The following is a 55,304-nucleotide window of genomic DNA, read 5'->3' as shown; positions in this document are numbered from 1 at the left end:
TACAAATTTTAACGGTGAGCAGAGGTGTTTGGAAGAAGGTCCGGCAAGCAGTGGGATTCCAGCAAGGTTTCAAGTTTCTGCCAGGAGATCAAGTGTTCCAACAAGCTAAGGAGAAGTTTTTTCCGGGGTTGGTGGAGTTGCAGGAGTTTTTTGGTTTAGCATAGGGGGTTTTTCGGGAAGCAAGAGAACTCCGATCGTGGTCTTAAAGGGTAGAAGAGGCGGAAAGTGCAGCAGTGGGAATTTTTGCAAGTATTGGGAAGTTTTTCGGTGGTTTTATGTGGTTTCACGGTGTTGTTGGCGGTGTTGCAGAGGGTTCCCGGCACCGGCAGAGAGTTTTCGGAGGAAAACCAAAGGGCGCAGGGAGGTGGACCGTTGTTGTGGTGTGGACCGTCGCAGGGAAGGCGAACGGTCGTAGGGATTTTCTATCAGGCGGCACTGAAGTACGTGGCGACGGTTGTCATTTGCTCGTGTGACGTGGCGACGGTTGTCATTTGCTCGTGTGACGTGGCTGCGGTTGTTAAGCAGCATAACATGCTCGAGGTGTCATGTGTAGAATCCGTGGCACGTGTGAGAGATCTGGACACAACCGATGCTAGACGTTAGTAGACACAACCAGCGCTAGGCATTGGCAAACGCAATCGGTGCTAAGGTTTGAATGAACAGCCAATGCTAAGGGTTAGCGGACATAGCCGGTTAGCGGACACAACTGGCGCTAAGGGTTAGCGAACACAGTTGGCACTAAGGGTTAACGGACACAACCGGCGCTAAGGGTTAGCGGACACAACTGGAGTTACGGTTTGAGTGCCCAGTCGGCCCTAAGTGCCCAGCCGGTGCTAAGGTTTGAGTGCACAGCCGGCGCTGATCAGTGGCCTAGCAATTTTTTATTTCAATCATTGAGCCCTTTATAATGGTTGGTCCTTCTTACCGAATTCCTGATGTAAGGAAGCTTCCAAGGGGTGGACAGGTCGGTACCGATGATTTTACTGGTGAGGCTCTATGAAGGGGTGAGCCCATTTGGCTGACCAAGCCAGTATGCCAACTGGAGTGGTCTCTCAGTGTCACTTTCATTACTGACCCCGTTTGTTTTGAAGTCTACGAGGGTTTGGGCTGTGCCATCGTTTCAGATGAGCCAGTGGCTCAGATGGCTATTACTTTGACATGCCCAATCCTTAAAGCCGAAGTTTCTTCTGTTGTTGTAATCTCAGCATGATCATCTAAGCTCATCTTTAGTGGGGTTTCTGGTATGATTGCAGGCATGCTTCAAGCAGGCCTTCAAGGCTTGAGGGAGCTTCCTTTCAATGAGCTGAAAAAAGCTTTGGCCAAACTGAGGGAATTCGCTGCGACCACTGCGGTTGGGAGTGCGCTAGAAGTGCTTTCTCAATTTGATGCAACCCTAAATGAGTTGGAGAGCTGGCGGTTGGGAGTACTACATCATGAAGCGGAGACCAGTAGGTTAGCCTCCTTAGAGGAGTCCATCTTGTGTCGTCGTGAGGAAATAGATTATCGCAGTGAGAAGAAGGCCACGATAACTGGCCGTCAACAGGATCTCAAGAGGGAGGCGCAAGGCAGCTACAAGAGAATGATTGAAATAAGAGAGGAGATGCGAATATTGAGGCAGGAATTCGCTGGGCTTGAGACATAGATGATTCAGAGAAGAGCCCTAGAGGCTTCTTTTGTTGCAGATCTATCTGAACTCAATCCCACCATCAAGGCTGAAACTGTGGCAATCGAGGAGGAGAATTAAGCGGTGGCCAAACTGAGGGAACGTGTCCAGAACCCCGAGGCTTCTTCTGCAGCATACAGAGCAGAGATCAACAAGATAGTTGATCATTTTTTAACATGTTATTTCCTTTGGCCAGTACTTTGTAAAAAGTTTGAACTCATTAATAAAATGTTTATTTTTCTCTTCTGGCTGGCTTTGTTGTATAACTTTATTCTCCTCTTACTTTGTTGTACTTCATGCGAATTTTTTTGAACGACTCTCGATATATTAATACCCTAGGCCTTGTTTAGCCCCATGATGGGCTGTCGTTGCATGTATAGCTTCGAAATAAGGAGTCATTGCTTTTTCTCCTCTTAACGTTTGATTGGCCAAGGGATCATAGTTCATTTTCCTCATCATTTGGTGAGCTTGCTCACTACAGATAGTTCAGTCATGAGGGGCTTTTGCCTCTTTTAGTGGTGCATTCACTTCAAACCCATCATAGCTTTTGGTCTCATGCACGAACTCCTTGAGATGTTTTGAAGCAATACACATAACTTCCAATTGGCTCTGGAGATTGCGAACTTCACTTCTTAAGTTTGCTAGGGGATTCTGCTCTTGAGGGGAAGAAGATTGTCCTTTCTCAAACTGCTCTCCTCCTACCAGACCAGGGAAGAGTAGAACTTTCTGCTGATCATTGGTGCAAGGAGTATCCTCTATATTTATAGCGACCGGACTTTGAAGAATCTTTTGCGGTGGTTGGCACACCACTTTTGCTTTCAAGAGTGCAATAGGGATATGCAGGACGTTTTGATGGTCCGACGTATAAGTGATCTTTGGAGCTGGGAACTCTATCCCCATGACTTGCACAATCTCAAGAATGACCTCTGGTTTATCTTTTGGCCAAGGTGGTTCAGAAGTGGGAGCAAAGGGCGAGGACTCCTTTTCAAGTGTGGATGGAGTTTCTTCAGAGATGGTTATAGGGATGTTAGAATGAATAGGGGTTAGAGGGAGAATTCTACTTGCCTTTCTTCCTCTTTGAACATGTTCACTAATGTTCTCCCAACATCCTCAACATCTTCATGAGGCGAAGATGCTGTCTTCATTGTAGACTTGTGACCTCCATCATTCAGCTTCTAAGGCGACACCAGATCTGTGAAGTAATATTTAGCATCGACGTTGTGAGTTTCAGCTATTGGGAACAGTCTTTTGTCAGCATAGGCCGTATGCTATCTCCCATATCGGCTATACTTGAAGCACTGATGCAATGTCGATGGAACCACTCGTAGGAAGTGTCGGTGTCGATTACATGAAACTGGGCGTAATCGTTTAGCTCACCAATTTTAAAACGAAGTCGAACTGTGCCAGCTGGCTTCTTTCTTGACTGGTTGAACCCTTGAACTGTGACGTGGGTCGAAGAAGATCTTCAGACCCTAACCCTAATCAAGTAAGGATCCTCCTCAGAATAAGGTTGACTGTCGACCCTCCATTTAACATAATTCGGTTGATGGGGCATGCATGTAATTCGCCAGTGACAAAGAGAGGGCGATTATGAAACTTTTCTCCCAGCTGCAGATCATCCTCTAAAAAGGTTATTGGCATACATCCTTCTAAAATCACCGGTTCCACTTCAATTCTACTTCGGTCTTGTACACCTCTGGGTTAGAGAGAGCATGAATCAAAGCCATCCAGTAATCTTTCGAGAGCAAGAGGCCGTCGTAGATACTGAGGAGAGCTGGAAGCATCTGTAGATGCCCTATCACATCATATTTCACATTTTCTTGATCAAGGCCTTGTGCTCCTAGTCCTGCCTTTGGTTTGGGTGGTATGTTGGGTTGAGGAGAAGGTTTGTGTGAAAGAGGTTTATTTTGGCCTTTTGGCTGACTCGATTGCACAACAGGCTTAGTTTAGGTGATGGAGGTTTGAGGTTTTGGAAGTGGTTGAGTATATGGGATCATAGGTGTCCCAGGGAATTGGAGAATAGGTGGATTGTTTGAGGTATTGTGCTTGGGAAGGAGCCCAAGGAGCTGTAAGATGAGCAGATTAGTCTTTGGATGATGGGGCAGTGGCGGACTAGGAAACTTCAAGGTGCATCCTCCCCGATTTGAGATTTATCTGCCACGTGATGGGTGTTGCTCCTGAGATTTATAGCATGTGGCAAGCTTCCTGGAGTAGAAACTTTGCCCTCTTGATTCTCTTAATCTCTCTTCGAAGTCAAGCTTAGGGGGCCACTGAGATTTCTTCGATTTTGACTTTTTGTGCTTCTTAGAAGAAGGTGGCGTTGCATTCGCTTTAGCTGCCAGGGTATCATCAATTGTTAAGAATCCAGCTGCCTGTGCCAGGGTCTTTCACAATTGTTTCTGTTGCGTCCTACTTATGTTGATTCCTTCGAATTCTCTGTCGAGAGCCTCGAAGTCCAGACATTTCAAGGATGTACCTACAGGAGACATAGGAGAAGAAGGATGAGAAGTAGAAGGGTTAGAAGGTGGGGCACTTTTAAGGTCGTTCCCCTCATCAAACCGATCTGGGCAGCTTTTCGCATCATCACCAGGGTCGGACGTGTGCAGGGGGTCTTTTAGGACTTTCCTATGCTTAGACCGTTGGGGAGTGCTTTTAACATCGTCACCCTCATTGGACATGCTCTGAGTGGAAGATCACTCTGGGAGGTCCTCTAGATGAGAAGGAAGGAGGATAGTGCCAGGGATGAAATCCAATAAAGTTGGCAATGGGGGAAGGGGCCTGAGAAATTATTGCTCAAGTGGCGGTTGAATTGTCTTATTTTTTCAGCGAGCAGCCCTTGGTGCCCGTCTCCTTGTGGTTTTCTGAGCTGGTGTTTGATTTGTCTCACTAGGCTTGTGATCAACCTTAGCTTGACAAACTGCTTCTCGTTTTAAGGACTTAAGTCTGCTTCGCTCATGGTGGACTATCCATGAATGGGAAGTCAATGGTTTAGCAGAGTCTGAATCATTATTTGGAAGGTCCAGTGTTGGGAGGTCCTCTTACATTGGCGGAACAGTGTCTTGGGGGTCACTTACTGGGACATTGTAAAACTCTTGACATTCTCGCATTTTCTTTGCGAATATATCATGGAAACTGGTGCATTCCCACAAGTAGTGATCCCATATTTGGTGATACAGGCACCAACGATCCTCGGTCCCCTTAAGCCTTGCCTGCTTCAGTGTGATTATGCCTTCTTGAAGCATTATAACAAAGAAGGCGTGAAGGATGCTAGGGGCTTCGTCTTCTTCTTGGACGGTTACTGCATGGGAGGCTTCAGCTATCCCGAAGGCCTTCTTTACGTCTTCGAGCTTTATCTGACCCTTCTGAATCAGGGCCTCGATAATATCTTTCAGCGTGTAACAGTCATCTATGGGATGATTGATTCTTCGATGGTATGCGTAATAATTCACATGAGTGTCAAGGACAGCTTGCTTAGGGAACTTGACTTCTGGAAGCTGAATCATATTCTGCTACAATAATAATCGGAACAGCGCAGGGACCCATTCCTTCTCAAAGGGGTAGACCTTGTTCCTATGCCTGGTGAAATAATCACCCCGATAAAGGTTTGCCGGCGGGGGTACTTGGTAGTACGACTGTTGTTGCTTGCCTACCTGGGAGCTGTCTTCGCCGTGCCCACCCCTTTGGAGAGGTCCAAAGTTTGGGAGGGAGTCTTCTTTGGATCAATGACCGTGACAGCTGTACTGATTACTCCTTTCTGTTGGCTGCCCCGTGTGTTGTTCCGAGAGCTACCATTGTCCCGGTTGTTTGCTGAGCTTGCAGACAGTTGTCATGACCCGCCATACTTTATATGCGGACTGATTTAGAGATCAATTATGACATGGAGGTCAGATTAGAGGCCTCGACATGTAGAGCAATCTTGGGTCGCATGTTCCGCATGCAAGTTTGGATTACTTCCTTCTCGAGCATATGATTAAGATGGCGAGCAACCAAATTTCTCCATCTTGATATGAACTGGTCACCGGGCTCATTGGAGTCTTGAGTCAGGGTGAGAAGTTCGATGGTTTGAACCTCTCTTTCGACCTCATAGAAGCGTTGATAGAACAAATTTTCCATTTCCTCCCATGTATGTACCGAGTTCGGGGGAAGGCGAGCATACCATTGAAAAGTTGGGCAGTCAAGCGTTTCAATAAACTCTCGGAGAAGGAGTCTCCCATCAGCCGCTGTTTCTCGACATGCTGCCTGAAATGGGCGATATGCTGATTCGGGGACGTGGTCCTGTTGAACAGAAGAAAGTTCCCTTTCTTGTAATCTGAGGGAAACAACACTTGGTCAATATATGAAGGGTACGACCTTTGATAAGGCGTTGAGTCCTGTATACCCGGAATTTGCCTGTTCTTTAAGCTATGGGTCACTATAGCTTCGATGTCTGCCTGTGAGACAGGGTGAGGGACATAATTGTTCTGTGAGGCAGTGGGAAGGGGCTGCCTTGGAGGTACACCATCAGAGCAATGGGAATTGACCTCATTGTTAGTTGATTTGCGTGCAACATCTATACAATTGATCTTTTCCATCATCGCGTGCACCATATTCTCAAACTTGTTCATGCGGTCTTCCTGCTAGTCAGGTTCATCTATAACCATCACGCCGACTGTTTCTTCAGGGGGGTCAACCCTAGTTGTTTGTGAGCTTGATGGGTCGCACGCGGCAAATCAGTTAGCAGGGGGTCATCGTGCCCTTACTGAACTCGACTTTTGTATGTCGATCGCATGAGGACTGGTTCTCGACGGCCTTGGGACCGTGGCTGACCAGGGGCTGGGTCGCTTTCTACAACAATAACCGCAGCGTAGGGCTCATTGAGCTTTTCTTCAGGCTTCGTCATCTAAGGAGGGTAGAAGGGGTTCAGGCGGAGAGGGTCATCAGAGCTGGTTGCCCCAATCGCCTCGGTGACTTGCTTGATGAGAATTCCTAGACCCCTATGGCCTTTAGCCTCGAGGTTTTGATGAACGTCACACCAAAACTGCGCTCAAGACTATGGCTGGTCGACTCTTCTTACACAAGAGAGAGATGTATCCATCAGGTGCGACAAAGGATGAGGACCTGGGACTGAAGTCATCTTGGGTTGGGGAGGATGAAGGACTTGATCTTCCATCAGGTCTTTGCCCCAAGCTCTCTTGTGGGCTGCAGAGACATGAGCGAAATGACAAGGCTGGTTCAGGATGGTAATCTTGGGGAAGGTCTTCGAGTATCAAGGCTGAAGGTGCTTGCTAGAAGAAGGAGGAGCAGGCAAAAACATGATTGACTCATGAGGACGCCTGAGTAGAGGGCGAGGGGCTGTCTGAAATGGTGACGCGTGTGCACCCCTTGAAGAAGGATCACGGGTAACCTGGGGTTCGGCCCTGGCCTGAGCAAGTGGTCTGGCCTTAGAAGGCTGAGAACTGTGAGTGGGTGTCTGTGAAGAACAGGTGGAGGCCTGCCCCTTACAGGGTGTGCTTGTGTGTGCTGAGTAGGAGGATGAGGAGGTCGTCTCCTATGTACTCGAGTTGGCGCAATGACGACGCTGCCCCGAGCAGTGAGATGCATGTTAGCAGCGCGTGCCAGACCTGATCTTGAGAGGTCTGATCCTGGATGCTGACTCGAGGTAGCACAAGGGTTGCCCTGATGTGTGGCTCGAGTGGGTGACCCATGAGCCTTGTGGTGTGTGTGAGGGGTGGAGGCCAAAGGGTCTCTACCTCTATATGTTGAGCCTTTAGAGATAAAGACTCGTTGTGGTGCAGGAATGTGGGGGGTAGCCTTGCGGTGACACAGATGGAATGGCAACTTGCTTGCCTTTTGTAAAGAGGGACTGAGCAGTCTTCCGGCGTACCTTGACAACACGACCGATAAAAGACTTGTCGGTGGTTGGGTGCATGCTGTGAGCGGTGGCGTGTGCACCACCTATGCAGGGTGCCTTGGTGGAGGTTCCACTAGAGCAAGGAGATGGGCAGTTAGGGATTTTTAGGTCCCTCCTCATGCCAATCCAGGTTAAGACCTGGGAGCTAGACCCGGGGTCTTTGCTCAAAAGAAGGGTTGGGAATGAAGTTAAAGGAACTTGTTCACTGAGGACACTCGCGAATGTGGGGATGAGAAAATCCCCGATCCGGATGAATGGGTTACAGATCCCAACAGCCGTAAGTGGTGTGTGAATATAGAAAATAAAAAGAGAAACGTAGCCAAACAAGTACGATCTGACTAAGGGTTAGTAAGTCCCCAGTGGAGTCATCAAGCTGGTTAGGTGCCTCGATCTCGCCTTCTAGATCTGGATGATCGGGTGGCCCGTATCTCAAGTTTCGACGGAGACCCGAGATGTTTGAGATCGCTCTCTTGGGAACCTCGTTTGAAAGCAAGGGCAGGTATTACCAACTGATGAGAGAGGAATTTAAGGTGGGTTTGGGACTTACTCGGGCTGGCTCGCATGGGCGCCCTCTTAGATCACAACGAAAGCCCCCCAGTAATAAAACTGGTTCACAATTGCCTCCCTTGGCTTATATTCTCCTGTTTTCTGCAATCACACACATATGACAAATATTATAAGGTAGGTGGATCAACAAACCTCACCTGGCCTCTTTAGTGAACATACACAAGCATGAACTTTCAAAATAAGAAGAGAAGAATGAGAGAAGGAAGATGGGGGAGAGAAGAATTTGACCAGGCAAGGAGATCAACACAGTGACTAAGCTGATGAGTAATTGACTTGATGTGGTAGTAAAATGGGCTCGATAACTCAAATCGGCTCAACAAGATTATTATTAAACGTTAATACCGATACTGACTAGTTAGACACGATGGTTAGTCTGTCGTGGCAATAAAGCGGGCACAATAATTATGACACAATGACATTATGGTTAGGCAACAAGACTACCATGATAAGCTAATTTCAACCCCTCTTTAATCAAATGAAAGAATAACAGAAATAACAGATATCATAAAGGAAAAACATAAGAAGAGTAAGATAAGAGAAGAAGAGAAAAGAAAGGAGTGGGAAGAGAAAGAAATAAAAAGAAGAATATGAGGGAAAAGAGAAAAACACAGACGGTGCTAGACGTCGTTGACTGTATTAGGCAAAGACGAGGAAGAGGACTCAATCAATGCTGAGCGTCGTCAGCTGGGTTAGACAAAGAAGGGAAAGGTAACACAATCAGTGCTGAGCATCGCCAATTATGCTAGATAGAGAAGAGAGAGAAGATGTAGTCGGTGCTAGGCTTCACTGACTGTGTTAGACGAGAAGAGAGAGAGGATGCCATCAACGCTAGGCTTCATTGACTCTGTTGGATAGAGAAGAGAGAGAAGATCAATCGGTGCTAGGCATTACCGATTGTGTTAGACAGAGAAGAGAGAGAAGATGCAGTCGTTGTTAGGCTTCGCCGATTGTGTTAGACGAGAAAAGAGAGTGGATGTAGTCGATGCTAGGCTTCGCCAACTGTGTTAGACGAGAAGAGAGAAAAGATGTAATTGGCGCTAAGCCTCGCTGATTGTGTTAGACGAGAAGAGAGAAAAGATGTAATCAGCACTACGCCTCGCCGACTGTGTTAGATGCGGAGCAAAAAGAGAGATTAAGATGAGAAGAAGAGAGAGAGATTGAGATGAGAAGAAGAGAGAGAGATAAATATGAGAAGAATGGAGAGAAAGAGAGATAGAGATGAGAAGAGAGAGAAAGAGATAGGGATGAGAAGAAGAGATAGAAAGAGAGGTAAAGTTGAGGAGAGAGAAAGAGAGGAGGAGAGAAAGAGGGAAGGAGAGAGAAAGAGGGGAGGAGAGAGTGGGAAAGAGAGAGAAAGTTACCTTACCAAAGGGAACCGACCTTTTTCTTCTCTCTCCTCTCTCTCTCCAAGACGTACCCACGAGTTCAAAAGGAAATTGAAATTTTATTGATCGTTGTGTGAAATGTACCGAGGGACCTTTACAATTTGGCTTTGCATGCTCCTATAGAATTGGGCTAAAACATGAGTGTATTCTTAGAACTACCTAAAATTGAAGATAATTATAATTTAATTGAATTAAAAGAAATTCTAAAAATGGGTGCAAAACGACTGTTTTGCCATTGCTTAACAATGTGTGGAATTTCAGAACCGTCCCTACTACTGCCCGAGAACTTGTGTGATCTTCCATGACTGATCTGGGCTTGTTTAGATGCCCGTTTGATCGAAAGATGGTTATTTTCTTATAAGGCTCGACATGGAAATCGATTTGATACCAACTTCGAGCCATGAATCATGTTTTTAAGCAATGATCATGAAACTTGAATTTTAGATGAATCTTGAAAAATTTGGATCTATTGTGTGTTCAATCGTTGATGTTTCTTCATGATTTCTTCGTTAAATCACACTGAGCATGCCGTCACAATCACGTTGCAACAAACGTCGTACGATTTCGTGTCCGGATGAAGATTTCGTCGTCTTGAGTTTTTGATCGGAATCTTGAACAGCAGGTTTGACGCCTCTGTGTATGAAATCCAACCGTTCATCGTAAGTGAGGTTCAAACCAGAGATGGCCACAGACCTTACGCACATAATGTAATTGGTTTCATGATAATCGGGTATGCGAGCCTCGTGATTTAGCCACCGGAAGGGGGCATGTTGCTGCTGAATTTTCTGCAACATTCTTCACAGATCAGCAACTTCTCTTTAGTTTCCTCCTTGCTCAGGCATTTTCTCGGGGCGTACCACATATCGAATCGCTCGTCTTGATGAGATGAACACGCTCACCAAATTTGACTGCGATCCGACTTGGATCAAGTGAGATATGGGCTCCAAAAGCGACCCATGACTATAAAAATAGCCACTTTTAATGGTGTTTTGATGCAGGGTGGCCACACGGGAATAGTGTGTGGCCTATCCCTTTTCGGTATTTTACCTTTAACTTTGTCATGGAGTGCTCGATTAAGCTGAAACTTGATCCATAGGGGTTTTCGAACATGTCGAATTCAATGGCGGTGGTCCTACAGCTGTTTGACGCACCAAAAATATAGTTCTAGTTATAGGGTTCATTTCAGGTGCTAGAGGCCAATTTTTTTGAAATTGTTTCTTTGTGTTCACTGCCTTCGACATGTATGATCACAATAAAACTTGGCAGGTGGCTTTTTGGAGTGATGATGAAGATCTTGACCAATTTTGGAGCAATTATGAGATTATTGAAATTTTCACTTATTTTGTAGGCTTTATTGACCTACTTCGTTCGTTATTCCGCATCAGGGACCAAGGTGCTGAAAAATGCGTTCAAACAATGCTTTATTTAAAAATAACGTCTCCTTAATTTCAAATCTTTCCTTTTTATCTTAACTTGATTGAGTGCCATGATGGCCTCAATGCAAAATATGGAAATAAATTGCATTAAGTGAGGTATGCCACCTTTGGTGCCCATATGTGGCCCCACAAAATTCGCACATGCAAATAATGGTGAGCCCTATAGCTCATAATGGACCCCCATATTTTCTTTGATTTATAAAATGTAGAAATTGATTTCTACAAGGTGTTATTTTTATTATTTTTCTCTCTGAATATTTAAAATACTGAAAATTCAGTTTCTCTTTATTTGTAAATCCATTTTGTGAAAATAAAATATCTTGAGATTTAAAAAAAAATTATTCTATCAAGTTAAAAATCATTTAAGTCAAAATATGGATCCAATTAAGCTAAGGAACTATTAATTTTGTTGAAGCACTCTATTTTCTATTATGAACCATAATCCAAAGTCACTTTCTCAAACTATCACAGTAATTCCCATGACCCACAAACCACCCAAGGGTCTAGGATTGGGTTACTATTGTCAACCAATATGTGAGGGTATTGTAGGGTATTTTTGACATATTTGTATCCCTGGTGTGAATAATTGAGAAGTCAGTGGTGACCTAGACCCACAGATACAAAAAATACCTAAGACTACGGAAGCTTGATCAAATAAGCCTAATTTTGGAAGGCCTTGAAAAAGTGCCAAATTGACCTAAAAAATCATTAAAGGGTGGCATTTGGTGTTTTAAGAGTTTTCGCCAAGTTTCTTCCCAATCCAATTAAGATAAAGCAGATCAGGACAAATTTTACATTTCGCAGTACCACTCTCTATTACGTTGACAGCTACCTCATAACTGGAGTTATATTGCCAATGTCTCAGATGAGCATCATACCATTGCCATTGGATCAAGAAGGCCCAAACCCCCTCAAATACCAATATTCAGCTCATTTGGAGGCTTCTGGATTGTTCTAAGGCTAACTTACCCAAAATGGGTGGGTTTCATATTATTCTCATGCTTCCTCAATGATCTAGTTTCCATTTCTGGAAACTATGCCGTTTGATTTCAGGGTTGCCTTGCACAGGTCATAACTCTCCCTTCTCGAGGCCAATCAAGTTCAAATTTCAGTATGGGGTAGGTCTCATCAAGCCACACGTTTTGACATAAAGCATGACCAAAATAATATTCAAAATGAGAGAAATTGTAGAGAGAAGTCAGAAAAGTCAATGCATTGCAGAATTTTTAAAGAAGAACATCCATCTATTAGAATTGCCATATCTCAAAGCCCCAACATCGGATAACATCAAATATGAGTCTGTTGTGACTGTGACTAAAAGGGCTTCGATTTGAAGTAAGAATTATATGAGATTTAGTGGTAGGATAGTTCGCCGTTTTGTGAGCATGGGTGAGACTCACTGAGGAACGATGAAGGGTGATGAAGTAATGGACTCACTGGGGAGGTAGTGCACACACATGGGTAGGTTAAGGAAGACGTGCATGAATATGTACGTAAAAAGGTGGGTGCGCGTACACATGGGCAAGTTTATGGTCATAACTTTGGGACATGTACGAAGAAATTTATTGTCATGCGGTCAGGACGTGCACTATGGTTTAGGGTCATATAGCTTGGACCGTGGTTATGCAGTTTAAAGTCATGCAACTAGGATCATGGGGTTTAAGGTTATGCAACTAGACCTCCTCTACAATTTACGGTCGTATTGTATGGACCATGGTGCTGAGCCTTTTAACGTCATGCGGCTAGGATGTGTACTATAGGTTTAGGGTCATACAACTAGACCGTAGCTAAGTAGTTTTAAAGTCGTGCAACTATGACTATACAGTTTAAGGTCGTGCAATTAGACCTCTGCTACAATTTAAGGTCATATAGTTTGGACCATGGTGCTAAGCCTTTTAACGTCATGCGGTTAGGATGTGTACTATAGTTTTAGGGTCATACAGCTAGGCCATAGCTATGCAGTTTTAAGTCGTGCAGCCAGGACTATGTAGTTTAAGGTCGTGCAACTAAACCTCCGCTACAGTTTAAGGTCATATAGTTTGGACCGTGTAGTTTAGGGTTGTGCATCTAGACCATTGTGTGGGTCACCATGTAGGTGGAGCTCCATGGGGAATAGGTTTGTGGATGGCAATTTGAGTCCCTAGGGATAAAATGGTTAAGGCCATTCACAAGTAGAGGGCTTAGATGATGATGGTGGCCCAACGAGGGATGGCAAACGGAAGCGAACTTCACTGGGGATTAGGAGAAAAATGTGAGTCTTTTATATCCTTGAGGACATAATAAATAAGCGTGAGGCACCACTGGGGGTTGCAGCAGCAAAAATGACCCTAACTCCACTGGGGATAATAGGCTATAGTACGAGTATGGCTCTCCTACTGGGGATGAGAAGTCATGACCTGATTTTGATCGACCTAGGTTAAATAGGTCGGAGTCAAGGCACAACCTCATTGGGGGTAGCGATAGGACACACACGGCTTTGTCCTAGGCTGCTTAAAATACAGCCGGCAACAGGTGCAGCAATCATTATTTCTTGTGAGTGCTCAGCCGGCGATGAGTCTGCGAAAATGCAACCGGCGCTGAAAACGACCAACACTGCTTCTTAATGACTCAGCCGGCGTTGAACACAGCCGGCGTTGAGGACAGTCGTGATATCGTGTGAACATAGCCAACGCTAAGTTGCCGAGCACACAGCCAGTGCTAGGTTTGTTGAAACGCAAGAGGCGCTGAGTGTTTGAACACACAATCGACACTGGGTTTACTGAGAAAGCAGTAGGCACTGGGGCTTCGAGCACACAGCCGGCACTGAAGTCACAATCAAAATGGGTGGCACTGAAGTCTCTGAACACACAACCGGCACTGGGCGTGGGTTTGTGTTTGGGCTTCGGTCTGAGCTTGACCCGATCCTGGCCATTGTCGTTTGATCTCTAGGACGTGGATGGGATTCCCAATTTGTGAGGGCATTTTGGGGAAACCATTGGCTATATAAGGGGGTAAAACACCATTTTCCCCACTTTTTACGGAAGGTAAAATCTTAAACAAAATTTTTTTGAGCAGTGCGCTGAGTCTGTGGTGGAAGCTTCGATAAGCAACCAAGGATTCCGGCAAGGTTTTTACATGGAAGGTTTCAACAAGTAGAAGTTTGCCAGGGATTAGTGAAGTTTGCAAGAGGAAAGCGAGCAAAAGGAGTAAACGAGGAGCTTTTTTGTTCAGGAATCAGTGGAAAAAGGGGAGCTCACTTGGGAATCAGTGAACTCCAGCTGTGATTTAGGGAAGAGAAGAGAGCTACCCGGGGTTTTTCAACGGTTTTCATCAATTTCTCAATGAGTGCAAGGAGGTTTTCCCAAGAAACAGTGAATCTCGATCGTGGTTTTACTGGTTGGAGAGGTAAGAAGTGTAGTAGTGGGCATTTTTGGGTGTTTAGGAGTTTTTCCGTGGGCTTAGGTGGTTTCCCGGTGTCTTTGGTGGCCTTCTGGCCGTGTAAGAGGAATTCCTGCGAGAAACCGAAGGGTCAAGGAATGAACCGGTCATTGAAGGTGGACTGTTGCAGGGAAGGCGAATGGTTGTGCTTGGAAATCATGCAACTGTTGGGGAGACAAAGAGATTTAGGCCTTGAAAAAGAGGAGTCTCGGGAGGTGAACAACCGCAGTGAAGCACACGGCCGACACTGACTTAGGATAGGCAGCCGGCACTAACAAAAGCACAAACGACACTGACACAGTTGACACTGACACAGTTGGCGCTGATGGTTAGAAGCATAACCGGTGCTGACACGGTCGGCACCTATCCTCAAGAAAGGCAGCCGACGTTAGGAGTTGGGAGCACAACCGGTGCTGGTCTTCAGAGGAAACAATCAGCGCTAGCTTCAGATGGCACTCATCAGTGCATGTGGCACGTGATGACGTGCACAGTGCTGCTCACACGTGGTAGTAAGTTACATGCGGGAATTGCTGCACTTGGCGATGACGCTGACATGGGTAGGCAAAAGGTGGTGACCAATGGTAAGGCCCGGCTTGTGATGCATGTTGGAAGGCAAGTGCTCCAGCAACACAGTGAAATCCATGTTGTTCTATGGAAGGGCATCCACTGTGAACAGGGTTTGCTCTCCATCATAGGCCAGTTCCTTGCTAGAGAAGCCTGCCTTGTATGTTTGATGTACATGTCAAATGAATTCTGGCTTGTATGTTTGATATGCACATCAGATGAGATATGCCTTACACATCAGATAAGATCTAGCTTGTATGTTTGATGTACACGTCAGATGAATTGAAACTGACTCTTCTTTTAGCCTGTAACCGTTCTCTATAGTGGTGCTCATCGGATGAATTGAAACTATAACTTCTCGGAGTGGTTTCGCTTCTTCTTCATGAGGAAGGCCTTTCTTTTGTCCTGTAACTGTCCTCTTATCCTCAGATGCCAGAGCAACACTACAGGTTTTGGTTTGTAACCGTCCTCTTATCCTCAGATGCAAGAGACTTGTAACCTCCCTAATAACTATATTTTTGGCTTGTAAATTATAACTCGTTTTTACAGCAATAAAGAGTTAGACCTTGTTTGGAATGTCTTGCCTGCTTTGCATTGAGTCTCTTTTCTTGAATATGAATTATGGATAATATTTCTTTAGGTATCGCTAATTGATAGGGGGCATTGCCTCATCTCCATCAGGATGTGCTAATATGTAGGCTCCATTCGGCGAGACCTTTTTTACTATAAAGGGACCCTCCCACTTGGGTTCAAATTTCCCTTTACGTCGGCCATGCATAATAATAGGCCTCTCGATGGCTAAGAACTAGATCGCTACAGGCAAATGAGCGGACCTTGATAGACTTGTCAAAAGCTCTCTTCTTTCTCCCTTGGTTAAGTTCAAGGTTCTGCTGAGCCTTTAACCTATTTTCATCGAGTGCATCCAATTCTTGATATCCTCATCTTTGGTTAGTCCTTGATGTATAACGACATGTAATGAATGAATCTGAATTTCAAGAGGTAAAACTGCTTCACCCCCATAGACCAGAGAGTAAGGAGTGGAATCAGTAGCATTTCGTGTAGTAGTACGATAAGCCTACAAGGTTTCAGGAAGCTTCTCATGCTCGTTTTTCTTCATCTTTGATACCGATTTTCGTAAAAAGTTGCACAGGGTCTTATTGAAAGCCTCAGCTAATCTGTTGGCTCGAGGGTGATACATAGTCGAATATCTCCATTCAATATGATGACTTCGAAATTGAGGGCCATTGTCTGAGATAATCCAGTCAAGCACCCCAAACAGGTATATAATGTGATGTCGGACAAAATTGGTCATTGTTGTTCGAAGAAGTTGCTTAAGGGGGACCTCTTCAGCCCATTTAGAGAAGTAATCTGTTGCAACTAGAATGAAGACATAACCCATTGCCAAAGGAGGGTCTATTGTCTTTACAATGTCCATACCCCATTATGAGAAGGGCCATGATGCCACTATAGGGTGTAAGGGTTTTGGAGACTGAGGAACAAAGCTTGAATGTATTTGGCACTTTTTAGCATAGTTTAGGGAATCAACAATCATGGAAGGCAGATAATACCCCAATCTGCATATCCGTTCATAGAGCTTAAGACCGGACTGGTGTAGTCCACAAATGCCCGAGTGTACTTCTTTCAACACGTTATTTGCTTCTTAGCCCACACATCTAAGAAGAATACTGTCGAATGACCATCTGAAAAGAGCATCTCCTTCAAGGAGGTTATACTTGGTAGACATTCGACATATGATGTTGCATTCGACACGATCTTTCGGAAGCCTGCCATGTTTTAGGAAACTAGTGATGGGCTCTCTCCAATCTTCTACTTGCTTATTTTCTGCACATATTGGGTCAGAGAATTTTGGTTCTTGGTTTCAACCCTTAGCTCTTGACTCTGTGCCATTTCTTGTTCATTCTTGATTACTTCTTTAGCTGATAGAAGTGCTCCGAATGGATAAGGAGGGCACTCAGGAAAGATATTTATCTCATCATCCGCATCTAGCTCAGTTCTTAGTTTAGTGTGCTTCATTTGGACATCGAGACAAGCATGGATCTTGATGAGGATAATTGATTTGTAGCGCCCAGTTTTGCAAGTGTGTCAGCTTGCAAGTTTAACCTTCTAAGGATGTGACTTTGGGATACGTCCTCCAATTGGGCCATATATGATTTTGCAGTATCATGATAAGGCTTGAGAGTGTCTTTCCTCATGTTGGATAACTAACTCAGAGTCACCATAGATCTTGACCTGCTCCAAGTCGAGGTCGAAGGCTATCTTCAACCCGATTATAGGGGCCTGATATTCTGCCTCATGATGAGAACCGGCCTGAGCGAGAGAGAAAGAAAGTGGCAATAGTCCTCCTCTCGGAGTCAGGAACACTACTTCGGTGCCCCCTCGGTAATATTAGAAGGCTCCGTCGAAGTATAAATGCCTTGCATGAGCAAGGTCAGCATAGAACACTTCTTTATCATGGAGGTCACTCGATAACAGATATTCTATCAGTACAGGGTGTGCTGCAAGAAAATTAGCCAAGGCCTGGCCTTTGATGGCCTTCTGTGGGACATACGTGATGTCGAATTCCATCAGCAATAATGCCCACTTAGCATGGCGTCCTGACAAGAATGGGCGTGTCATGAGAAATTTTACAGGATCTTCTTTTCATATAAGTTTCACTTCATGACCAAGCAAGTGACAGAGTCTTTGTACTGCAAAGATTAGAGCGAGGCACATCTTTTCTATAGTGGAATAATTCCTCTCGGTCCCTTGCATCCTGCGGTTGAGATAATATAACGCAATCTCCTTTTCCTCTTCATTGCTTTGTGCCAACAATGCTCCGAGTGGCTCATCCAGAGCTGTCACGTATAGGATGAGAGGATTTTCCAGCACTGGTGTAGAGAGTACTTGAGGGTTTAGTAAATATTGTTTAATGTCATCAAGAGCTGCTTGACAGCCTTCATCCCAGATGAATGGAGTATCTTTCTTTAGCAGATGCGTAAAGGGTTTATAGTGACCTGAGAGATTTGAGATGAACCTGTGGATGTACGCCAATTGCACTTGAAGAGAGTGCAGTTCTCGCAGTGTAGTTGGCGACAACATTTCTTGGATCTCCTTGATCTTGATTGACTCTACTTGAAGCCCTCGATGTCTGATAATGAACCCCAAAAATTTTCTTGAATGCACACCAAATGGGCATTTCAGTAGGTTCATTTTAAGCTGATGAAGGCATAGTCGTTCGAATACCTTTTCAAGGTCTCTCATATGAGTATCCTTCTCTTCGGATTTTACCACCAAGTCATCTACATAACACTCCACCTCTTTGTGCATCATGTCCCTGAAGATGGTCATCATTGCTCTCTGGTAAGTGGCACTAGCATTCTTTAATCCAAAAGGAATCATTGTGTGACAGAAGATCCCTTTTGGAGTCAAGATCGTAGTGGCCTCCTCATCTTCGAGTGTCATCCGAATCTGATTATACTCGGAGTATCCATCCATGAAGGAGAAGATCTAGCGGTGGGCCGTAGAGTCAATGAGTATCTCGGTGAATGGCAACAGAAAGTCATCCTTAGGACAGGCAGTATTGGCGTGGAAGGTAATGCAAACCTTGATTTGGTCATTCTTCTTCTTGGCTGGAACAACATTTGCCAGCCATTTCGGGTACTTGACTTCACGAATGAAGCTTGCTTGTTTGAGTTTGGTAACTTCCGCATCTATTTGCATTTCAAGGTCAGGCCTGAACCTTCTTGATTTCTGCTTGACATGCTTGACAATAGGATCAATGCCGAGATGGTGAATGACGACGTAAGGGTCTAAATCAGGCATCTCATGGTATTGCCAAGCAAAGACGTCTCGGTTTGCTCGTAGGCAAGTAGCGAAATCTTCTTTCTCTTCTGGTGATAGATTCGTTGAAATAAAAGTGGGTCTGGGGTCGGCTTCGTCTCCAAGATTTATTTCCTCGAGCTCTTGTGCTGTGGCTTGACTACCTTTTTCCCACTCTGTTGGGGCCTCCTGCAACTCTTCAATGTTGTTTTGAAAGGTTTTTTGATCGACCTCAAGTCTAGAGACCCATGATCCTTACATCTCCGCCTCGGATAGAGGTCCAGAGTGGATCATAATTTTTGCACCTTCCCCGAATTGAGGAACGAAAGGATATTCCGTAAATAAAGATTGTTTCTTAGGCTGCAAGAGTTCGACTTGGAGGTTACAGGGAATTTGAGATTAGATGATCATGGGGCTAGAAGTGTCCTCATACGAATCACATGGTTTTTGCACGGGTGACTGCAGTGTTTGCCCCGCGCTGGTTGGTACTTCACAAACTTGTATCATGTGGCAAGCTTCTTGAGAATAGAAGCTCTACCCTCTTGATTTTCTTAATTTCTGTTCAAAGTCAAGCTCAGGGGGCCTCTGGGGTTTCTTTGACTTTGACTTCTTGAGCTTCTTTAAAGAAGGTGGCTCTGCCTTGGCATTGGCCACCATGGCATCAACAACTATTAGGAATCCTGCTATCTATGCCTGGGTCTTTCTCAATCATTTCCGTTGCGTCCTGATTATGTTGAACCCTTCGAATTCTCTGTTGAGAGCCTTGAAGTCCGGACATTTCAAGGTTGTACCTGTCGGAGACATAGGACAAGAAAGATGAGAAGTAGAAGAAGAAGAAGGAGAAGGGTCAGAAAGTGGGGGACTTTTAAGGTCGTTCCTGTCATCGGTCCGTATAGGCAGCTTTTTACTTCATCACCAGGGTTAGACGTGTGCAAGGGGTCTTTTAGGTCTTTTTCATGCTTAGACCATTGGGGAGTGCTTTTAACGTCGTCACCCTCATTGGACGTGCTCTGAGTGGAAGATGGTGCAAGGACATCCTCCTGATGAAAAGGAAGGTGGATCGTGCAAGGGATAAAATCCAGTAAGGTTGGCAGTGGGGGAAGGGGCCTGAAAAATTCCTGCTCAACTGGCGGTTGAACAGACTTGTTTCTCTGGCCAGAAGCCCTTGGTGCCAGTCTTCTTCTGGTTTCTGAGGTGGTGTTTGATTCATCTCGCTAGGCTTGTGAATAACCTTAGCTTGGTGAACTGCTTCTCATCTTAAGGACTTGAGTCTACTTCGCACATGGTGGACTATCCATGGCTGGGAAGTCGAGGGTTCAGCAGAACCTGAATCATTATTAAGAACGTCCTGTGTTGGGAGATCCTCTTCCATCGGTGGAGTAGTGGCTTGGGATCACTTACTGGGACGTTGTAAGACTCTTGACATTCCTATATTTTCTTTGCAAATATATCTTGGAAATTGGTGCATTCCCACAGGTTGTTGCCCCATATCTGGTGATACGGGCACCAACAGTCGTTAATGCCCTAAGAAAGGCGTCGGGGTTGCCTTACGGGCTTCGACGTGATTATGGCTTCGTGAAGCATTATAACAAAGAAGGCGTGAAGTATACCAGGGGCTTCATCTTCTTCCTGGATGGTTACTGCATGAGAGGCTTTTGCTACCCCAAAGGCCTTCTTTAAGTCTTCGAGCTTTATTTGACTCTTCTCGATCAGAGCATCGATAATATCTTTTAGCATGTTTAAGTCATCTGTGGGATGATTGATCCTTCTATGATAAGCACAATAATTCGCCTGGGTGTTAAGGCCAGCTTGCTCAGGGAACTTGGCTTCTAGAAGCTGAATCATATTTAGTTCCAATAATAACCGGAACAGTGCAAGGACCTAGTCTTTCTAGAAGGGGTAGACCTTGTTCCTATGCCTGATGAAATAATGATCTCGATTAAGATTCATTGAGGGTACTCGATTGTACAACTGTCCTTGCTTGCCCACCTGGGGAGTTATCTTTGTCGTGCTCACACCTTTAGAGAATCTAAAGTTTTGGAGGGAGCTCTCTTTAGATCAGTGATTGTGACAGTTGCACTGATCACTTCTTTCTGTTGGCTGCCCCGTGTGTTGTTCTGAGAGCTACCATTGCCCCGGTTGTTCACAGTGCTTGTAGGCTGTTGTCATGACCCACCATGGTGGCGTGATAGGCTTTCTATGCAGACTGATTTAGAGACATGGAAGTTGGATTAGAGGCCTCGACGTGTAGAGCAATTTTAGGTCGCATGTTGCACACACAAGTTTGGACAACTTCCTTTTGAGGCAAATGATTGGGATGGTGAGCGGCCAAATTTCTCCATCTTGATATGAACTGGTCCACGGCCTCATCAGGATCTTGAGTCAGGGTGAGAAGCTCAATAGTTTGGACCTCTCTCTCTCGACCTCATAGAAGCGTTGATAGAACAGTTTCTCCATCTCATCCCATGTATGTATTGAGTTTTGGGGAAGTCGAGCGTACCACTGAAAGGCTGGACCGTCAAGGGTTTTAACAAACTGACAGAGAAGGAGTCTCCCATCAGTCGCTGTTTCTCGTCATGCTACTTGGAAGTGGGCAATATGCTGGTTTGGGGACGTGGTTTTGTTGAATAGAGGAAACTTTGCTTTCTTGTAATTTGAGGGAACTGGGATCTAGTTGATGTATGTAGGGTACGGCCTTTGATAAGGCGTCGCACCCTGTATCCCTGGGATTTGTCTGTTCTTTAGGCTATGGGTCACCATAGCATCATTGTCTGCCTGAGAGATGGGGTGAGGGATATAATTGTCCTGTGAGGCAGAGGGCAGGGGACTGCCTTGGAGGTGCACCTTATGAGTGATGGGAATTAACCTCATGGTTAGCTAATTGACGTGCGCCGTCTATATGATCGATCTTTTCCATCATCGTACACATCATATCTTCAAATTTGTTCATGCGCTCTTCCTGCACGTCACCAGGCTCGCTTACAACCATTACGCCGACTATTTCTCTATGGAGGTCAGCATCAGTTGTCGCTGAAGGCTTGCGAACTTGACGGGTCGTGTGCAGTAGATCGGTCAGTAGGGGGTTAGCGTGCCCCTACTGGACTCAACTCTTGTATGCCGATCGTGTAAGACCAGTTCTCGAGGGTGCTGGGACATTGGCTGCTGAGTGGCTGGGTCATCTGCTGAGAAACTAACCACAGTGCAAGGCTCATGGCCTTCTTCTTCAAGCTTTGTCATCTGAAGAGGGTAGAAGGGATTCAGAAGAGAGCTGGTTGCCCCAACCGCCTTGGTCACTTCCTTGGTCAGAATTTGCAGACCTCTATCATGCTTAGCTTTGAGGCTTTGATGGACCTTACACCAAAACGGTGATCGGGACTGCGGCTGGTCAGCTCTTCTTGCATAAGAGAGAGCTATCTCCATCAGGTGCGGCAAAGGTTGAGGGTCAGGGACTGGGGTCATCTTGGGCAGGAGAGGATGAAGAACTTGATCTTCCATCAGGTCATTGACTCGAGCTCTCTTGTGGGCTCCAAAGACACGACCAAAATGACAGGGCTGGTCCAGGATGGTACTCTTAGGGAAGGTCTTCGAATACCAAGGCTGAAGATGTTTGTTTGAAGAAGTAGGAGCAGGTAGGAGCAGGGTTGACTCATGAGAAGGTCTGAGTCGAGGGCGAGGGGATGTCTATGCCGGTGACGTGTGTGTGCCCATTGAAGAAGGATCACCGGGGACCTGAAGGGCAGCCCGGGCTCGAGCAAGTGATCTGGCCTTAGGAGGTCGAGAACTACGAGCAGGAGTCTGTAAGAGAACATGTGGAGACCTGCCCCTTACAGGGTGCACTTGTGTGTGCTGAGTAGGAGGACGAGAAGGTCGTCTCTTGTGTACTCGAGTTAAGGCAATGATAGCATTGCCCCAAGTGGTGGGATGCATATGAGCAGCGTTGCCCCAAGTGGTGGGATGCATATGAGCAGCGTGTGCAGGACCTGGCCTTAAGAGGTCTGATTTTGGACACGGACTTGAGGTAACATAAGAGTTTCCTCGAGGTGTTGCTCGGGTGGGTTGCCCATGAGCCTTATGGGGTGTGTGAGAGGTAGAGGCCACAGGGCCTCTACCTCTATATGTCGAGTCTCTAAGAATAGGGACTCGTGGTGGTGCAAGAATGTGGGGGGCAGCCTTGCAGCGACCCATAGAAGCAATGACAAATTGCTTGCCTTCTGTAGAGAGGGACTGGGTAGCCTTCCGGCATACCTCTGCAGTATGACCAACAAGTGACTTGTCAGTGGCTCGGTGCATGCTGTGTGTGGCAATAGACGTGCTGCCAATGCAGGGTGCCTTGGTGGAGGTTCCACCAGAGCGAGGAGATGGGGAGTGAGAGACCTTTAAGTTCCTCCTCACACTAATCCAGGCTAAGACCTGGGAGCTAGACAAGGGGTCTTTGCTCAAAAGGATGGTTGAGAATGAAGTTGGAGGAACTTGTTCACTAGGGACACTCGTAAATGCGGGGATGAGAAAATCCTCGATCCGGATGGATGGGTTACAGAACTCACAAGCCATAAGTGATGAGTGAATAATAAAAAAGAGAAACTAGCCAAACAAGTATGATCTGAGGTCCCTAGTGGAGTCACCAAAGTAGTTAGGTGCCTCGATCTCGCACCCCAGATCTTGATGATCGGTTGGCATGTGTCCCCGATTTCAGGGGAGACTCAGGATGCCTTGATCGCTCTCTCGAGAACCTCGTTCGAGAACAAGGGCAGGTATTACCAACTGATAAGAGAGAAATTTAAGGTGGGTTCGGGACTTACTCGGGCTGGCTCATGTGGACACCCTCTTAGATCACGAAGAAAGCCCCACAGTCGTAAAACTGGTCCGGAATCGCCTCCTCTGGCTTGTATTCTCCTATTTTCTGCAATCACACATTTATAGCAAATGTTATAAGACAGGTGGGTCAATAGCCCTCACCTTGCCTCTTTGGTGAACCTACACAAGCGTGCACATTCATAAGAAGAAAAGAAGAATAAGAGAAGGAAGATGGGGGATAAAAGAATTTGACTCGGTGGGGAGAGCAGCATAGTGACTAAGCTGGTAGGTAATTGGTCTGACGTGAAAGTAAAATGGGCTCTGTAACTCTGACAGGCTCAACAGAGGTACTATTAGACATCATTATCGATACTGACTAGCTGGACACGATGGTTAGTCAGTCGTGGCAATAAGGCAGGCACAATAATTCTGGCACAACAATATTACGGCTAGACGACAGGGCTACCATAACAGGCTAATCTCAACCCCTCTTAGTCAAACGAAAGGATAATAGAAGGCATAGAAATCATAAAGAGAGAATCGAAGTAAGAGAATAAGAGGAGAAGAGAAAGAAAGAGAGGAAGGGAAGAAAAGAAGGAGAAGAGTGTGAGAGAAGAGAGAAGGAATGAGAGAGGAGGGAGAAGGACATAGTCGGTGTCAGGCGTCGCCGGCTGTGTTGGAAGAAGAAGAGAAAGAAGACAAAGTTGGCGCTAGACATCGTCGGCTGTGTTTAGAAGAAGAAGAGAGAGGGGACACAGTCGGCGCTAGGTATCACCGGCTGTGTTGGAGAGAGAGAGGGGGCAAGAAGGAGAGAGAGAGAACACAGTCGGTGCTAGGTATCGCCGACTGTGTTAAAGAGAGAGGGGGCAAGAAGGACACAGTCGATGTTAGGTATCGCCGGCTGTATTTTCTTAAGAAGAGAGGAGAAAGAAAGGCACAGTTGGAGCTAAGCGTTGTCGACTGTGTTTTAAGAAGAGCAGAGAGAGAAAGACACAATCGACGATAGGCATTGCCAGCTGTGTTTCAAAAAGAAGAACAAAAAGAAGATAGGCGTGAGAAGAAGAGAAAGAGAGATAGAGACGAGAAGAAGAGAGAGAAAGAGGAGTAGAGATGAGAATAAGAGAGAAAGAAAGATAAAGATGAGAAGAAGATAGAGAAAGAGATGAGAAGAAGAGAGAGAAAGAGAGATAGAGATGAGAAGAGGAGAGAGAAAGAGGGGAGGAGAGAGAAAGTTATTTTATACTCTTTTCTTCTATCTCCTCTCTCTCTTTAAGACGCATCCATGAGCTTAACAATTTGTCTTTGCATGTTTATATAGAATTGGGCTCAAACATGGGTGGACGTCCAAATACTACATAGAATTGAAGATAATTACAATTCAACTGAATTAAAAGAAGTTCTAAAAATGGGTGTAAAAGGACTGTTTTGCCCCTGCCTAACAATGTGTGGAATTTCAGAACAGTCCCTGTTACGGCCCGAGAACTTGTGTGATCTTCCATGACTGATCCAGAGTTGTTCTGATGCCTGTTTGATCGAAAGATGATTGTTTTCTTGTGGGGCTCGGCATGACGATCGATATGATATCAACTTCGAGCCATGAATCATGTTTTTGAGCCATGATCAAGAGACTTGAATTTTGGATGAATCTTGAAAACTTTGGATCAATTGTGTGTTTGTTCCTTGATATTTTTTCTTTTGTTTCTTCGCTGAATCACATTGAGGATGTCGTCATGATCATGTTGAGATAAACGTAGCTCGATTTCGTATCCAGATGAAGTTTTCATCGTCTTGAGTTTTTTATCGGAATCTTGAAATTCGGTGGCCGAAATTTACAGCTGCTTCGACGCCTCTGTGTGTGAAATCCAATCGTTCATCATACACGCGAGTTCAAACCAAAGATAGCCTCGGACCTTACGCACATAATGCAATTGATTTCATGCCGATCGGGTATGTGAGCGTTGTGATTTGGTCGCTGGAGTGCGGCATACTGCTACTGAATTTTTAGTAATTTTCTTCACGGGTCAACAATTTCTCTCTAGTTTTTCTCTCTGCTCGGGCATCTTCACGAGGTGTACCATATATCGAAACGCTCGTCTTGAGGAGACGAACACACTCACCAAATTTGAGCGCGGTCTGACTCAGATCAAGTGAGTTATAGGCCCCGAAAGTCGCTGCCTGTGACTATGAAATCGACCACCTTTAATGGTGTTTTGGTGCAGGGTGGCCACACGAGAATAGTGTGCGGCCTACCCCTTTTTGGTATTTTACCCATAACTTTGTCCTAGAGTACCCGATTAAACAAAAAATTGACCCATAGGGGTTTTCGACTGTGTCGGATCCAATGACGATGGAACCACAGCTATTTGACATACAAAAAATATAGTTCTGGTTACAGGTCCATTTTAGGGTGCTAGAGGCCAATTTTGTCGAAATTGTTTCTTTGTGTTCACTGCTTTAGATGTGTCTGATCATGATGAAACTTGGTAGGTGGCTTTTTGGAGTGTTGATGAAGATCTTGCCCGATTCTGGGGCCATTATGTGACTTTCAAAATTTCCATTGTTTTGTAGGCTTTATTGACCTACTTCCTCTTTATTCAGCACCAGAGACCAAAGTGTTGAAAAATGCGTTAAAATAGCTACGTCTCGTGACGATGTCAGAGCAACAAGAAAAGCTAGAGAGAAGTTTTCATCTTGAAGAAACATGTTGCAGAAAATTAGTAGGACCTCCACTCACTCGAGCGACCAAATCACAGCGCCCGCAAGCCCGATAAAGGCGAGACCAGTTGCATTGCGTGCGTAAGTTTCGTGGCTATCGCTGATTTGAACCCCACACGTGTTGAATGGTTGGGTTTTTCATAAGATCCAATTGAAGTCACTGCAGATTTCGACAGCCTGAATCCTAAATTCCGGTAAAAAGTTCAAGATTGTCAAATCTTCATTCGGGCACCAAATCACGTCCCGTTCATTGCAACATGATCGTGGTGACATGATCAGTGAAATTAAGTGAAGAAATAGAAGAAAAACATCAAGATGAAGATACACTATCAATCAAAAGTCTTCAAGATCTATTCAAATTTCAAGTTCGGTGATCATGCCTTTAAAGTGTGATTCATAGGTTAAAATTATTATCAAAATGAGCGTAGCATCGAGCTCAATGTGATGGAAATCATATTTTGTTCATTCAGATGTCGGATCGTCAATGGATCGTTTGAGAAGAATCAAGAACATCCCTAGTTCATAGTAGGGGCTGTTTTGGAATTTTCACAATTGTTAGGCAGGGGCAGATCAATCATTTTGCACCGTATTTTCTTTTTCTTTTTTTATGAATTTTAATAAATTGTAATTATCCCCAATTAGGGTTAGTTTTGGGTGATCCGCCAACATTTTAACTCTAGTCTATAAATAGACGTTACCTCTCGTTGTAAATGGATCTCTCTTTTGGACTCACAAAGACCCTTTTGATTAATAAAAATTCCTTTTCCAAGAGAACGAGTTGGGTCATGTTTCTTATTTGGAGAAAGAGAGAGAGGAGAGAGAAAGTTTAGAGAGATACCACTCTTACCTTTAAGAAGCCATGCACGACTGTGGCAGTGTCGTGCATGCCTCTTTCTCTCTTTTTCCTCCTGTGATTTCACAGGTCGTGCATGGTGATGGTAGCGCCGTGCATGAGATTCTTTCTCCCTCTCCTCGTTCATCTCTTTCCCTCAACATGGTTCACGCATGACGTTAGTCGTCGTTGTGCGTAACGTTGTCTGAAGGAGCACACGGTGAGCCGGGCTGTGTTCAAGCAGTGGGTCGGGCTCCTGTTTCGATTCCAAGATTGGTGTCACACATGACGATGTGCATCGCCGACCGTGAGCCATCTTTCTTTCTTCTCAAAGGTCGCAGACGGCGTTGCTCATTGCAGTCTGCAGGCATGTCTTCGCGTCCTACGCAAGCGTAGACGGTGATAGTCATCGCCATCCGTGAACATGTTTTCAATGTCCCTCACCTATCGCAGACGGTGATGCCTATCGCCACTCGTGAAGGGTCGCGATGATGTCCATCACCACCCGTAGGTTTCTCTTGCGCCTTGCACCTATCGCAGACGGCGATGCCTATCACTGCCCGCGAAGGGTTGCGACGATGCCTATTGCCATCTGCACGCTTCTTTCGTGCTTTGTACCTATAATTGCCTGCGAAGGGTCTTGCTGCCTTCTCGAGTTGCTAACGGTAATGGCTAAAGCCGTCTACAGTTCACTGCTCGCCCTTTTGCCTTGAGCAGAAGTGTCAAGCGCCGTCCAAGGGCTACGACACTGTTATTCTACAGTTGTGGATAGCGATGCCTAGTTCCGCTGGGACTTGCCTTCTCCTTCTTTTGCATCGTCTCTGCTCTCTTATCTTCTCCTTTCTTTTCTTCTTCCTTGACTAAAGGAGAGACACGATCTAGCACTGTCATAGCAGTCTGGCTGTGGAGTAGTATTGTTGTTGTGCTGGTCCATAGTGCTATGCATGTCTTGCTGCCACACCAGATTAGGGTAGTCATATCGGCCTTGGTTTCGAGTGGTATTGCCGTCGTGTCGATCTGAGTTACTGTACCCATATTGCTACCACTCCGAGTCGGTCACTATACTTGTCCAGCTATCAGGCTAGGCTCATCTCCTTGTCAAGTCCTCTACTCTTTTCTCCCCTTATTCAAATCCTCTTCTTCATCTCCCTAACTTCTCATCTTCTCTGCCATTTGAATGTGCACATCTATGCATGTTCGCCCTAAGACAAGGGTGGGTTCCTTGACTCACTTGTCTTGCAAATTAACCATGTCAGTGCTTTGCTAAAAACAAGGAGATTGTAGGTCAAGGGAGGTGATTCTGAACCAACTGAAGCAGCTGGGGGACTTTACGTAATGATCTAAGAAGGCGCCCGTGCGAGTCAGGTCGAGTAAGTCATGGACCCAGGTGAGGTTGGTCCCCACCTCACATTTAAAATTCTTCTCTCATCAGTTGGGCACTTGCCCTTGTTCTAAGAACAAGGTTCCCAAGAGAGCGGCCTCAGATCCCGGGTCTTCCGAACTCGAGACACGTGTCACCCGTTCATCTAGATTGCTACCCCTTTGTCGGTTCGCTCTTGCTTGATCGACATCACCTTTTATTTTCTGCACTACATTCCATGGTATCTGGGTTATTCAACCCGTTCATCTGAGTTGGGGATTATCTTATCCTTGCACTCATGACCATACCGGGGAAGCAAGATTGTCAAGCCTCGTTCCCTACACTCCTTTTGAGTCAGGACTCACGGTCCAACTCTCAGGTTCTTTCCTGGATTGGTACGAGAAGAGACTTGAAGGTCCCTAACTCCCCACTTTCTAGTTGTGGTGGACCCTCCACTAAGGCCCTTCGCATGGGTAGCACGTTTGCTACCACCCACAGCATGCAGCCTGCTACTGGCAAGTCCCTTACTAGTCACATTGCTAAGGTACGTCGAAAGGCTGCCCTGTCTGCTTTCGCCAAAGGCAAGCAGGTTGCATCTCTCTTGAGGGTCATCGCAAGGCCACCCCCCAAACTCCTTCACCGTCCCGAACCTCTATGCTTAGAGGCTCAACACACCGAGGAGGAGATCTTGGGGCCTCCACCTCTCGCACACACCTAAAGGCTCGTCGTACGTCCACTCGGGCCACAACTCGGGGAAACTTTCATGCTGCCTTAGGCTCGCGTTCAAGGCTAGGCCTTCTCGGGCTGAACCCTACACACGTCATGCATCTGTATACCACAGCTCGGGGTAGCGCCAGTTTTGCACCAACTTGAGCACACGAGGGTCGACCACTTCATCCTACCTCTCAGTACACACAGCTTCACCCTGTTAGAGATAAGCTCCTACCTGGTCCCTCATAGACACGAGCTCGTAGGTCTCGGCCTCCTAAGGACGAACCAGCTGACCAAGCCGAGGCCGACCCCCAAGTCACTCGGAGGGCAACTTCCAAACATGCACACGCACCAGCTTCACAGGTTCCTCCTCGATCCTAACTCAAGCGGAGTCGTGAGCTAGTTTCTTCTTCTGTCACCCTCCCTAAGAGTACCATCTTGAGTTAGCCATGCACCCGGACCTTACAAGGGAATTTGGGGCAAAGGCGTGATGGAGATAGAAGCCTACAACCTCCAAGGTAGCAACCCAGGTTGCCCTCTATCCTTAGACCTCACTCTCTGCTCCAACTGATGGGCACATCTCTTGCATGCTCAAGAAAGACAGGGCAGTCCAGATCCCAGGCTCAATTCTAGAGTGAAGTCTATTGCAGCCTCAAGATCAAGCAGAAGAGAGGCCTGCAGCTAATACTAGAAAGACCCCTACGGTAGTTGAGGTTACCACTCTTGATAACCTCTTGCCTCACAATCCCTTCTTCCCTCTTCAGATTCTAGAACCTGAGCAAAAAATTCAAGAATATTGCTCAGTGGTTACCGTCATAGGAAAAGACCGAGCTGCCAAGAAATCACGGTCCGAAGACCGTCAAGAATCGGTCCTTACACGGTTAGCGTACAAGACTCGAGTCCAGTCGGGGCATGCTGAGCCCCTACAGACCGACTTGTAGCATACGATTCATCAACCCCGGCAGTTCACTACTCAACCTGGCTCTGACCCTCTAAGAAATGGTCAACGTCATGGTGATCAACGAGTTGGGTGACGCCCAAGAAGAATGAATGAACTGGTTCAAGGTGATGATGTAGTCCATTCTAAAAAATATGGATCACCTCGAGACCTCTAGACCCCTTTCTTCTCACCATGAGGCCAACTCCTTGCTTTGTGAGGGCACAGTTCCCAAGCAAACTCCCCCACCGGCCTCCCAAGACAGCTCTGCTCCTCGCATAGTTTCTTAAGCCAATATAGATGCCATGGTGACCCACAGTCTCAAGTTTAAGATCTCGAGCATGTAAGGGGTGTCGCTTTACCAAAAGTCGTACCTCTAGTATATCGATCAGGTGCCGTTCCCCTCAGACTATAAAAAAGGTACTACATCCCTGTACCAGCATATCACTCACTTCCAAGCGGCTTATCGAGAGACGACAGTTGACGGGGGGCTCCTCCTCTGCCAGTTCATTGAGACTTTCGAAGGGCCAGCCTTCTAATGGTATGCTCGTCTACCTCCATTCTCGATACGCACATGGCAGGAAATGGAGCAACTATTTTTTCAGTGCTTTTATGAAGTCTAGAGAAATATGGAAACAATCGAGCTCCTCACTCTGACTTAAGAGCCTGGTGAGCCAGTTGATAAGTTCATCGCCTGATGGAGAGAGTTGGCAACCTATCATGCCACTCCCATGACTGAAAGAGAAGCAGTTCAGATCTGCATACGAAATATGCTGCCCGAGATTGCCCTGCATGTTGAGGCTTCCAATCCACCCTCCATGTCAGAGCTCATCTTTAAAGAGATTCGTATAGAAGGTCTGTCCAAGCACCAAGGTGGATCTTGCTAGCAGCCCTCTGGCTAGAGAAACGACCGGGGCAATGGCAATTCTCTCTCCAATAATCGGGGCAACAAGCAAAAAGGAGTGATTAGTGCGACTGTCACCGTGACTGACATTAAAAAAGCCACCCCTCAAACCTTAGACCTCTCTAAAGGGTAGTCACAACCAAGGCACAAACACCTCAGGCTGGACGCAAGCAGCAGTAGTCTTATTACAAGGTCCTGCCCCCAGACAATAGAAATTGAAGTGACTACTGGATCCAGCACCAGAACGAGGTGTACCCCTTCTAGAAGGAATGATTTCCTGCGCTGCTTCGACTACTACTAGAGCAAAACATGATCCAGCTGCCGGAGGTCAAATCCCCAGAACAGGCTAGACAAGAGACACACTAGAGATACTGCACATATCATAGGAGAGTAGGTCACCCCACTCAGGAGTGCTATATGCTCAAAGACATTATCGAAGCCCTTATTAATAAGGGCCAGATAAACCTTGAAGAGCTAAAGAAAGCATTCGGGGTAACTGAGGCTTACCACGTAGTGACAATCCAAGAGGATGACAAAACACATACCGTCCTCCATGCAGTATTCTCCATAATGCTCGAAGAAGGTCTCATCGCGCTAAAGTCGACAATGCAGCCCAAGTTCCTGCCTCCAGGCATTAGCCATCGCCGTCGGCAACACGAGAAGGTAGCATGACCCTTCACAGGCACAGAGTTCACAAGCGATGATAGTCATCACCGTCTACAAGAGACTCGATGCACGGGTGAGACCCCCACGGGCAGTGATAGCATCGTCGTCTACAAGAGACGCGAGGTAGGGCGAGACCCCCTTGGGTGGCGATAGGCATTGCCACGACCCCTTCACGGGCGACGATAGGTATCGCCATCTGCAATAGGCATGAGGCAAGGCGAGACCCACACAGGCGACGATAGGTATCGTGGTCTGCAACCTGTGAGAGAAAAGAGAAATAGTCTACGGTCGGTGATACACATCACCGCGCGAGACGTTAGTCCTGGAACCGAAACAGGAGCCCGACCCGTTGCTTGAATGCGATCCGGCTCGCTGTGCTCCTTCAGACGGCCTTTCGCACAACGACAACTAATGCGCGCACACCATGTTGAGGAAAAGAGACGAACCAAGAGAGAGAGGAAAAAGCTCGCGCATGGCGCTGCCATCGCCATGCACGACTTGTGAAACCATAAGAGGGGAAGAGAGAAAGAGGCGTGCACGGCACTGCCACTGCAGTGCATGGCCTTTGGGAAAGACCAGTAGAGAAGACAAAGAAGAAGAAAGAGAAAAAGAGAGAGAAGAATAAAGAAAAAGAAAACCAGAGAGAGAAGAAGGGAAGAGAGAGAAAATACTTTGAGGGAAAAAATAAATTTTTATTAATCAAAAGAGTCTTTGTGAGTCCAAAAGAGAGATTCATCCAAGAGCCCAATAGCCCTTCCTCAATGAGAGGCAGCATCTATTTATAAACTATGGCTAAAATGTGTGTGGATTACCCAAAACTAACCCTAATTGAGGATAATTACATCTTTATTTAATTAAATATAATAAAAAAAATAGGGTGTAAAATGACTGATTTGCTTCTGCCTTACAATTGAAAAAATTTCAAAACAGTCATTGTTGAGAACTAGGGACGTTCTTGATTCTTCTCGGATGATCCATTGATGATCCGACGTCTGAATGAACAAAATATGATTGCCATTACGTAAGGCTCGATGCTACGATCATTTTGATATCGAATTTAAGCCATGAATCACACTTTAAAGGCATGATTACATAACTTGAAATTCACATAGATCTTGAAAACTTTCGATCGATAGTGTGTCTTCATGTTCAAGTTCTTATGTGATTTCTTCATTGAATTGCACTGAGCATGTCATCACGATCACGTTGCAATAAACTAGACGCGATTTGGTGCCCGAACGAAGTTTTGGCAATTTTGAATTTTGGCCAGCATTTGAGATTTCGGCCGATAGAATCTGCAGTGAATTCAACTTGATCTTGTGCTAAATCCAACCGTTCATCATGTGCGACATTTGGATCAGTGATAACCACGGACCTTATGCACGTGATGCAACTGGTCTCACGTCAATAGGTCTCTCGGGCACTATGATTTGGCCACTCGAGTGGGTGGACGTCCTGCTGATTTTTTGCAATGTGCGGCTTCAAATCGCAAACTTCTCTCTAGATTTTCTTCTGGCTCGATCATCGCCACAAGACGTGCCACATATCAAAATGCTCGTCTTGATGACACGAACATGTTCCAACAAGTTTAAGCGTGATCCAATCTCAAAAAAGTGAGATATGAGTATCGTAAGTCACTATTCGTGACTGTCCCTTTAATGGATATTAGTTGTAGGGTGGCCGCATGGGAATAGTGTGCGACTCCTCATGTTTCGATCTTTTACCCATAACTTCTTCCTGGAGTGTCTATTTAAGCTGAAATTTGACCCCAGTGGGTTTTCAACTATGATGAATCCAATGGCAATAGTCCCATAGATGTTTGATACTCCAAAAGTAGGGTAGTAGTTATCGGGATCCGTTTCAGGGTGTTAGAGGTTGATTCTGTCGAAACTATTTCTTCGTCTGTACTGCCATAGACATGTTGAAATGCAACAAAACTTGAAAGGAGGCATTTTCGAGTCTTTATGAAGATCTTGACCAGTTTTGGGGCCATTCTGAGACAGTCAAAATTTTCACTGTTTGTCAGACTTTATTGACTGGCTTCTCCCTTTTATTCCACATCAAGGGCCCATGGTGCTGAAAAATATCTTCAAACAACTAGCTCTATAGAAGGTCGTAAGATAGAATTTTATTAAGGTGTCTATCAAATGAGGAAGGACAGACAACTTTGAAAGAAGTGCATGCTTGAGTATGTGGCATGCACTAGTCTAGTCCTAAGTAATATCACCAACTCCATAAGTTGGGATACTTTTGGCCCACAATGGCAAAGGATGCATTTAAATATGTCAAAAAGTTTCATGCCTGTCAAATACATAACGACTATATTTATCAGTCGCCAGAGCCGCTTCACCCAACTCTTATGACATGGCCTTTCTCCTAATGGGGGATGAATATTGTGAGACTTACGACTCCAATATCATTGGGTAGACACCCTTATATATTGGCATCCATTGATTACTTCTCAAAATGGGTAGAAGTTGTCCCTCTTCAAAGGGTAACAAGCAAAATTGTAGTCAATTTCATATGTCATCATATTGTCTATCGATTTGGGGTATCAGACAAGATTATATCCAATAAGGGATCCCCATTCAAGAATGACCATATCACCCGATTAGTCATTTTAATATCGATTGGAGGTACTCTTCAATGTACAATCATAGGGCAAATGGCCAGGTGGAAGCCTTTAATAAGAGCCTTTGCAAGGTTTTAAAGAAACCGTGAAAGAGAGCCAATGGGATTGACATGAAAAACTACCCAAAGCTCTCTTGACATATCGAACAACTTGGAAGAATGCCACCTCAGAGACCCCGTATTCGTTGGTTATAGAGTTGAAGTTGTCTTACCCCTTGAAGTCCAACTGCCCTCCTTAAGGGTAGTGATCCATTACGGGCTGACAAAAGATGAATGGGTCAAGTTAAGACATAACGAACTCGATACACTCGATGAAAAAAGACTCATCGCATAAGAAAAGTTGGAAGTCTATCAAGCAAGGATGATAAGAGCATTTGATAAGAAGATAATATTGCGGTATTTCAAGCCACAAGTGATTTGGTTTTACCCGTACAACACCCTATTAGTGCATCTCAATCAAAATTTCAGCCCAAATGCGAAGGGCCCTACATTGTTAGAAAGGCATACTCTATCAGAGCATACCTCCAATGTAAAGAAACATGCGAGGATATCATGCCCCCAATTAATAGGAGGTACTTAAAAAAATATTACACTTAAAGATAATATAATCCGCAAAGAACGACTCTAAACTGCCCATCATATAGTCCAAGCTAGACTTTAAATTGTTTAACAACAGGTCTTTTCATTGACCCTCAAGGCCAGATGTGGGTATTTTGAAATGGCCACTATATAAAAGTTCGTACCTCAAGACTATAAACCAATGGGTATAAAAGTTCATATCTCAAGACTATAAACTGATGGGTATAGAAGTGTAAATCTCAAGAATATAAACTGATGGGTATACAGTCCATACCTCACGACTATAAACTGATGGGTATGGTAGTCCATTATACATGACTATAAACTGCTTATTATTAGCTATATACGTAGCCCCTTCAAGATATATAATCCTTCTCTTTCTTAAGTCACTTGAATAGTAGTTTTCTTTACGATATCATCTTGAGCATTAAGTTTGTAGTCCTTCTTGACCCATTGCTAACGGTTATGCTGTTGGAATTTATCTAAAATCCCACATAACAATGAGCACTAGGTTCCCTTTATGAACCTAGCTCACTCCTGTTGAGCCCTTGGCTAAATAATGGTCTGAGCCTTGTTGTAGAACCCAAACTATGCCATTTTGAGGTAGTTTGGGGTCCAGTTTTGGAAAGTTGTTCCCAAAGTATTATGATAAGGTTTTTGGTCTCCATTAGTATAAGAGAGATGTTTCATGTGATGAGTCGGTAGCTTCCCGAGATCTGATCTTGATCCAACACTTCTTGCACTATTGGGGTGGATGATAGTCAAGGGTTGTTCCAATTCTGTTGTCATTTTTTGCACGGTGAAACCTTTATGGAATCGGCTTCCCATATGATGCTTAGTCTTATACGCTTTACTTCCTTTTGATTGTACTTTCTTTATTGAACATTGTAAAAAGGATTGCTCAATCTATAATAGCATGCCTTTGTTGAAGGATGTTGTAGTTTTTATTTAAAAAGTTTGTAGTAAACAAGGGTTATTTCAAGAAGTAATGAAAGTTTATATAAGGATTTTTTAAATAATTTTAATTTTCATACCTTGTGTAATTCCCTTTATACTACCTCGATTGCTATCAAAGCAAGGTACGTTATAGTATTCTTAATAAGCGATTTTGACCGATTTACTAAAAAGTGAAATGTTCGATGGGACGAACTATTTCAAATGGAAGAGAAAAGTTGGTTGTTTCCTACATTAGGAATATCTAGTAACCTTAATATCCTAGGCTCCTCCAGCTGAGCCTAGAGGGAATGCAGCTGGGCCCACAACAGACTCCTATGCTACATGGGTCTTTAAGAAACTCACAACAATGAATATACTGCTATGGACTAGGATTGAGACCTATGCTATAGAGTATGAGGTCTATAAGACAGCCAAAGAGATTATGGACAAAGTAAAGAAGGCATATGACATGCCTTCTCACAACCGTAAAGTTCTTGATATAAGAAGGTTGTTGGATTTTGGCATGCCACAACCGTGCCAAGTGGGAGAGCACCTTCGAAATTTCAAGATGATGATTCGTGAATTGGATGCTGCTGGGATGACTTTTAACTCTCCAACCCAGACCACCCTCTTCCTCTCCACTCTTTCAGGATCATTGGATTCATTCAAAGCAAACCTTGTGGCTCGAGAGACACCATCGATTTCGTGGAGGGTAAAGAAGACATAAGAACTGCCCACATGGATGGATCAAAAGCATTCGTCCATATGGTAAATCCTAACCCCACTCCTTTGAATATTCATGCTGGGTGCGTAGTTGATCCCACCAGTGCTAGTTCTACCTTAGTGGCACTTTACGCTAACATTAATAGAGAGGGCAAAGGTAAATTCAAAAGAAAGGGTTAAAATCCAAGGGATAATCCGAATTTTAAGGGAAAGAAGCCATATGATAGGCCTATGCCACCTCCTCCTTTTAAGGGTCCGTACAATGGGAGAAAAGATAAGAACGGGAACCAAAATTATGCTCTGTAACCCAATAGGAAGGACTTTTCCAGAACCCAGTATTTTTGGTGCAAGAGATATGGACATACCATGAAGTTCTCTAAGAATCTTCGATCTGTTCCATAAATACTCCAAAACCCTGCACATAAGGGAGAAAGAGTGTGCATCGCGATTGAGGCCATGATTTCCAAGTACAAATGCATGGTGATTGGACTCTAGGGCAACCGTACACATCACTGATCAACATGTAGTGTACGTACTTTCAAAGAACTTAAGGTGGGGAAAACCAAAATCTACATGGGAGGAAACTAGGAGGAACCGGTTCTAGGAGTCAAAAACTAAGTTCTGGATTTGAAAAATGGAGAAACCCATGTCCTCAAAGATACTCTCTATGCACTTGGAATGCGTAAAATTTTGATATCGATTATAAGCCTTCTTCTTCTGGTTACCCGACTCCTTTCTCAGGTAGTTCAAATTATGTGTATGAAAAGGACCTGAGTGGTGCAGTCATCTTTATAGCCCAGGTGGCAGACGGCCTTTTAACTGTTAAAATCAAATCCATTGTTGTTTATGTGTAGGGGTCACAAAATGATTTTATGCTTTGGCATCTAAGACTAGGGTACATAGTAATGGCAAGAATGGAAAGAATTCAAATGGATGGTTTTCTTTAAACTATGAGCAATGATTTCCAAAATACGCGTGAGGCAGGTTTATAAGGAAAGATGACCAAAATGCCTCATAGAAAATTCCAAAAATTTACTTGGCTTTTAGAGTTAGTCCACACAGACATTTGTGGACCCATGAGCATCGCTACTGAAGGACACATGTATGTATGTATATATATATATATATATATATATATATATATATATATATATATATATATATATATATATATATATATATATATATATATATATATATATATATATATAAAATAAAAATTACAATAATAAAATAAATATAAGGGGGGTGTACGACACAAACACACCTTTTATTTCTCTACCTTCTCTCTCATCGAGATCCGAAGGGGCATTGTGCGTTTTAAGAAAAGAATCGAGGATTTTTGTGAAAATCTAGGGCTGACCAATATATGATATATAATACTGATTACATTAATAAAAGAAATATATTATGTAATAAATATATTATATATAATACAAATTTCATTAATAGAATAAATATAAATATAAATATATATTATAATATAAATATATATTATATAAATATATACTAATAGTATATATTATTTGATATAAGAACAATAATGTATATATCTGTTTTATTTAATGTTATTAGGAAATTACCTTGAAGTTTTTGTTATTACATGTATACCTATTTTTCCATCTTCACAACATTTTCTTCTAAAAAAGACAGAACTACCCTTTTCAGATTTTTAAAAAACGAAAATTTTAAAACATTCAAGTTTTTTAAAACTAAAAAATAAGCTTATTCGGTTTTTCAAAAACTAAAAATTAGATAAATTCGAAAAACAAAATTGGGTTTCATCTTCAAAACCCAAGATAACCTCAAATCACTTTCTCTAAAAAATTTATCTCTCTAAAAAATTGTGTCAGCTTTTGCCTCTCATCTTGGATCAGTAATTAGGGTATCTCTCTAATAATCAATCTCAATAAGATAAAATTGAGGTTTCTTAGTAGTGCTAATAGTTTCTCTCTCATATTATGATATATTTTGTCCTGAGTTTTGTGATTTATGAATTATTAGTATTTTCTCTAAAGAAGATCGAAAGCAGGAGATTGTTCATATTGCAAATCCCAATTTCTACTCCAAAACCCATTTCAACCCTCTCATGGTCTAGGGTTTTGAATCTAGAATGCTCATCTTTCCCTGCAAATTTCTCCATTTTGATTTTTTGGTTATCGTCTTGAGGGGGTTGGCTGACCGATGGTGGGGCGTGAGAGGACCCGAGGGTTGGGTCCCGTGGATTCGCTCACATCCACACGTCAGTTGAAGATGCAGACTGCTGCGCAGGGCAGATGGTGTGCTGTGTAAGGGAGAGAGGGAGAGAGAGAGAGATACAGAGAGAGAGGTTGAGGCGGTGACCCAGTTAGGAGAGAGGGGGGATGGGTTTACACACTTAGGGGTACTTTCTCTCTCTCAAAGTTCTGTCTTTCCTCTCGGCAGGATTAAGCACTCGGAAGCAAACGACGAGAAGGACAAACATAACGCCTCTGTTTATAAGTGAAAAAGGGGTAAAAATCCAGACCTTTTACAAGTGACTTAAGCTTGCTTATATAGAGGATTCACCAAATAGGGGTGAACGCTTATAAACAAAGCTTAATTACAATTTAAAAAATTAGTAATAAATCTTGAAATTAGGCACAATGACCAAAATGTCCCTGATATCTTTTCCGTTAATGATGAAGCCATCCCTACATGAAGTTCGTTCCGCCATGGTCAGATCTTGAAATCTTTTTCTGCAACTTGTGGCAATGGTTTAGAGGATTTGTCAGCATATCTTCAATGTCCTTACTATTCTAATCATTTTGATGCCCTTTAATCATGGTGGGGTGACCTTTTTCCCACGGGGTGGAAGTCTGGCTAGATTCGTGAACTTCTCGCCAATGCAGGTCGACTCGTGATGTTCTGGCTTTTGACTCTAATTGTAAACGAAAGAGAAGATAGTCACAGTCATTTTGCACCAAGTTTGGGTTGATTTAGTTGTGGTTTGCATTTTTGCCTAATTTGGGAGGTCATCGAAAAGAGGGATTCCAGCAACTGAGCGGATACTTCTTCTATGACCTAAGAACTTTCATCCATTGAACCTTGGATTAAATGCAAGAGTTATACCAGTTTGTAGCTCTTCGCGAGGTGGTTGCATTGAACTCATCCCCGTGGTGATCTGATGCTTGGATGTCGAGTTATGCTTCACTGGATTAGAGGCTTCTTCTTCTTAAACCCTGGTTTTCTTTTTCTGGTTTTGCGAGCACATTCTCTCTAGGAAAACTTTGACTCTAGGTCGTGCAACACTAGCAATGCTGCCATGGCAACACATCTAGTGTCGCTCAAAAAAATCATTAAAAAACCGACTCAAAATAGAAACAATCAGTTTGGGGCAAAAGGGGTTGGGCGACACTGGCAATGTCGCCCAAATCTAAGAGACACTAGGCATGTCATCCAAACCAAAAGTCCTCCAATTTGAGATTTTTTTTTACAGGTGTGTTCCTTATCCTCTTGTGAAGCTCTCAAATAGTATTTGGGCCAAAATGGATTTTCTTATTATTTTTAATGATTTGTTTGGTAAAACAGGGCATCTACAAGATTCTAGGTCAAAACAGGACTTTTGTAAGGTTCCGGGCAGCCAGACTGGTTCTGGGTCACAGGGTAGGCTATGTGAACTATGGATTTTGAGTTTACAAGGATAATGTGGTCCTATAGGTGCAAGAAACCAAAGAATTTGCCAGATTTAAAATGGGGTGTCTACAGTTGCCCCTCTTTGGCACTCCCTATCCTTCGGGGGACAGTGGCAAAGAAGTAGACACTTTGGCATTCCCTATCCTTCGAGGGGCAGGTGAACGTCAAAGATAATGCAGACATTTTAAATTTCTTCCTGAGGTCACATGGTCAGAGGGCACACCAACTAATCCCTCCAAGTCATTGTTCTCATCGAGCTCACCCATCTAGGGCATTTTTCCTCTTAGGGTTTTCGGCGTGAGATGTCGATGAGTTACACAAACTTGAAACTCGAGTTGGATTTTTTAACCATGCCACTTAAATTCAGGGGTATTGCAGTTGAAAATTTTAACCCTGGCATCTTCTTTGATTTCCTTAGGGTTTTCTAAGGCTTTCTTTAAGAAGAGACTTGTCTGGTCGAATTTGAAGAGAGAGATGAGGCAGCAACGTGCAATCGTGGCTACACGGTAATCATCATATCCTGGTGTCCAAGCTCTTCTATTTTAAAAGTCTTTTAGAAATTTTGAAAGTAGGGGGAGATTTGAAATAGAACCTAGAGCAGGGACATGTTACGATTTTAACAACGAAATTAAAGTTTTTGGAAACAGAAAACATATAGTGAAAATTTTTGAAAAGAGAAAGATATTTTCAAAAACAAATTTGATCAGCAGTTTTAACTCCTACAACCATAGAGCTCTCTAAGAAGTTTAGTGTCATGTAGCGATGGATCATACACCCAAACCTTTTACATCAATACGGGGATAGACAGAATACACTCGACCCTTTTACGTCATACGAGGATAGACGAAATACACTCGATCTTTTTACATCATACGGGGATAGACGGTACCTGCCTCGGCTCTTTTACGTCGTACAAGTTTGACATCTTTCCATCGAATAGGGTGGTTGCCCTGGATACACCCGACCTTTTGTGTCATACAGGGCTAGACGGTACTTGCCTTGGCTCTTTTATGTCGCACGAGTTTGGCGTCTTTCATTGAACAAGGTGGTTGTACCCTGAATACACCCGACCTTTTGCGTCATACAGGGCTAGACGGTACCTGCCTCGACTCTTTTAGTTGCAAGAGTTTGATGTCTTTCATTGAACATGGTGGTTGAGCCCTAAATACACCCAATCTTTTATGCCATACGGGGCTAAAAGGTGCATATCTTGGCTTTTTACGTCACACGAGTTTGACGTCTTTCATTGAACAAGGTGCGTGTGCCTTGGATGCACCCGACCTTTTGCGTCATATGGGGCTAAATGGTACCTGCCTCAACTCTTTTACGTCACATAAGTTTGACGTCTTTCATTCAATAAGGTGATTGTGCCTTAAATACTCCCAACCTTTTGTGTCATATGGGGCTGGACGGTATCTGTCTCGGCTCTTTTATGTCACACGAGTTTGACGTCTTTCATTGAACAAGGTGGTTGTGCCCTGAATACACTCGACCTTTTGCGTCTTACAGGGCTAGATGGTATATGTCTCGACTCTTTTACATCGCACGAGTTTGACGTTTTTTCATTGAATAGAGTGGTTGTGTCGTGTGATATACCCAACCTTTTGCGTCATACAGGGCTAGTTGGTACCTCTCTTGACTCTTTTGAGTCGCACGAGTTTGACGTTGAACTGAAGTGGACTTTGGTTGGCAGTTTAGGCTCAGGCCACCGAGGAGCGTTTTCTTTTTTTATTTTTGAAAATTGGTTGGCAATTTAGGCTCATGATGCCAAGGAGCGTTTTCTTTTTTATTTTATTTTTTAAAATTTTTATTTTTTGGAAAATTAGTTGCCAGTTTAGGCTTGTGCAACCGACGAGCGTTTGAAAATGGAAATTAATTAAAACGTTAAAAAAAAGTCACAAAATACATGATAACACCAAGATCGGTCCTCGGAAGACCCCAAAATTGAGTGGGGTATTTTTAGGCAAAAACCTTTTGGACATTGGCTGTGTCGCTCAGGCGGAACTGATGGTGTCGCCCAGGTCTGGGCTACATGGCTGGTGTCGCCCAGCTAAAAAAAACAAAAAATTATGTATTTTGCGTAAAATTAAAACAAACATGGAAAATTTAGGCCACACCACTCGTGTCGCCCATGTAAATTTTTTTTTTTTTTATTAAGTGGAAACGTGGGAAATCAAAAAGAAAATATTTTGGCAAAAATATATGGGCGACACCAATGGTGTCGCTTGAGCGACTGAGGAGTGTCGTCCTCATAGGTTGGGTGACGCGGCTAGTGTCGCCCATATAAAAAAAAAAAAATTTATTTATGTGGAAAATGGGATGAGTAAAGAGGCTATTTTCAAAAAAATGTGGGCGACACGGGTGGTGGATCCATGAAGAGTTCACTGGATTCTTGGGGGCTTCCATCTTGGAGAGGTCTCGACGTTCTTCCAGGGTTCATCGAAGTCACTTCGGTTTTCCATTCATGTCACCCTCTGACATCTCTCTAAGTTGGTTCTGTTGGGAACTTGTAGGGTTTTAGAGGAGTCTTCATCCTCAGGGGCAGCTTGTGCAGTATTGTTGGAACTTTCAAGTACTTATTTGTAGTTGAGTGTTCTGAATCGGAAGCTCCTTCTTGGAGATTTCTTTTTTCTTTTTTTTTTTTTTACCTAAGATGCCTTTTCAGGTTTTCACCACGTCCATTTTTTTTTTTTTTTTCTTTTCTTTGTGGTGCTTTTTTAGATTTTCAACACTCTTTGGAGCCCATTACAGGTAGTATTTCCTGAGCTACATCGCATTAATGGGGTCGTTGACTTCGTACCCCTCCTGATTTTTTATCTTGTAAGAATTGCCCGTGTGCACTCAGGTAACCACGAATGGCCCCTCCCAATTAGGTTTGAACTTGCCTAAAGGGTGTGGATTTGTAGGAGTGAGGAAGATTTTCTTAAGTACTATGTTCCCTTCTCTGAACTGTCAAGGAACAACCTTTCTTTGGTATGCCCTCTCATTCTATGCTGGTAAGCAATGATATTTGGTGTTGCTCGTAGTCGTTTTTCATCCAAAGTAATGAGGGTAGCAATTCGTGCTTCGATCTTTTGTTCCTCATTCAAATTTTTGTGAACATGCACTCGGAGAGATGGTATCTCAACTTCAATGGGTAGCACTGCTTCCATACCATACACCAATGAGAATGGGGTCATGCCAATAGGAGTCTTATCAGTTGTCTGGTAGGCCCATAGTGCATCATTTAGCTTTTCGTGTCAATCTTTGCCACCTTATATTATTCGGTCTATAATTCTGAGAAGTCTTTTGTTTGTGGCTTCTGCTTATCCATTTCCTTGAGGGTAGTAAGGTGTGGAGAATTTTTGTGTTATCCCAAACTTTTTGCACATGTTGGTGACCCCTTCATTTTTTAAGTTAGATCCATTGTCAGTAATGATTGACTCAGGAACACCAAATCTAAATAAAATGTTGTTCTTTATGAAACAGACAACATGTTGTCCTTCAATTTTGACAAATGATGTGGCATCTACCCATTTGGTGAAGTATTCTGTAGCCGTTAATATAACATGGTGGTTCATTCTAATGATATCAAGACCCACATGGCAAAGGGCCATACAGGCGGTGTTGAGTGGAGTGGTACGGATGGTGCATGGATGAGGTCTCCATAAAGTTAACATTTGGGACACCTCTTAACGAACTTCTAACAATCTTCAGCCATGGTGTTCCAGTAATAGCCCTGGTGCCTGATTTTTTTGAGCTAAGGCGGCTGCCCTAGAATGACCTCCTTCATTGTGTTAACTCTGTCAGTACTTGGTCGATTTCTGGCTGATCGAGACACTGTAAAATGATGTCATCGAAGGATTTCTTGAACAAGATATCACCTCTTACTAAGAATCCCCTAGAAAACCTTCAAATGGCTTCTTTATGCTTTTTGGTGGCTCTTTCGGGGTATAACCCATCTTAGCAGGTACAGAACATCGTGGAATCATGGTTTTGCCTTAACTAGTTCATCTGAAGCCACGAGAGACACTTCCCCATCGTTCTCATTTTCTTACTCTATTTCTTCTTCGATCGTTGGTGGGGAAGGGTCATGTTTGTTCATGTGTAGAATGGCAGCATAGTGATTTCTGAAAGAATATCAACCATTGAAGCAAGGGTCACAAGGGTATCGACGAACCGATTATTTTCCCTAGTTAAGTGCTGAAAGGTGATTTTTTTAAAATATGGGATCCTATATTCCACCTTTTCTTGATAGGATTTAAGCTTTTCTTCTTTCACCTTCCAAATCCATTGAACTTAGTTTATGATGAGTAAGGAGTCACCAATCACTCGTATTTGATTGATTTTCATTCCCATGGCGTTCTTGTGCCCGGCTATCAAGGCTTCATATTGAACAATGTTATTGGTACAAGGGAAATTCAATCTGATAGTTGTAGGCATTAAAATCTTCTCAGGTGAGCATAGTATGACTCTTACACCTGACCCGTACTCGTTCCTTGCACTGTCGAAATATAATTCCCAAATTGAGTCCTCAATTGTGAAGAGGTTTCCATCAGGGAGATCCGTGTTGACAGGAGTGTTATCTAACAGTGGGTGTCCAGCCAAGTGGTCAGCAATGGCTTGTCCTTTGACCGATTTTTTACTAACATATTCGATCTCAAACTCGCTCAATAGCATTTTCCACTTCGCCAAACATCCATTAAGGACTGGTGTTTCCAATAAGTACTTGAATGGGTCTATTTTTTAGATGGGTTTGACTGTATGAGATAAGACATAGTGTCTTAACTTCTACATGGCTCACACAAGTGTCAAAAAGTGCTTCTCCACATCCGTGTATCTTGTCTCATAATCGATCATGGTTTTTCTGATGTAGTATATCGTCTATTCCTTTCCATGATCATTGTATTGTCCGAGCATTGCCCCCATGGTCTTGTCTTTCACAGATATATATAGGAACATGGGTTTATCTGGACTTGGAGGACTAAAGATGAGAGGTTTGGTAAGGTACTCCTTGAATTGATCGAACGCTTCTTGGCATTCATTATCCCATATGAATGGGGTATCCTTTTTAAGGAGCCTATTGAACGACATGCACTTGTTTGCCAGTTGTGAAATAAAACGCCTTATGGCTTGTATGTGACCTTGAAGCTCACTGATTTCTCTGATGTTCCGGGGTGAGGGAATTTCAATGATGGCTTATATTTTGGACGAGTCCACCTCAATGCCCCTTTAGCTTACTATAAAGTCTAGTAATTTGCCGGATTCAACCCCAAATGCACATTTCTATGGATTAAGTTTGAGTTAATGTTTCTAGAGTCTTTCGAAAATGGTTCTCAGGTTAGTGAGATGATCAGACTTGATCTTCGACTTAACCAAAATGTCGTCGACGTAGTCTTCCATAAGGGTATGCATTAAGTCGTGGGCTAGTCATTGCCTGCTGATAAGTTGCCCCTACATTTTTAAGGCCAGAGGGCATGACACAGTAGCAATAGGTTCCCCATTGCGTTATGAACAATGTTTTGGTTTGGTCTTCCTCTGTCATGAGGATCTGATTATAACCTGAGAAGTCGTTCATGAATGACAACATCTCGTGCCGCGCATTGTTGTCGACCAAGGCATCTATATTTGATAATGGAAAATTGTCCTTTGGGCATGCCTTGTTGAGGTCTCTGCGGCGACACACACTCGAATCCTCTTGTCTTTCTTGGGTACGACCACTATGTTGGCCAACTACTCTGAGTAATCGACGGGGGTAATGAACTTCGCCTTGAGCAGTTTATTGATTTCTTCCTTAATTTTGAGCTCAAGGTGGATCTTCTGATGTCGGAGTTTCTTCCTTACAGGCTTTGCTCCTCCATTGAATATTAGGTGATGTTGCAACAATGTGGGATCTAACCCTGGCATATCATCGTATGACCAGGCGAAGACATCGTGATATTTCTTGAGAAAGGAAATCATATTTTCCCACTCCTCAAGAGATAGGGAGGTTCCAATTTTGGTTAAGCTTGGGTACCTCTCAGTTCCTAGGTTTACATCAATCGTCTCTTTGATGATAGCAGTTGGGTCACCATCAAACCTCTTCTTAATTTGCTCAATATGGGAAGTGAGTTCCTCAAGTTGAGAGATTTCCTCAGACTCTTGGCTCTCTTGATCTTCATCTTGGGTATTGTCCATTGTTATCGAACTATCTTGGGTGTTCACCGTTTTTTAAAATTCTTTTTCATCTTTATCAATCTTATCATGTTTTGAATTTTCAACGGATTTTAAAATAATATAAGAGGTATCCCTTAAGGGACTCGCGAGAGAAATCTTGGGGACTGAATGCGCAGATGGCCACCCTGCGCCAACCTATTTTTTGCTATCGAGACTTGAAGGTGTGGCTGGTATGCCTCCAACGATTCTCGAGATAAAGGAATGATCGACCAATTCTGTTCCTGGGATTGAATAGGTGGATGAGCACGCTTAGCTGGGTTAGAGTCGATTGTGCATACCTTCAAATCCAGGTCAGCAAAAAGGTCTTCAATTCCCAATTCTTGTGTGTGCTGAGATGTGGAAGAAGAATTATTCTCCGTTGGGGATTCAATGATCACCTTTGGCCGTTTTGAAGGACGGGCATCAAGAGGGTCGAGGCTTTGAATGCCTCCAAATACAAACCCCGGATAGCTTGAAGGTTTCATCCGGCTTTGAAATAAGGTGAGAGAACAGTTGAGACCTCTTCGATCCTGTTTTCAGTTTTGGCTTGGAGTGATCCAGAAATCGCCTCCGTTATACCTTGCCCTTGACTCCCCAAGCCTTGGCATAGTTGGAAGCCTTGGAAGAAGAGCATGTGCCAAGCTTCAAGGGACCCGCAACCATATCAATGTTGACATTAGATGATGTCTTCCATTGATGCGGAAGTTTTCAAAATTTGAGGAATAAGGTCGCCGGCCTCTAGGCATAAGGTGGCACAATCGGCTTGCTCGAAGGAAGCGAGTTGGATTTCTCCAAGCTCGACCCCTACGGCTGGCTTCCCTTTATGTATACTAGGATTGAGAAAAATAAGGGGTTCAACACATACCTTCGCAACGCTGGTTGATGGAGTGTAGAGGTGACCACGAGGTTTTCATCCAACCACGGTCTTCCTAGTAGCATGTTGAATGAAGGTTTTATGTCAAGACATAAAACTTTATCACTTGGACGGTAGGGCCGATCTTGAGTGTGAGAGGCAATATGCCTTCAGCTTGTCGCTTGGTTTAGTTGACATGGCTCGAAATCATTCAGGCCTTTGCCTATCTGCTTCACTGTTTTCATAGGGCATATGTTTAAGGATGCCCCATTATCAACAAGCACTCTCTGTATCTCATATCCTTGCATGAAAACAGTGACGTGCAGAGGTTGGACATGAAAGAGGTTGAAGCTGACTGGGATGTCATCGTCCATGAACACGATTGGTGTTGGTGCTATCAGTTCGTTGATCATTCCGCACAACTCATCCGGTTGTGTGTTGCTCGGAATGTGTGTCTTGGTGAGGACCTTTTCATTCTGAGCTCGGGATGTGTGTCTTGGTGAGGACCTTTTCAATCTGAGCCTGGATCTTCCCGAAATTAGCTGGTAGATCATCGATAGCTACAGATGCTTGAATTTCTTTATTCGGCTCAAGATCTGCGACTCCTACTGGTTGTCTGGCATTTGAGGTGTTTCCCATTCTTTCATCGAGGGTATCGACCATCAATTAAATCGGTTTGAACACTCGGTCTCATCTGGTTAGGGAATCAACCTCGTCAGCTTAAAGCTCGATAGGGTCAGCCCTAGCAAGAGTAATGAGAGACTTTGGGGTGTTGGCCCCTTGTTTGGAAGATGATCCCTTTTCGTTTATCTTGACTATATCAATCTCTAGTGGGTCATCTTCGTCATATCGGTCCCACTTAGGAAGGTTATCGAGGTTCGGAGATGAAGGGCTTCCTCTTAGAAGGCTTAAAAGATGTTGTTCGGGCTTTTGAAGGTGATGATCACAAGCAAATATGAATTGACTGGGATCATCTTCTTGGTCTCCACGCTCAATAATGTGAATGACGACATTCTCTTTAGAGTTGTCTTGAGCTCCCGACTTTTTAGTCGTTGTGACCATATTTTTAGCTAGAGGATTTGCGAAGATACCCATCTTTTGATTAGGTTCTTCAACAGATTGATTTCTAGGGGTGTCAATGATGCCCCCCCTATTGATTAATGCTTGAATCACCTGCTTCAAAGACAAGTAGTTTTGGGCATCATGAGCATGGTTTTGATGCCATTTGCACCAATTGCTCTTATCCGTGACTTGAAATGGTGGTTCAGTTGATGGCGGGAGATAAACCATATTTCTAACCAGGAGTAATTTCAGCACTTTTTCTAATGGTATTTGAGAGGGATGTGTTTGAACGTATTTTTCATCTCCTTGGTCCCTGGTAGGAAGCAGATCAATAAAGCCTACACAACAGTGGAAAATTACCGACAGTCTCAGAATGGCCCCAAAATTTTTCAAGATCATCATCAACACTTTAAAAGATCATCTGTCAAGTTTTATCACGATCAGACATGTCTAAGTCAGTGAACATAAATAAACAGTTCTCCGAAAATTGGTCTCTAGCACCCTAAAACGAACCCTAAAACTGAAGCTAGATTTTTGATGTCTCAAATCACTATGGGACCACTGCCATTAGATCTGGCATGGTCAAAAACCCCCATGGGCCAAGTTTCGGCTTGATTAGACACTTCATAACAAAGATATGAGTAAACATTGAAACATAAGAGGCTGCACACTATTCATGTATGGCCTCACTGCACCAGAACACCATTAAAGGTGGCTGTTTTTACAGTCACGGGAAGTCACTTTCGAAGCTCGTAACTCGCTCATTCCAAGTCGGATCAGTCCCAAATTTGGTGACCGTATTCATCTCATCAAGATGAACAATTCGATATGTGGCAGCCCTGAGACGATATCCGAGTAGGGAGGAGAAAAGCTTGAGAGAAGCTGTTGATCTTTGAGGAAGTTAAAGAAAATTCAGTAGCGACACGCATCGCTCAATGAACCAAATCACGACGCTCGCGCAACGGATCGACACAAAACCAATTCCATTGTGTGCGTAACGTTCAGAGCTATCATTAGACCGAACTACGGACATGATGGATGGTCAAAATTCATGCACGAAGCCGATGAAGTTACAGAAATTCCGGTCGCTGAATTCTAGATTCTGGTCAAAACTCAAAAGTTGCGAAATCTTCGTCCGGGCTCCAAATCCCGTTCCCATTATTACCACGCGATCATGATGACATGCTTAGTGTGCTATAATGAAGAAATCAAAGAAAAACATTTAGGAAAGAGCGCACTATCGATCCAAAGTTTCCATGATTCAAACGAATTTCAAGTCTCGTGATCATGACTCAAAAACATGATTCATGGCTCGAAGTTGGTATCAAAACAATCGCCATGTCGATCCCTACAAGAAAGCAATAATATTTCGATCATACGGGCATCCGAACAACCCTGAGTCAACCACGAAAGATCACGTAAGTTCTCGGGCAGCCATAGGGACTGTTTTGGAATTTTACAAATTGTTAGGTTAGGGTAAAATAGTCCTATTGCACCCATTTTTAGAATTTATTTTAATTTAATTAAATCTTAATTTTCAGTAATTAGGTCTAATTTTGATCAATCCACCCATGTTTGAGCACAACTCCATATAAACAGGCACTGCCTCATTGTAAAACAGACCCCCCATCACCACTAAGTCCTGAGTGGATTCTTTGAAGATTCAATAAAATTTTGATCCTTGCTTGAGCCTATAAGTATGTCTTGGAGGGATAGGGATGAGAGAGAGGAAAAGGGTCGATACCCTTCGGGCAGGTAACTTTCTCTCTCTTTCTCTCTCTTCTTTCTCTCTCTTTTCTCTCTTCTTTCTCTCTCTTCTCCCTCTATATCTTTCTCTCTTCTTTCTCTTTCTTCTATCTTTATCTCTCTTCTTTTTCCCTCTTCTCCCTCTCTCTCTCTTTCTCTCTCTTCATTCTCTCTCTTCTCTCTCTTCTTTTCCCTCTTCATCTGTCAGTCGGCGACACCTAGCGTCGATTGGTTTTCTTACTATTCCTCTAGCAGTCGACAAGACCTAGCACTGATTGGTTTTCTCCCTCTTCATCTATCAATCAGTGAGACCTAGCGTCGATTGGTTTGCCCTCTCTTCCTCTGTCAATCGACGAGACCTAGCACCGGTTAGTCTTCTCTCTCTTCGTCTATCAATCTATGAGACCTAACGTCGGTTGGTTTTCTCTCTCTTCCTCTATTAGTCGATGAGACCTAGCACTGGTTGGTCTTCTCTCTCTTCATTTATCAGTCAAAGAGACTTAATGCCGGTTGATTACCTCTCTCTTCCCCTGTCAGTCAGCGAGACCTAGTGCCGGTTGGTCTCCTCTCTCTTCGCCTATCAGTCGTCAAGACCTAGCGCTGGTTGGTTTTCTCTCTCTTCTTCTACCAATCAACGAGGACTAACATCGGTGTCTTTTCTCTCTCTACTAGTCGGCGAGGCCTAATGCCGATTGGTCTTCCTCTCTTCTTCTAGCAAACAACGAGGTCTAGCATCGGTTGTCTTTTCTCTCTCTATCAGTCGGCGAGGCCTAGCGCCAGTTGGCCTTCTCCCTCTTCTTCTATCAGTTGGAGAGACCTAGCATCAATTGGTTTTCCCACTCTTCTTTTGTCAGTTGGCAAGACTAAGCACCAGTTGGCTCCCTTCCTCTCTTCTCATCTGACACAGTCAGTGAAGCCTAGCGCCAACTGCTTCCTCTCTCTCCCATCTCCTGAAACAGTCGGTGACGTCTAGCGCCGACTGCATCTCCTCTTCCTTCTTCTCTCACCTTTCGTTTATCCCGATCTTCTCTTTAATCATTCCTCTGCTGCTCTCTTGTTCGACCAAGAGGGATTGAGGTTAGCATCTCATAGCAGTCCTCTCGTATAGCCGTAATGTTGTGAGGCTAGGTTCTCTTGGCCTACTTTACTGGCACGACAAACTGACCATCGTGTCTAGCTAGCCGATATCGATAATAACGTCTAGTAGCGATCCTGTGAGTCGATCTCAGTTACCGAGCCTGTTTTGCCACCACGTTATGTCAATTATCTGCCAACTTAGTCACTGCCTTGACCTTCTCGCTTGGTCAAATCGTTCTCTCCCCCCGTCTTTCTTTCTTCTTTTCAAATACACATGCTTTCATATGTTCATAAAAGAGGAAAAGGGTGAGGCCTCACCCACCTATCCCATAACCTTTGCCATATATGTTTGTGATTGCATAAAGCAGAAAATAAGAAGAATATGAGCCAAGGGAGGAGATTTCGAAACAGTTTCATTATTAGGGGGCTTTCTTCGTGATCTAAGAGGTCGCCCACCCGAGTCAGCCCGAGTAAGTTTTGAACCCACCTTTTAAATTCCTCTCTCACTGGTTGGTAACACCGCCCCCGTTTTCGAATGAGGTTCTCGAGAGAGTGACCTCACGAACGTCTCGAGTATTCCTCGAAACTCAAGACGCGAGCCGTCTGATCCCTTAGGGATCTAGAGGGTGAGATCGAGGCACCTAACCAGCTTGGCGAATCCACTAGGGACTTACTACCCCTTAGTCAGATTGTTCTTGTTTAGCTAGTTTCTTCTTTATCTGTTTTCATTATCTTTTCACTCTCACTTATGGTTGCTGGGTTCTATAACCCATTCAACCGGATCAGAGATTTTTTTATCCCCTTATTCGAGAGTGTCCCTAGGGAACAAGGTCCTCCGACTTCGTTCCCGGCCATCCTCTTGAGCAAAGACCCCTTGTCTAGCTCCCAGGTCTTAACCTGGACGGCTATGAGGAGGGACTTGAAGGTCCCTCACTCCCCATCTCTTCGCTCTGGTGGAAATTCCACCAAGGCGCCTTGCATGGGAAGCACTTATGTTGCCCCACAAAGCATGCACCCAGCCACCGATAAGTCACGTACCGATCATGTTTCTGAGGTACGCCGGAAGACTCAGTCCCTTTCTGTAAAAGGTAAGCGAGTTGCTATTGCTTTTGTGGGTCACGATCAAGCTAACACCCACATTCTTACACTAGGGGTCTCCATCCCTAAAGGCTCAATACAGAGAGGCGAAAACCCCACGGTCTCCACCCCTTACACACACCACGGGACTCGTGGGTCACCCACTTGAGTCACACTTCGGGGCAACCCTTTTATTACGTTGAGTCTGTGTCCAGGATCGAACCTTCCGAGGCCAGATCCTCGACACGCCACTCATGTGCATCTCACTACTTGGGGTAACGCCATTATTGTGCCAACCCGAGCACACATGTGACGACCTCCTTGTCCTTGGTCCCTGGTAGGAAGCTAGTCAATAAAGCCTACAAAACAGTGGAAAATTCCTGACAATCTCAGAATGGCCCCAGAATTACTTAAGATCATCATTAGCACTTCAAAAGATCACCTGTCAAGTTTTATCACGATCAGGCTTGTCTAACACAATGAACACAAAGAAATAGTTTTTGGAAAATTGGTCTCTAACACCCTGACACGGACCCTACAACTGAAGCCACATTTTCAGTGTCTCAATCATTGTGGGACCGCCATTAAATCTGGCACAGTTGGCCAAGTTTCAGCTTTATCAGACACTCCTGAACAAAGATATGAGCAAAACATTGAAACAGAAGAGGCCGCACATTATTCTCGTATGGCCTCATTGCACCAAAACACCATTAAAGGTGGTTGTTTTTACAGCCATGGGCAGTCACTTTCGGAGCTCGTAACTCACTCGTTCCAAGTCGGTTCGCTCCCAAATTTGGTGAGCGTATTCATCTCATCAAGATGAACAATTTGATACGTGTCACGCCCCAAGACGATATTCGAGCAGGGAGAAAAGCTTGAAAGAATTTGTCGATCCGTGAAGAAGTTGCAGAAAATTCAGCAGCGATAGCCTCTCTCAATGAAGCAAATCATGACGCTCGTGCAACGGATCGACGCAAAACCAATTCCATTGTGCGCATAAAGTTCGGAGCTGTCATTGGACCGAACTACGTACATGATGGATGGTCAGATTTCATGCACGAAGGTGACGAATTTACTGAAATTTCGGTCGCTAGATTCTAGATTCTGGTCAAAACTCAAAAGTTGTGAAATCTTCGTTCGGGCTTTAAATCGTGCTCCGATTGTTGCCACGTGATCGTGATGACATGCTTAGTGCCCTACAATAAAGAAATCATAGAAAAACATTAAGGAAAGAGCGTAATACCGATCCAAAGTTTTCAAGATTCAAATAAATTTCAAGTCTCGTGATCCCGACTTAAAAACATGATTCATGGCTCGAAGTTGGTATCGAAACAATCGCCATGTTGAGCCCTACAAGAAAACAATAATCTTTAGATCAGATGGGCATCAAAACAACCCTGAGTCATCCATGGAAGATCACGCAAGTTCTCGGGCAGCCACAAGGACTATTCTGAAATTTCACATATTATTAAGTTAGGGCAAAACAGTCATATTGCAACATTTTTAATATTTCTTTTAATTCAATTAAATCTTAATTTTTAGTAATTAGGTCTAATTAGATCAATCCACCCATGTTTGGGCACATCTCTATATAAATAGGCACTGCCTCATTGTGAAACAGACCCCTCATCACCTCTCAGTCTTCAATGGATTCTTTGAAGATTCAATAAAATTTTGATCCCTTGCTTGAGCCTATGAGTACGTCTCGGAGGGAGAGAGAGGAGAGAGAGGAAAAGGGCCGATACCTTTGGGTATGCAACTTTCTTTCTCTTCTCTCTTTCTCTCTCTTCACTTTTTCTCCTTCTTTCTCTCTCTTCTCCCTCTATCTCTTTTTCTCTCTTCTTTCTCTTTCTTCTCTCTCTTTCACTCTCTTCTCTCTTTCTCTCTCTTCTTCTCCCTCTTCGTCTACCAGTCGAAGAGACCTAGTGTCGATTGGTTTTCTCTCTTTTCCTTTGTCAGTCGGCAAGACTTAGTGTTGGTTGATCTTCTCACCCTTCGTCTATCAGTCGATGAGAACTAACGCTAGTTGGTTTTCTCTATCTTCCTTTGTCAGTCGTCGAGACCTAATGTTGGTTGGTCTTTTCTCTCTTCGTTTATCAATCATCAAGACGTAACGTCGATTAGTTTTCTCTATCTTCCTTTATCAGTCGGTGAGACCTAGCGCCGATTTGTCTTCTCTCTCTTCGTTTATTAGTCGACGAGACTTAGTGCCAGTTGGTTTCCTCTCTCTTCCTTTGCCAGTCGATGAGACTTAGCGCCGGTTGGTCTCCTCTCTCTTCGTCTATCAGTTGACGAGACCTATCATTGATTAGTTTTCTCTCTCTTTTTCTACCAGCCAACGAGGCCTAATGTCAGTTGTCTTTTCTCTCTCTACCAGTCGGTGAGGCCTAGCATCGATTGGTCTTCTCTCTCTTCTACTACCAGTCAGCGAGGCCTAGCACTAGTTGTATTTTCTCTCTGTACTAATCAGTGAGGCATATCATTGGTCGGTCTTCTCTCACTTCTTCTATCAGTGAGCGAGACCTAGCGCCAACTAGTTTTCCCTCTCTTCTTCTATCAGTTGGCGAGACTAAGCACATGTTGGCTCCCTTCCTCTCTTCTCATTTCACACAGTCGATGAAGCCTAGTGCCAACTGCTTCCTCTCTCTCCCATCTCCTGAAACAGTTGGTGATGTCTTGTGTCGGCTGCATCTCCTCTTCCTTCTTCTCTCTCCTTCGATTTATCCCCTTCTTCTTTTTAACCATTCCTCTGCTACTCTCTCATTCGACCAAGAGGATTGAGGTTAGCATCTCATGGCAGTCATGTCGTCTAGATGTAATGTTGTTGCACTACGTTTGCTTGGCCCGCTTTATTGCCACGATAGACCGACCATCGTGTCTAGCTAGCCGACATCGGTAATAACGTCTAGTAGCGATCTCGTGAGCCGGTCTCAGTTACTGAACCCGTTTCGCCACCACATTATGTCAATTATCCACCAATCTAGTCACTGCCCTGACCTTCTCGCTCGGTCGAATCCTTCTTTCCCCCCGCCTCTCTTTCTTCTTTTCAAATACGCATGCTTTCATACGTTCACAAAAGAGGAAAAGGGTGAGGCCTAACTGACCTATCCCATAACGTTTGCCATATATTTG

The 55,304-nt window shown here is 44.1% G+C and overlaps 1 pseudogene; it reads right to left on the bottom strand.

Annotated features, from left to right (window-relative positions):
- Positions 1 to 1,706: 1,706 nt before the first annotated feature.
- On the bottom strand, positions 1,707 to 46,339 carry LOC148782395 (uncharacterized; annotated as a pseudogene).
- Between the last annotated feature and the right edge of the window lie 8,965 nt (positions 46,340 to 55,304).

This window comes from Amborella trichopoda, chromosome 4 (assembly GCF_054954075.1).
Source record: "Amborella trichopoda isolate Santa Cruz 75 chromosome 4, AtrichopodaSantaCruz75HAP2 v2.0, whole genome shotgun sequence".
NCBI classification, from domain to species: domain Eukaryota; kingdom Viridiplantae; phylum Streptophyta; class Magnoliopsida; order Amborellales; family Amborellaceae; genus Amborella; species Amborella trichopoda.
The sequence above is the reverse complement of the archived record's forward strand: the minus strand, read 5'-3'. Positions and strand labels throughout refer to the sequence as shown.